The sequence below is a fragment of the Acanthochromis polyacanthus genome, chromosome 1, assembly GCF_021347895.1.
Source record: "Acanthochromis polyacanthus isolate Apoly-LR-REF ecotype Palm Island chromosome 1, KAUST_Apoly_ChrSc, whole genome shotgun sequence".
Lineage (NCBI taxonomy): Eukaryota > Metazoa > Chordata > Actinopteri > Pomacentridae > Acanthochromis > Acanthochromis polyacanthus.
In genome coordinates, this window is record NC_067113.1 from 9,859,138 (window position 1) to 9,920,085 (window position 60,948).

The 60,948-nt window shown below is 41.0% G+C and overlaps 2 protein-coding genes across 4 annotated transcripts; one reads left to right on the top strand and one right to left on the bottom strand.

Moving 5' to 3' along the window:
- The first annotated feature begins 11,792 nt into the window (after positions 1-11,792).
- On the top strand, positions 11,793-37,650 carry rab3gap2 (RAB3 GTPase activating protein subunit 2 (non-catalytic)). 2 transcript variants are annotated; one of them, XM_051957094.1, is made up of 35 exons: positions 11,793-12,204; positions 17,055-17,170; positions 17,440-17,557; positions 17,628-17,709; positions 19,592-19,639; positions 19,729-19,804; positions 19,950-20,051; positions 20,270-20,369; positions 20,881-20,979; positions 21,223-21,371; positions 21,602-21,681; positions 22,169-22,261; positions 22,368-22,507; positions 22,786-22,981; positions 23,105-23,248; positions 24,113-24,195; positions 25,309-25,373; positions 25,478-25,568; positions 25,758-25,879; positions 26,022-26,232; positions 26,814-26,911; positions 27,674-27,782; positions 29,368-29,528; positions 29,666-29,840; positions 30,092-30,262; positions 31,258-31,364; positions 32,234-32,300; positions 32,500-32,570; positions 32,669-32,704; positions 32,798-32,926; positions 34,455-34,670; positions 35,219-35,308; positions 35,393-35,611; positions 35,775-35,939; positions 36,973-37,650. In XM_051957094.1, exons 1-35 carry the CDS (start codon positions 12,096-12,098, stop codon positions 37,123-37,125), a joined length of 4,191 nt encoding a protein of 1,396 aa, XP_051813054.1. In that variant the 5' UTR covers positions 11,793-12,095; the 3' UTR covers positions 37,126-37,650. The 2 variants fall into 2 exon arrangements, with proteins under 2 accessions (XP_051813054.1, XP_051813058.1); XM_051957098.1 differs by having other exon boundaries at positions 32,798-32,872.
- Positions 37,651-37,710: 60 nt separating this feature from the next.
- iars2 (isoleucyl-tRNA synthetase 2, mitochondrial) lies at positions 37,711-59,652 on the bottom strand. Of its 2 annotated transcripts, XM_051957106.1 has the most exons (24): positions 59,235-59,652; positions 58,780-58,902; positions 58,070-58,223; positions 57,844-57,992; positions 57,596-57,645; positions 57,397-57,506; positions 57,201-57,288; positions 56,340-56,455; positions 56,080-56,249; positions 55,225-55,315; positions 54,983-55,134; positions 54,742-54,902; positions 52,818-52,920; positions 51,471-51,564; positions 48,972-49,052; positions 48,081-48,189; positions 47,830-47,932; positions 46,054-46,176; positions 45,847-45,978; positions 42,688-42,794; positions 41,500-41,645; positions 41,171-41,361; positions 39,438-39,582; positions 37,711-38,398 (listed from the first exon to the last, which is right to left on the bottom strand). In XM_051957106.1, the coding sequence occupies exons 1-24, from the start codon at positions 59,499-59,501 to the stop codon at positions 38,253-38,255; spliced, it is 3,111 nt and encodes a 1,036-aa protein (XP_051813066.1). In that variant the 5' UTR covers positions 59,502-59,652; the 3' UTR covers positions 37,711-38,252. The 2 variants fall into 2 exon arrangements, with proteins under 2 accessions (XP_051813066.1, XP_051813070.1); XM_051957110.1 differs by lacking the exon at positions 48,972-49,052 and having other exon boundaries at positions 59,235-59,651.
- Between the last annotated feature and the right edge of the window lie 1,296 nt (positions 59,653-60,948).

A 60,948-nucleotide genomic window follows, 5' to 3' on the forward strand; every position in this document is an offset into this window, starting at 1 on the left:
TAAATGTAAAAAAAAAATAAAATAAATAAATAAAGTTAAAGCAGTTCAATACTTATGTACACAATAAATAAAAGTTGATTTAAAAAAATCATTCCTCTCCCATTTTTGGAGGCCATCATATCTTTGTGGCATTTCTTCACTCAGCCCAACGTTTGAAAATTCAAGAAGTCAGGAAATAACCTCCCATTTATCGGAAACCGAAAGTGAAGAAAGCAAAACGGGCATTACACAACATACCATTTTATTCTTTGGAAAGAGGCATTGTTTTTTTTCCAGTCAGCACTGCAGTTAGGTAATCCCAAAATCTGTTCAGTGTGTTCTTAGCTTGTTGCACAAGCAAACCTGTAGTACAGAATTTTCAAGGACATTTAAACTTAGAATTGAATTGAGGATTCAAGATTACCAAAGTAAACCCTTTTCCAAACTGATGTAAATGAACCTGTAGAAGCCTGTTGTTTTCCTGTAGATCTTCTAAAGAGACTCCAATAGTCACTCAGTGTCAGCAGGTTCATGTGTAAAATCTGCACGGTGTATTACCCAGTCCTAGCGTCACCTGGCTCTGCTGCTTATGCACACAAAATTCAAGGTCACGCTGTCAAACGAGTGAAGCACACTTCAAAAGGAGCAAAAAGCAAATATGAAATTGCCGTAATAATGTAGACACTCAGACCCCAGTGAGAGAAAGAGAGAACACAGTCGATGAATTTGAAAGTTCTGTCTGCTGTTTATTTCCAACTATCAAGAACAAACTGGAACGCAAACAAATTTTTAATAAGTCACTGGTGCCAAGCTGCTGATCTGCCAAAAGATGTGAACTCAGCGTCTGCATAAAAGTCAGTCATTGTTAGCACAAGCTAAAAAATGAACCCGACTGCCTGAAGGGATTCAGTTGAACAATCATGCTCTCATTCCACCCTGAGTGAACAATTCACCTCAGAGATCTGTCACTGTTAGATTTATAGAAAGGTGGAGCTGCTGATAAAAAACCCACAGACAGAATTATTAACTGTAAAACAGCTATGGGATGGTGCTGCTTCTGAGTTTGTAGGTATGTGAAGAAGATTCACAATTTAAACGTTAATCTTTGGATTTCCGCGATTAATGTTTGACTATGGGTGGTGCTGGAGAACCTTCACCCCTATAAATGTTAACTCCTGATGACTGCTTCTGATGGTTACTGAACCAGACTAAAGGCAGAACTCAGTGAGAAAATGTGCTGAGGCTGGTGGAAAGCAGAATGTCTCCTGTTACTGTGGGATTCCAGGCACAACATAAATCGGCCAAGTTCCTCACTCCAACGTGTCACCCAGTACATGCAAATAAATGACTGTGGACACTGAAAGCATTGTTGTTTAAAGGTCATTTTGTGCTTTTTTATTGCAATAGACAGTAGAGAGATGACCATAAATGAGGGAGAGAAATGCTACAAAGGTTCTTGCCACAATTCCAACCAGTTGCTCCAATTTCAGTATAGCTGCATTCAAATTATGCACATATTTAGAAGAATTCATCGCTTTATATTTCTATTTTTGTAATAACAGTGTATCAAATGACAGCGTGAATACAGTGAGGCAGTGTGGAACGGATCGCTCATTGTGATGAACCTGCAGAGAATTACAACTCCCTTCAGCATAGTGGAGCTCTAAAGTGAGTGTTAGGTCATGAATTATTTGTCTTGCTACAACTTTACTTTTTTGAGTGGGGGTTTTGGTGAAAAGCGGGCTGCATGGTGCCTTGGTGGTTAGCACTTTCGCCTTGCAGCTAGAAGATCTTGGTTTTCCCAGACTCTTTCTGCATTGAGTTTGTAGAATGCTGCAGAGGTTCTTGTCACAATTCCAACCAGCTACTGCAATTCCACGACATCTATATTCAAGTTATGCACATTTTGAAAAGAATAAACTGCTTTGTTTCTATTTTGATAATAACAGTGGATCAAATGACAGCGTGAATACAATGAGGCAGTTTGAAAAGGATCGCTCATTGTGATGAACCTCCAGAGAATTACTGGATGAATATGCAGCTCAGCATAATGGAGCTTTATGTTAGGAGTGAGTGTTAGGTCATGAGTTATGTGATGATCGTTGGTTTTTCTGTCCGTCTGTTTGCTTTTCTGTTAACAACATTCCTTTAAGTGATAATATTTGCAACCCTAAGCATAAAAAATGTGTTTCTGGCTTTGCAAGCACGTGTCTTCATTCGAATATGAAACCTCTATGTTATGTATAGAGAGGCTGACCCAGTGGCTACATGTGACCTTTTTCACTTGAATATCAATGTCATTAAAAAAGTCAAATCAGGCCAGAGGTTCCTCTCCTGTGGAACCTGCTTCTAATTTTACTTCAGGAGACAGATACCTTCTCTTGTAATGTAGTTCGGGCTGCCTTCAGAGACCCTGAATTATTACTCTACCAAGGAACGCAGCAGAGTTATGTTTAGTCTGTCTGTCTGTCTGTCTGTCATGTAAGGTCAGAAATGACACGAGGACCAAGTGATCAGATTTTGGCAGTGATGCGGCTTATAGTTTAGATCTACAAATTTCTTAAAGTAGAATCACAATCAGCTGATGTAGTGTTCACTTGCTGTCATGGTAAATCCACCACTGAGGACTTATCAGGACTTATCCGTCAGAAATGATCCAAGGAACAGCTGATTAAATTTTGGGGGTGTTTCTGAGTCCCATCAATTCCTACCGCCCGCTACATGTTTAGGTCACATGATTTGGTATCCGTACATAACGTACACATGCAGAACACACGCCTGTGCTCAGTGCAAGGTCATTTTGTTTGTGAGTACATCTATATTAAATGGACACATTCTATGTTGCCGTGATTTCTGATCATCCGTTACTAATAAATAAATCCTGCATTTCTGACAATACCATTTGGGAGAATGAGCAGCCTTGGAGGAGGACTGTGCTCTCTGTGTGCTTTTCTTCTGTGTTCTGCTACAACTTTACTGTTCTGTTTGGGGATTTTGGTTAAAAGCTGTAAAAGCCCTCGGTACACTACCTGCTCAACACCAAACAGTAGTCAGACAGAGATAAGGTCTAGTAGGTGAACATTTAGCAAAACCAGAGCTAAGACATAAGTTCACATTGAACTTACACTCATCAGGTGGATATAAATAGAGCAGAATGACAACTTGGTTCCTTCACAACTTGTTTCTGCTCCTACCAAGTCACCAAACAATTTAATTATTCCCAACAAAACAAGTAGCAAGCCAAGTTAAAATATACTGCCTGGGACTAATCTTTCATATATGAGCAGTTTGATGTGATTTGACTTACAATAGCCTGGCAGCTCAAGAAAAGAACTCACCATAAGATTCTCATTTAATTAATCCTGATGTGATTTCAGCTTTCCCAACAAAAACCTGTGCTTCAAACCAGTAAGAAGAGCCTTCTACCAAACGTCTACCACAGCTGTTTTCATGGCAGTTCATAGACACAGGCCGACACAAACAGCTCCATTTCCTGCCCCTTTTTAGGGTTTTATAGCAGCTTTAATAACTTCACCATTATACTCCTATAAAGCTTGAATGCTCTGAAAATGTGTCTAAAATAAAATTTAGTCTCGTTGTACAGCCACAAAACTGTCATCAAATTAAACACCATATTAAAACACTGTGAACTTTGAAAACATCTTATCATGCCAGCTAGCTAAAAGAATTTTATTATATGCTCATATCATGCTTATTACTTCAATAATAAGAGAAGGTGCTGGCCATGCAGTTGGTCAGAATGCAAATGTAGGCAAGGGGGCATGTACATACCCTCTTCATCGTCAAAATAACTACAATTTAGAAAATGCCTCGGGACAGGAAAGTTGGAATTTGTTCTTAGACTGGTCTGTGGTGGGACTGAAAGAGACGATTCAGAGTCACTGTTGTCTTCTGGTCAGCTCATGAAGGGAGCAACAGTATGCATACTTGTTTTGTGGCTTTTTCATGCCCTCATGCTCATTTTGCAGTAACCACAGGTAAAGAAGGATCAGAGAGTCTCGTGCCTTCAGTTTCACAGCGTTTATTCTTCGCACATTTCACCACGTCAGCAGAGATGATTGTGTACAGTCGGGGGATTTTAGCACCAAGATAAGATCAGGATCAGAAATCAGGAGACATTTGTTTTTCAGAGATAACACGCTTCCTTCTAGTTTGTTGACTTCTATCCCACTGGTAGCATCTGAAAATGTGCAGCAAGTCCACACTAAGTACATCAGTTTGACTTTATAATTTAGCAAAAACATAGTGTGTCTATAAAAAGCATTCACCCTTTTGGAAGTTTTTCTCCTTAATTCTTGTCAGCACTGAGTCATGGTCATGGTCAACATAATTTGACTACATTGACCTGGATTTACAAAAAAAAAAAGATTATTTTGTGTCAAAGTGAAGACCAATTTGAAGAAAATAAGGGCTATTAATTAACATTTAACATGTAGAATCATTCGTTTCAGAAGTATTCACCCCTTCACATCATTATTTAGTAGATGCACCTTTGGCTACAGTCATAGCATTGAGCCTGTGTGGATAGGTCTGAATCAGGATTACACATCTGGACGCTGCATTTTAACCTTTGCTTCTTCATTAAACTGCTATATGAAGAGTTCCTTTCAAGTCTAAATAAATGCTTTCTACAGGCACTGTAAATAGGTGGTTATTATCATTTAGTCCAAGAAACTTCCATTGCAGAGGTCAGAGAACAGATAGTTTTTGTCATAAAAGAGTTCAGTTTGACCTTTGGAACTGTATTACTGTCGTCACTGCAGCTATTCCTAAGATCAGTGGAACAACACGTGAATATCAAATGTTCATACATAAAGAAAGATTAAAAATAACATCTTGAAGACATGTTCATGCAGTGTTTTCACTTTGAAAACGTTGTAATGTTCTGTTAGAAGAAGTTCCCATTGGCTCCTAATGTACACTACCGTTGAAAAGTTTGAGGTCAAATGGACAACTCCATGTTTTCCATGAAAACTCCCACTTTTATCCATGTGCTAACATAACTGCACAAGGGTTTTCTAATCATCAAAGAGCCTTTCAACACCATTAGCTAACACAATGTAGCATTAGAACACAGGAGTGATGGTTGCTGGAAATGTTCCTCTGTACCCCTATGGAGATGTTCCATTAAAAAATCAGCCGTTTGCAGCTAGAATAGTCATCTACCACATTTCATTTCATTTCTTTATTTATTTGGACGGGACAGTGCATATTAACATACAGTCTCATAAGTTTATACAAGGTTGCAGCCAGATTCAGCACAATCTGAACGGACAACGAATGGAAATAAGCACTATTTCCATCTGTTGTCCCAAACATAAAAGACAAACATAAAGGGATACAGACGTAGTAATAAAATAACACAGTAAAACAAAGACAATGATGAATTCATTCTGACTGGGTTAAATCTACCCTGTCATGAGTTCTTATAGTTTAAGTGTCTGAATTCCTTGATGTTCACAAGTTTGATTGCCGATCAGCTATGCCTAATACTGTCTCTGAACACTGACAAACGCGGATCTTTCTCTGATAGCTGTCAGTTAAGTATTCCAGTGTGTTCAACCTCTAATAGAGAAGGCATTCTGTGCAAAGAAGGACTTTCTAAATTTGACTTCACAGTCACCTTTTGTATTAGTCATACCATTTCTCTTTTTGATCAAATCCCCCAGCAGCTGTAGGCCATCCCATTCATAGGCTTTTATATTAAACAAGCACTTTTAAAGCATTTGAAATTCTCAAAGCTTAGGAATCGATATTTCTTTAAGATTGCACGATGATGGAATGACTGTGGTTTATTGTCAAACACATTGATGGCTTTTTTTATAAAGCTGTTCAATAGGTTTTAGAGCAGTGGAACTACCAAACGACCAGGTTGTGAAGCAGTATTGGATGTGAGACAGGTTCATACAGTGGAGGTCGCATTTAGCGACTTCTGTCTAGACTGTATTTCTGATTAATTTAATGTTATCTTCATAGAAAAAAACTGCTTTTCTTTCCAAAATAAGGACATTTCCAAGTGACCCCAAACTTTTGAACAGTAGTGTAGTTGTGCAGTTATGGGCATATAATATAACCTTCTCCACAGAGGTCAGAAATTACTGACTTTTATGTGAGAGCAATGTTTATGTGTAATAATGTTAAAGAGCTTTGGTGTCCACGAGATGTAAAACACATTGTGGAAAATTAACCCCTTGGTGTGATGAGCTGCTGAAATTTTACACAGAAGTGTTGAATAACCGGATAGAGCCAGCACCCAAGAACCACAACCAACACATTATCTGGCTGTTTCATGTGAGAAGATTGCTTGTTCGATTTTAATTATATCAAACTTTTAATTTTTTTTTCTTTTTCAGTACGCTGAAGACATAAGTCCTAATATTAGACTCTCAGCGGTCTGGAGAGTTTCCAGACTGCTGCTATTCATTTGGAGAGTCAAATTATGCAAGAGATCCTCCAACCAGCCACATGACAACCTTCATCTTTCACACTGAGCTACTTCCTCCAGAGTTTGTGTTTCCTGGACATAGTGTGTGCTTGTGAAGAAATTACAGCAGGCACCATTCAAGAGCGGCTGGCGAAGCCACAGTCAGAATACACAGTAACCAAATATTACTAATACAAGTTATCACTGTGTTTTACATGATCTAATAAATCCATCCATCCATCCTCTATACACCGCTTTATCCTCACTAGGGTCGTGGGGGGTGCTGGAGCCTATCCCAGTTGACTCAGGTGAAGGCAGGGGACACCCTGGACAGGTCGCCAGTCTGTCGCAGGGCTACATATACAGACAAACAATCACACTCACATTCACACCTACAGGCAATTTAGAGTAATCAAATAACCTCAGCATATTTTTGGACTGTGGGAGGAAGCCTGAGTACCCGGAGAAAACCCATGCATGCACAGGGAGAACATGTAAACTCCATGCAGAAAGATCCCAGGCCCAGACCGGGATTTGAACAGGGGATCTTCTTGCTGCAAGGCGAAAGTGCCAACCACTACGTCACTGTGCAGTCCAGTCTAATAAATGTTTCTTCTTAATTTGTGTTGTTTTACTTCTGCAATCTTTGTCTTAAAACCTTCAAAGCAAAGTCCAATGTCTTCTAAAAGTGACTAACTCTCAGAGTGTGTGGATAAGTCAATACCATCTGTCTTTGTATATCAACAACACATCTCACCCTGAGACAGAATGATGCCAGCTCACTTTCTTGTCAACAAAGGAAGAGTGGGAACCAGATGGAGGCTGTTTCTGTTGCCTGTACTATAGCTAAGGCAACCACAGTTCAAAAAGCGGTGGTCCAGGATGGAGAAATGCCCAAGGACCTCTCTGACATTCAATTGTTTCCTGAGGTTCTGTGTCCGGCCTTCCGGACCGGAAACTTTTGGGCACCCCCCAGAGGTGAGTTTGTGTTTGTGTGTTCATGTGTACTTGTGAGATTGTTAATGGAAAAGTCCACTGGCAGGCTGCCCATTGCTTTTTAAAGAATACATTGAAAAGGATGGGAAAGAAAGACACTGAGCAGTGTTCAACAATGCCGCTTGCACCTGCTCACGTTGACCACAAGCAGCATGTTCTCAGAAAGGAAAATAGTAACAGTGACCTTTGACCTAACGAGACCCACCAACACGACGGCATGAGTCACTTTGAAAGAGCTGACTGTGCTGACATTGACAAAAAAACATTTTAAAGTAAAGCACTCTACTGGATCATCAATGTAAGGCAACAGGGTTGAATGTACCAACAGGAACAATCACATCTTTCCTTCATCTTCACAGTCAAGTCCCTTTAAAAACACTTTAAATGACCATAAAACAGAGTAATGACGTCTCAAAACACTTAGACTAATGAAATCCAGGAGAAAAAAAAAGCAAAATTCAACACATGGATGTAGATGGATGAGAAGAAAGTACAACTCCTTCCTCTTCTTTTATTATACTATGTTACAATAAAAATAGAATCACAAATAGAAATGGAAAGAAGATATATTTATTGATAGTTAAGGCAACTATAATTTCACAGGTACTCTAAAAAAATATTCCAAAATGAGCAAATGCAACCTTTGTACACAGCATTTATGGTTGAAATGTTATCAGGTCTCAGGTTGATTCGGTTTATCGTCTGAGATAATAAAAAAACTTCACAAAGCAGAATTTTGACATAAGCAAGGAACGACTTCAGGTCTTACAGAGCGTGTCAACGTAACTGAAAGTAACAACTGAACAATGTTATGTCATCAGCTATGTGTGTCATCTCATCTGTTGCAGGAATAATCTCATGTACTTTAGCTATTAAGACAACAGTTACACTCTTTAGGGGTGATGCACTTTCATTAAACTCCAGTGTACAGTGATGTATCTAAAGTTTTGGACATATTTTGTGTAAACCTCGACATGAAAGTCCAGGCAGCGCTGGCTTTTATAGAGAAATTTCTCCTTAAATTCAGTTGCTCTGTTTTTAAAGAAAGATCTTCATTTCTTTCCACTGCAGTAACTCTCAGAAACACTGTACTTCCAAGCAATATATCTTGAGTACAGTAGAACAATACATAAAAAAGATATTTAATCAAGATATGACCACAGAATACTGTCACTTTTTTGTTCTCCCAAAATCTTAACCAGGACTGGTAAAAGAATGAAGGATGTGTAGTTTAACCTTCCAGTACGGACAAGTCATCTGTGTACAGTCCTTCTGAAAACCTTAGCAGACAACAAAGTAAATCATGACATTCTGATGTTATTACATTAAACTTGGATTGAGCATTAAAAAGAAGGCAGCCTGAACTGGGGGGAAAAAAAAAAGCAGAACTGCAAAAATACCGAAAAAAAGTACTCTACTGCCCTCTGGTGGAAAAAACACATCGATATACTTTTTTCAATTGAATTGTGTAGGTTCAAATGTTAAATGAACATACTCTAATAATATATCCAATCCAATTCATTTTCTTCTACATATACAGTACCTGTCAAAAGTTTGGAAACACCTAGTTTTTTATGATTTTTGAGAGACATATGCATGATTCCATTGTTTATCTGCAACAAACTAGGTTATTTAACAGTATTAAGACTTATTTTGACCAAATAAATATATAAATTTACAGATATTGGTACAAAATCTTAAGAAACAGTTAAACTTTATTTTCATTGAAAAATCCTCCCTTAACAGCTATAACAGCTTTGCACACTCTTGACATCCGAACAGTTAGTTTTTCCAAATATTCAGCTGAAATACTTTGCCATGCCTCTAGTAAAACCTGCCAAAGGTGTTCCTGGGAAGTTGGACATTTCTTTCTGACCTTACGGTCCAGTTCGTCCCAGAGCAGTTCAATCGGATTTAGGTCTGGTGACTGGGCAGGCCATTCCATGATAGATAACACTCCAGCTGACTGTTTGCTCTCTAAATAACGCCTGCAGAGCTTGGATGTGTGCTTGGGGTCATTGTCTTGTTGCATGGTGAAGTTGGTTCCAATTAGCCGCAGTCCAGATGGAATTGCATGGCGTTGAAGTATGGAATGGTAGCCATGTTGGTTCAATATTCCTTTCACCCGGAATAAGTCTCCAACCATCCCTGCTCCAAAACAGCCCCAAACCATTACGTTTCCACCTCCATGTTTGACTGTAGGTGTGAGGCAGTCTGGTAACATTTTCTCTCCTGTTCTGCGTCTCACATACGTTCTTCTCTTAGAACCAAAAATCTCAAATTTGGACTCGTCTGTCCACAGAACTTTCTTCCAGTCATTCACTGTCCAATTCTTGTGTGCTTTCGCCCACTTTAGTCGCTTTGCTTTATTAGCAGCCTTAAGGAGTGGTTTCTTGCAGGAAATTCTGCCCATCAGCCCTGCATCTCTGAGCCTCCTCGCAACAGTTGACGTTGACACTGGTACATCACGTGTATCATTGAGCTCTGCTGTAAGCTGAGGACTAGTTAAGTGTCTGTTACGAAGGCTGGACACCCTGAGATACTTGTCCTCTTGTGGAGTGGTACATTTTGGCCTTCCACTCCTTTTTCTGTCTTTGTTGGACCCAGTACTGTTTTTTCTCTGCAGGCAGTAGTAAACGCCTTTTAATGAAATCTTCAATTTCTTGGCTATAGCTCGCAAGGAATAGCCTTCATTTCTCAAAACAACTACAGACTGGCGTTTTTCAATAGAGATTTGCTTCTTTCCTGCCATTTTTGAAACTACTAACACTAAACAAGATGTGTCACTGCCTTTTATACTACCCTGTTTCAATGCTCAAAGACCAAACAGTTTTCCATGCATCAATGCACTAAATAATGGTTGATAAGGCATTTAACCTACATGCATATAATGAGTTAATATGTGCTCAAAACCTGTTGTACACAGAAACATATGAAGTGGATCAAAATACAACTGCATGTATTTCATCCAAAACCTACTGTTAATGACTGAGGTGACAGTTTGATGAAAATTGACCTTTTTGTACAAATATCTGTACATTTATATATTTATTTGATCAAAATAAATCTTAATACTGTTAAATAACTTAGTTTGTTGCAGATAAACAATAGAATCATGCATATGTCTCTCAAAAATCATAAAAAACTAGGTGTTTCCAAACTTTTGACAGGTACTGTATGTGTGTTGGCAATGCAACTGCTGTTACATCCCTCTGTACCTCCACTAGATTTTCTGAGGTACATGGACTTTTATCTTCTTAATTTTCCGCTGCTGGGAAGGTGCAGATAAAAGATCTGGGAATAGTACATCATCATCATACTCTTCTTCTGGAACTCACCACCCTCAGGGCTGTTTATTTGTTTGTACTTAATGCCCTAGATTTTCACTTAAGGTGTTTATTGTTCTTTTTAATAAAACTATAATTTTAGTAAACTCTGGTGTCAGTCATCACTTTATGTTGCATCCCACAAACTGGGTCATTGTGCACACCAACCACTTCAGTGGATAGTGCTTCAAAATAGCACGGGTTGTCACAAAATTACTAATAATAAGCATAGTGCTTCCTGGTTCTATTGATGTGACCTGAATTTTCAGAAAATTCAACTTGGATCCTTTTTTATTAGCTGCTTTGCCAATTGTTGTCAATTATTAATTGTAGGATATTGATTGCTGAGAATTATATTTGAGGGAAATTTTTTGGAGAGTCATGAACAGAAATTCACAGTACTTCAGTTTGTTTTATTGACATGAATAACAGGCTATCAACTAAAAAGCAAAAAAAAAACAAAAACAAAAAAAAACAAACAAGAACAGAACAAGAGAATAGCTATAACAATGGCAACTACAGTAGTCTCTCGCTTTCTGTCTCATCTGTCTTCTTTCTTTCTTTTTTCTTTTTCTTTTATTTTTTTGGTGCAGACATAACTTAAAAAAAAAACTCAAGTGAATGTCCTCACATTACAAATTCTGGAGGTTTGGGCTGTTTTACTATTACCAAAAGCAATAAATGTTAAAATGTCTCACAAAATGCACAGTTTCAGTCAAGCTGTCATTATATATTACTAACAGCCTATGGGCTCGCCAAAGTTCGCTGAAATAATACATATTACATGAAGTTAACGAATGGATTATTGTTCTCCTGTATCATTTGTATGGGAGGCAAATCAATCTCACCAAATTTTGAAATTCAAAATGTCTAACATGAATTGTTTTCTTTTTTTAACTGCGATTGTTAAAATTGTGCACTTAGGGGGTTTTGGTCTCTGGCTTCACCTGATTACCTTTTATTTTTCATACAGAGTTCTTTCGTTACTGTTCGTGAAAAAAAAACACTATTACTCTGCCTTTATTTTGAAATGCTGGCGGAAGCTCGACCCCGGAAGCACAGCGGTGTTATTATGCTAACGATGTGTCATGAACACATCAGGATCTGGGTGGGAACTGCACACTTTTGGGGGAAAAGAAGAGTAGCAGACAGTTGTTGTTGTTTATTTCTGGGACCTTTTAAGACAAATAAGAAACACTGTCTCCGTGGGTAGGCTGTCATAAAGTTACCACGATAGCAGGACTGAGAAACAGACTTTAACTGCTAAGCTACGCTGATCTTCTACTGCTAGCAAGAGGGCTAACTGGCTGATTCCGCGTCTTGGTGTGTCCTGACTGGACGGCAGAGGGATGTCCTGCAGCTTGTTGGAGTTTTGTTGGCTCCAGGAGCTCAAAACGGTCCGGGACTTCTTGTATCAAAGCAAGAAAACCGAACCAGCCGAGGAGAAGAATCAAACAGGTACCGTTAACAGTGTGTAGCATCAATATATATAACTAGTCAACTACCTCTGGAACTAGCTGTCCATAGCACTGAGAAAAGCAAAGCAGCTGCTCACTAGCCTCGGGTAGGTATGGGTTGTAGACTAGTCGGGAAGTTGCTTTTGCTCTTAATTGTTTTTATATTTTTTGTTAGACTTGGACTGACTTTATTAATTCCCAGAGAGAAATTCAGTTGTTCCAGCAACAAAATAGTAAACAATAAGACAACACAGAATGTTAGGGTAGGGCATAAAATGAAGGTAAAATAATACAGAATGTATAATATAGAAAAAAATCAACAGAATATACAAGAGTGACACAGAAATGTGCAAATCTGAATGTTCTTAGAAACGTAAGTAGGTGCAAATGAGTTTACAGATATACAAGTAATGACGTTAGGATGGAAAATGTTTCATCAGCAGGCAAAGTGAAAAGTCTTTTTGTGATCTGCCAGACACAGGATAGATAGATAGATAGATCCCAAGGGGAATTCAAGAATGACCTCCTGTCCCGTTCCTTGGAGCAGCAGGGTTGTATCAGTCTGTTACTGAAGCTGATCCTCAGATTGTCCACAGTTATCAGTTGAGAAAAGCAAGTGTTGTCAGATACAATAAGTCAGCAGCCTCTTAAATCACAGCGTACTCCATCCATCCATTATCTATACACCACATAATCCTCACTAGGGGCTAAGTCAACCTATCCCAGCTGACTTAGGGTGAAGGCAGGGGACACCTGGAGAGGTAACAGTCTGTCACAGGGCTACACACAGAGACAAACAATCACACTCACATTCACAACTTCAGACAGTTTAGAATCACCAATTAACCTCAGCATGTTTCTGGACTGTGGGAGGAAGCTGGAGAACCTGGAGAAAACACACACATGTACAGGAGAACATGGAGACTGCATGCAGGAAGATCTCAGGAAGGCCATGACGTGAACCGGGGATCTTCTAGCTGCAAAGCAACAGTGCTAACCAACTGTGCAGCCCACAGCCTACACCTACATTGCTCCACTTCTTAGTAGTTGCATTATTTCTAACTTTAGCAGTGCAATATTTCCTCTTGTGAACGATCAAAAACAAATTCCTTCCAAAGACTACACAGAAAATAGAAACCGCTAAGTAGAAACTCAGTAGAAAAACATGATTACATCTATGACGACTGAAAACACAAGTTAGAAAACTAAATGCACTGAAACGTAAGTGAGTACACGTGATTTTCAGTTAGCCTAGCTCCATGGTCATGGTTATAAAATGAACACCTGAACTTTCTCCGTTGTGAAGCTTTGGGAGTGCAGTTTTAGGACTCAAACATTAAACATTTGATTGTGACATTTTTCAAGGATGAAAAGGGATACAGGAACTTCAGTGACCAAATGAAAATGATTCGAAGCACAGCTGCAGCAGTAATCAGGAGGTGTATAATGACACAGGATACCACTAATCAGAGTGACAGTGGCCATAGACAGTACGCTAGTTTCACTCTACCTATGAAAAACAACCAGGCAATAAATATTTATTGTAATTGTAACACATTTCACTAGTCTGAGTCTCAAAGTGCTAAAAGCTAGAAACAAAGACAATTTAAAGTAGGCTAAAAGCTACAAATTCAGCAGTTAAAAGCCTTTTTAAAGAAGTGGGTTCTTAGTCATGCTCTAAAAGTTTCCAGGCTCTGTGCTGCCCTCGACTGGATGTGGAGGCTGTTCTACAGGCAGCTGAGCAGAAGGTCTGTCTTCCATGTTGGAGTCTGGTGGTGGGGGTGTGGAGAAGCAGTTTGTCTGCTGTACTGAGGGTATGGGTGGAGGATTAGTGGGTGATCAGTTCTTGGAGATAGAGAGGTGTGTGGCCGGTGATGTATTTATGGGTCAGTAGCAGGATTTTAAAGTCTATCTGGGATGAGACAGGGAGCCAGTGTAGGGAATGAAGAATGGGAGTCATGTGGGCATTATTTACATGCTGTCATCAGGATCCTGGCATGAATTGAAGCTTCAGGATGTTTTTCCCAGGAATCCCGATGAAGAGCCCATTACAGTAATCCAACCTTGAGGAGATAAATGCATGGACACGTTTCTCTACGTCTGAGTGAGTTAGGGTTGGACAGAGTTTGGAGATGTTTCTCAGATGATGGAATGAGGTCTTGCACAGTTGGGTTGTGTGATTTGTGAAGGTCAGCTGAGGATAAAACCCGACCCCCAGATTAGTGGCCGAGGAGGACAAGGGGATGGTCAGACCGTCAAAGCTGAGGTTGGACACTGTAGCTGGCAGCGCACACCATAAACCCTTACCAGATGACATCCAAAACAAAAATAACCTTGCTTGCTTTTGGTCACGAAATTGAAAGATTGTTCTCGTCCAGAATGAAAAGAATCAGTGTAAACAGGGGTGTTGTCATTTCTGCTGAATGGTTCATATCAGTGTTTTGCTTCTAATAGTAATTACTTTAGGGTTTTACCAGCTAGCCTCTGTAAAGTGCCTGATGGATAGAGCTTGATCTGTGCTCTGTAACACCAGCAGAGCTCAGAGAGGGAGGAGGAGGAGGTGGAATCTGTCTGCCCTTTTTGCTGTGAGTCATCCCACATGAGACACCTGAACATCTCACTGCAGAACACCAAACGGAAGAGAAGAACTAAACGAGCAGAAATAAATAAAAATAGCACCTGCACTTTTTGCACTCAGTCTCCAGACACTGAACTCCTTATTTCATATTGATACATGCAGACAGAGAATATGTTGTTACTTAATTTTTTTATTTCAGTGACATTGACCGCCCTCTCACTGCACCAAGGCATAATGCATTATAAATGTCCATGGCAACGGGATTTTGTTCTGGATTTGATACTGGCTCTGTCACTCTGTCTTCCACATAGTCGAGTATTTTTAGGTTATTTCCCCATAGAACAACCTTCTTCAGTTATTTCCCTCTTGTCTTCTCTCACTTAGTGTTTGCCAGGATGACATTTGCATTTCTGTGTTAATCAGCTGGATGTAGTCCTTCCATTTATCAAGCTGATTACGACATTTATCCTCTAATTTATCAATTATTTATTTCATGTAGTAATAGGATCTGCAGGAAACCAAGACTTAAGCAAAGAGAAATGAAGAGAAATGGTTCATTTACACACATGGACAAAATTGTTGGTACCCCTCAGTTAAAGAAGGAAAAACCCACATTTCTCACTGAAATCACTTGAAACTCACAAAAGTAACAATAAATAAAAATTTATTGAAAATTAAATAATCAAAATCAGCCATCACTTTTGAATTGTTGATTAACATAATTATTTAAAAAAACAAACTAATGAAATAGGGCTGGACAAAAATGATGGTACCCATAACTTAATATTTTGTTGCACAACCTTTTGAGGCAATCACTGCAATTAAACGATTTCTGTATTTGTCAATGAGCGTTCTGCAGCTGTCAACAGGTATTTTGGCCCACTCCTCATGAGCAAACAGCTCCAGTTGTCTCAGGTTTGATGGGTGTCTTCTCCAAATGGCATGTTTCAGCTCCTTCCACATATGTTCAATGGGATTCAGATCTGGGCTCATCGAAGGCCACTTTAGAATAGTCCAACGCTTTTCTCTCAGCCATTCTTGGGTGTTTTTGGCTGTGTGTTTTGGATCGTTGTCCTGTTGGAAGACCCATGACCTGCGACTGAGACCAAGCTTTCTGACATTAGGCAGCACATTTCTCTCCAGAATGCCTTGATAGTCTTCAGATTTCATCGTACCTTGCACACTTTCAAGACACCCTGTGCCAGATGCAGCAAAGCAGCCCCAAAACATTACTGAGCCTCCTCCATGTTTCACTGTAGGGACAGTGTTCTTTTCTTCGTATGCTTGGTTTTTGAGTCTATGAACATAGAGTTGATGTGCCTTACCAAAAAGCTCCAGTTTGGTCTCATCTGTCCAAAGGACATTCTCCCAGAAGCTTTGTGGCTTGTCAACATGCATTTTTGCAAATTCCAGTCTGGCTTTTTTATGAGTTTTTTTCAGCAGTGGTGTCCTCCTTGGTCGTCTCCCATGAAGTCCACTTTGGCTCAAAACAACGACGAATGGTGCGATCTGACACTGATGTACCTTGGCCTTGGAGTTCACCTTTAATTTCTTTGGAGGTTGCTCTGGGCTCTTTGGATACAATTCCAACGATCCGTCTCTTCAATTTGTCATCAATTTTCCTCTTGCGGCCACGTCCAAGGAGGTTGGCTGCTGTCCCGTGGGTCTTGAACTTCTGAATAATATGAGCCACTGTTGTCACAGGAACTTCAAGCTGTTTAGAGATGGTCTTATAGCCTTTACCTTTAAGATGTTTGTCTATCATTTTTTTTCGGATGTCCTGGGACAATTCTCTCCTTCGCTTTCTGTTGTCCATGTTCAGTGTGGTACACACCTTTTCACCAAACAGCAGGGTGACTACTTGTCTCCCTTTAAATAGGCAGACTGACTGATTATGAGTTTGGAAACACCTGTGATGTCAATTAAATGACACACCTGAGTTAATCATGTCACTCTGGTCAAATAGTTTTCAATCTTTTATAGAGGTACCATCATTTTTGTCCAGGCCTGTTTCATTAGTTTGTTTTTTTAAATAATTATGTTAATCAACAATTCAAAAGTGATGGCTGTTTTTGATTATTTAATTTTCAATAAATTTTTATTTATTGTTACTTTTGTGAGTTTCAAGTGATTTCAGTGAGAATTGTGGGTTTTTCCTTCTTTAACTGAGGGGTACCAACAATTTTGTCCACGTGTGTAGTTCCATCGACTGACGTTCCTGACTTAAAACATGTTTACTGGATTTTTCTGCTTGGTTTTCTCTTTCCTGATAGATAATGAGCTGTCTTGGGACACTTCTGACTGGGAGTCGGCATGGGATGGAGGTGATAACAAAGAGGGGGAATCCACGGACAACAACAAAACGGGACAATCCACTTCTGCCACTACGGTTTGCCATTTTTTTGTATTTAATCTATATAGTAGTATAATATACTCATATTCTCGTCTTTCTTCTAGTATATTCAGCAACAGGTGTGTTTGGTGTTAAAAATCCTGGATTAATTGAAGCACAGAATAATAAAATATTTCATATTTGAAACTAAAAAAGGAAAAAAATAGATATAGAAAGCCTCAAGCAACTTTCCCAACTGTCTGATATTGACATGAAGTGACTATTGCTGAAATCATTTGCAGATATGATCCTCTTCCTTCTCTTAGGTGGAGGAGGAGACGGCTGGGCAGAAAGACCCCTGGCTGCAGGACTGTGTTGTGTCGCTGTCGCCCTGCTCTGACCTGCTAGTTGTGGCTCGTGAACACAGGGCGGTCTTTCTATCAGGTGTGATATTCAGACACGCTATGTGTCAGAGGAGTTGTGTGTTTCTGTTAATGTTTCTTGGTTCTTACAGCTAAATGGCGTACAGATGACAGCGGCAGAGAGGAGATGACCCTGGCTGTGTCCTGGTCTGGAACCCTCAGCTCTGAAGAAGGGTGAGAAAGTTATGCTAACACGAGAAGAAATGAAAATGATAAAAATAAAGCGGCAGAGTTGATGATGGGGAAATCTGTAAGGCACTGAAAGCAAAATAAGGATGCTTTCCAAAATAATGCCATCAGTAGTTTTTTTTTATTGTATTAACCCTTTACGCTTCAGTGCGTCGTAGGTGTACCGCCAGCGGTACACCTACTAATTTGCATAGGAATTTCAAGAATGTCCGACGGCTGCAAACCCAATTATACAAACACTATACGCCGATGGAAAGCTTAGATTCTCATGAATCCGCCGGTATAAACCACTTTCAGATGTGATTACCACAGCGGGTGAGAAAAACACATTTGTCCGACAAAAACAAATATTCATCCATCCGTTCTCTATACACGGCTTTAACGTACACAGCGCGACTCACATTTCCGGGTTCATTATTACACACAGAAAAAAATATTCCACAAAAAACGGCCATAATCCAACCTTGGACATCCAGATGACACAAGCCAGTAAACTATTTTGTCCAAAACATGTCCTGAAGTCGGTATAAAATCCACGAATCGGTCGTTTTCAAGGAAATGCACCTCGCGATGTGCGTCCAATATTCCCTGTATTTTTCGTCATTTTTTAAATTTAAAAATAGAATATTAGCGATTTTTTTGTACTGAAAACGGCTGGAATTGACTGAAGCTTAAAAGGTTAACTTCATGTAAAGGTCACAGAGCAGGAACAGCTTAAATCAAATTCAAAATGACACCACTTCATCTAGATACTGTACAGTTGAGCTAAGTTTGTAAGGAAACTTTAAAGATGGGTTGTTCTGATCAGTATCAGTGTTGCCTATCTCTTCCCGTAGTCCCAGAATGACTTCATGGTATTAATGGAGATGCTGTCTCTTGCAACACACCTTGTTCTTATTAGATACTGATAATTGATAACTGAAGATAGCTCTTCATGACTGTAGCTATATTGGAACGCAGTGGAGTTATGTGACAATTGGCATATGTTTGTTAATCTGTCTGTCTGTGAGCAACATTACTCAAAAACAGACAAACAGATTTGGATGAAATTTTCAGGGAAGGTCAAAAATGGCACAAAGACCAAGTGATTAGATTTTGGCAGTGATGCGACTTATAGTCTGGATCCACGGATTTGTTAAAAGATTTCTGTATCATTGCTAGATAGCAGCACAGCGTCACTGTAACCATGACAACAAGTGAACACTACATCAGCTGATTGTGATTCTACTACAAATCCACCACTGAGGACTTATCAGGACTTATCCATCAGAAATGATAGAAGAAACAGTTGATCAAATTATGGGGGTGTTTCTGAGTCCCATCAATTCCTGTCACTCAACACATATTTAGGTCATCCGTTTCAGTATCCGTACATAACGTACACATGCAGAACACACAGCTGTGCTCAGCGTGAGGTCATTTTGCGGATTCATCTGTATTAAATGGACACATTCTAATGTGCTGTGATTTCTGATCATCAATAACTAGTTAAAAAATTCTACATTTCTGACATATGGGGGAATGAGCAGCCTTGGAGGAGGACTGCACTCTCTCAGTGCTTTTCTTGTTAGTGTTGTTGTCATGCTGCAGAAATAATTTGAGACTTGTCAGATGCCCTTTTAATGCTGCTATGTGCTTTTAAAAAATATGAACATGTTTTTTTTGCAGTGCTGCTTTTAGGAACAAATGATAAAGATGACACTATGATAGAAACTACATGCCAACTTCAAATATGAATTTAAAGATGACAAAAACTTTGTAGGGCAAATAAAGGTCTTGTGACTGCTGTGGAGAAACAAAATGTGAGACGAGCACTTGAACTTACAGACTTTACGTTCTGCTTTGTGTCTGTTTTTTTTTCTTCCAGAGAGTGTGTGAGCAGCGCCATCTGCATCCCCTTGGCAAGCCAAAAGAGGTAAGAGTTCCGTACGTGTGAAATAAACAAGGAAGAGCAAAATGCGTATGTGTGTACATGTTAAATTCTTTTCATTTTTCTGTGTGTAGGAGCTCCACTGGGCGACCTGATTGGACATGTGTAGTAGTGGGTTTCACATCTGGTTACGTCCGCTTCTACACAGAGGTACTTCCATATTCTGTAATATCCCTACTTGGTGTGGGCTGTAGTCTTCGGCAACAGATTATTTTTTCACCTAGTCATTAAAGCCTAAAGCATTCAGTACAGTCTGTGAGTAGGAATGACAGTATTTGATGTTGTGTCCTGTCAGAGCGGGGTTCTGCTGCTGGCCCAGCTGCTGCATGAGGACCCTGTGCTGAGGCTCAAGTGTCGGACGTATGAGATCCCTCGTCATCCTGGAGTAACTGAGCAGGCAATGCACACGTGTCAAGACTGCGTATCATAACTACTCTAATAGTTTGCATTAAAAAAAGCCACACTAATTGGATTTCTTGTTCAGAATAAATGTATTATTTGCTAAAAGACCAAACAGTTCCTTTGTCTGTATGGTTAGTTTTGAGGTTAAACCTGCAGAACACACATCTGTGGAGCAAACAGAAAACAATTATTATTGATTTCCTTTTGCTGCAGCATGAGGAGCTGAGCATCCTCTACCCTGGTGCTATGGTCACTATAGATGGCTTCAGTCTCTTTCAGTCTCTGCGGGCCTGCAGGAACCAGGTGGCCAGAGGTACTACTCTTCAACACGTGTTTGTGTGTGTTTGACCAGCATGAAATCATATTGGTGTGTGTTTGTCTCAGGATGAGCACTGCAGTAATATTTTCTTAAATGTTCAAGTGTTGTTGTTTTTCGTTTGCTGGCTGTTTGGATAGTGTTTGCCACAAAGCATTCAGGTACTAAGAATACATGCGCGCACTTATTCTGTACTACAACCACACACACAAACGCACAGAAGTTCTGTACATGGCCTTTAGAGGTTAGTAGCTGAGCTTCAGCAGCATTTGAACATCGAGTAGTGCTCTGTGATTTTGACTGCTCCTGCTGTGCCCATGAATATGCCGTGCGCCCTAAAGCAGTCCTTGTTATGATTAAGGTCAGGTACTACAGTTTTAAATGGAGCTACATGCAAGGCTTGTCTACCATGCTAGCAAAAAGCAACCAACAGATAATGATCACACATAGTCTCTTCACTTGAAGCGTCTTATCTTGCGTTGCATCATCAGCCTCTCTTTCCATTCAGCTGCAGCAGCAGGTAGTGATGTGATCCAGCCTCCTCCCCTGGCCTATAAGAAGTGGGGCTTACAGGACATGGACACCATTGTGGACCACAGCAGCGTGGGTAAGAGGCAGTTTCAGGATTAATAGCTGATTAGGATTGACTGATGTGACTTGCCTACTTTTTACCTTCATTATTACAGGTGTAATTTACTGATAATATTTTAGCAGCAAACTCTGCAAACCCTCTGTATAATATGATGTAATATAACTCTGTATGAATTATAATGAAGGAAAGCCCTTCTGATATGCAGCATTTGTATCGGTGAAAGGCTGACTTCATCCCACTTATGTCTCCTGCTGTTAGGCATTATGACACTGTGTGTGTTTGACCAAATGAAGAACGCGTCTATCCTGGGGGGATTCAGTGCTTCAGTCAAAGGCAGCCCCCCCGCCATGAGCCAGTATGTGACGGTGGGAGCTGGGCCATACACAGGCTTTTACTACGCTGTAGAGGTGAGTGTGTCCAGGAGAGATGGAGCAAGTCAGACTGTTTATTTCCTACTTTGAATAACTGTAATAGTAGCATGTCAGTTAGAGGATGAACTGGTGTATAGAAAATGGATGGATAGATTACCTACACGAATGACTTGCAGGGAATAAGGTGGAGATTGTGTATGAGTGTGCAAAAGAACACATTTTTCATGGTGAATTCAGCTTTTCATGATGTCTTTGTGTGTCTTCAGGGAAGTTCCCAGCCTCTCCTGTCACATGTGGCTCTGGCTGTGGCCAGCAAACTCACTTCAGCCCTCTTCAGTGCTGCCAGGTGTGTTGTTGTTTGTTTGTGTGTGTGTGTGTGTAGAACCACATCGTGTAAGGACAATAATGAAGCAATTAAGGCAAACCGTACTGAACAAAACAAGGTTGGGGAATGAGTAATTGTAGCCATGGAATGTGGCAAAGCTATCCATCATAGCTTAATTTGTGTAGAGCATTGTTTAAAAGACAGATGGAGCTGTCCATACTGTGCCCACATACACACTAAATGCCTTTTCAGACTGACACACTTGAGGAATGCTCTGCTGACAACCCTCTGCTGCTGAAACGGCACAAAGCAGCACAATCAACACTCTAACAGTTTGTTGTCTGTTCAGTGACAACTTTATCCGTACTGTGAGACAGTCTGTTTATCCTTCCGGTAGATTTCACTGTCTTTGAAATGTGTCTTTTCTCCTTTCCTGTTTCTCATTTTATTTGTGTCTTGCTCACTTATTCTCTTTTTTTCCTTGTGTCTGTCCATGTTTTCCTCTCAGTGGGTGGTTAGGATGGAACAAGAACAAGACTGAAGAAGAGGCTGTCCAGAAACAGAAGCCCAAGGTGGAGCCTGCTACTCCTTTAGGGATCAGGTACTAGTCATGACCTCTCAGTACAAATGCAATCCCTATTGATACCAGCTATCTGAAATTTGTTTCTGTCTTTCCTTTGTCCTTAAACCTGACCGCTGTCTTCCAGATTCGGTCTCCCAGACTCCCGGCGCCACGGCGAGTCTATATGTCTGTCCCCATGCAACACACTGGCTGGAGTAACGGATGACTTTGGTCGAGTTACGCTGCTGGACTTGGCCAGGGGTATTGCCATCCGCATGTGGAAAGGTGAGAGGAACTAAGGAATGAATGATGCATAGGTGTTGTAAAAAGAAATCTTTGTCAAGAATTAAATAGATACCACAGAGCTGTTATGAACATGTAGAGATCCATTGCTTCGTTCTTCTGTCCCAAAATGTATCTTAAATTTAAGTGAAAATTGAAACCTCTCAGATATATTCATAAGGCCTGAGGACACAGACCATTGAGCTATCACTTGCTAATATTTTGTGACTATGTGAAGGTATATAATCTGTATGTCTGTCATCCATGTACCTTGGCTCCAGGTTACAGGGACGCCCAGCTGGGATGGCTGCAGGTCCCAGAAGAGCGTGGTGATCGGGAGTTCTCCCCCTCTGCTTCCCTTCCCAGACGCCATGCTCTGTTCTTAGTCATCTATGCCCCTCGGAGGGGAATCCTGGAGGTGTGGGCGATGCAGCAGGGGCCTCGAGTTGGTGCTTTCACTGTGGGAAAGCACTGCAGGTACACACAATAAAGCTTCTAACTGTTTCTTCAAAACAGGACACAGTGAGTTATGGGAAGGCTAGAGAATAGTATTCAAAAATGATATGTAACATATGAATTTGTGTGTGCATGCTCTTCCAGGTTATTGTATGCTGGCTACCGTCTGATGGGGGTCAACAGCGTGACCAGTCAGGGCTGGCAGCTCCACACCCAGCAGGTTTGTCTGATGGATCCGTCCACAGGAGCACTGAGGACAGTGAACGTCCCCTTCCACCTGGCCCTCAGGTTGGTGCACAGGCAGAAACACACTGTAGGTCTGCTGTCATTTAGGTATTTTTTGTACAAATGCCCTTATTGCTTCACTTAAGGTTCCTTAATGAGACATGCACTCCATAATCTGATGGCATCTGAACGTGTCGGCTTCATGTCTGAATGAGCATTTGGTCACCTTTCAGTAAAAGTCTCGACAGAAGTCTTTTTACTGTAGACCAAGTAGCATTCATGTGTTTTCTTTAACACCGCAGGAGTCTGATTGAGTTGCGTTAACAGATAGGAGCAAGATTAGGATATACTTGGATGTGTGTGCAGTGATTTGGGGAAGACTTTTTCCACATTTCAAAATAAAAACATCACAGAAAGCTCAAAAGAGAGTTCAGGTCCCAACGTTGCAAAACTCTTCATATAAGTTGACTTTTGTTTCCTTTCCTGCCATTACAAACATGAAATGTCCATAAAAATAAACTTCTGTGGTGAAGAAGGTCTGTAGCAGGTCAGATTAAAAGGATTTACCAAAAATTAATATTGTCTAGGTTTTGACAAACCTTAACATTTGACCAAATTCAGTTTGTTGCTTCTAGCTGTTTATAGAAGTGTAGTAAATCCAATCATGAGCTCATGCTATAACATGCTAGCAGAAAGAAACATATGACACCCGAAATTTTTATTTACTTTAACAGGAAAGGTTCACAACCCCAACTTGAAAAATCTTCATATTATTATTCTATTTTTAAAAATGATTTTAAGCACAAATGTCAGGCTGCTATACTTGAACAATTTCATTCTGCACTACAGCATGAATTCTAACATTACAACATGAAGACTGTTAGAAATCCACTTTAACTGCATCCTTCTGTTTCTTCTCCATTTCAGTGACAAGAAGAGCGAGCAAGCCAAAGATATGCACCTGGTGAAGAGACTGACTACTCTCCTGAAGAGCAGAGATGTGGAGCCTGGTAAGAGACACAACAGTTCAACCTGACAGAACATTTAGAACAGAGGTGTCCAACATGAGGCCCGTGGGTCAAAAGCGGTCCTCCAGAGGGTCCAATCCGACCCTCAAAGTGTAAAAATTCCAGAGAAGACATTTACTGCGGATTGTAAATTTGTAAAACTATAAACTTAAAATAATTTCTAGATCATGACAAGTTGTTTGTATCATAAAGTAAAATACTAGATTGTTCTTTTGTCATTTTGTGTCTCATTTTGTAATATTTTGTCTTGTTTTTGTCGTTTGTTTGACTTTTGTCATTTGTCTCATGTTTTTGTTGTTGTTTCTCGTTTTGTTGTTTTGAGTTTCCTTTTTGTCTTGCTTGTGTTTTCTGTCTTAAATTGGTCATTTTGTGTTTTGCTTTATTCGTTGTTTTGTGCATCGTTTTTGTTGTTTTGTGTTTATTTTGTCTTGCTTGTGTCGCTTGTCTATTTTTTGTAATTTTGTTTCCCGCTTTTTTCATTTTTTGTCTTGTGTCATTTGTGTAAATTTTTGTTCTGTTTTTGTTGCTTTGTCAAATTTTTTGTCTCTTCTTGTTTTGTTTTGTGTCGTTTGTCTTGTTTTTTTGTCTTGTTTTTGTCATTTTGCGTGTCATTTTTGTAATGTTTTGTCTTGTTTTTGTTGTTTTTTTTGACTGACTTGTCGTTTTGATCATATAATAAAATACTGTATCATACAGTCTCAGATATCTGTGACTAAATGTTGTGTTCCTTTGTCGACACTCTGTGATCTGGAAGTTGTAATGTGGAAATGATAAACTGAAGCTGAATGTTGGTGAAATTTAGTTTATATTAAGAAATTTCAGGTTATTCATAATATTTCGTAAAAAGATAATTCCTTAAATGTGAACATTTTCAGAATGGACTTTATTTGCACTAAAGCAAAGGAAACATTTGGAGTTATTTATACGTTGTTGTGTTGTGATTTTACTGGTCCGGTCCACTGGAGATCAGCGTGGGCTGATTGTGGCCCCTGAACTAAAATGAATTTGACACCACTGATGTAGAAGCATGTGGATGAGATGAGTGAGGTTTCAATCTATGTTCTTTCCTTTCTTTGCTTATTGTTTTTTTTTCAGATATTTTGGAGAGCGAAGCCAGAAGTATTCTCCTGGATATCAAACATCCTGCTATCAAGAAGCAGGTATGACTAAAGATCCGTACAGAAGCCCCCTCCACACACTAACTGATGTGCACAGTGTGTGAAACAGTCAAGGTTTAAACTCCAGTGTCTGTATTTCCTTTCAGGCTCTGGAGTCTCTGCTATCAAATAAGAATGCTCCTGTCTCTTGTCTTACAAACATCACATGTGCCTTACATGACACTTTAAAGCAAAAAGGTAAAGTATAAGTCTGTTGGTGAGAAGAAACTAATTCTTGAGATTTTTATTTTATTTTTTTCAATATGAAATGCTTAGTAGAATTAGGTGAATTAAAACTTTGGTTGTAGATGGAGTTCTTAGTTATCTATGATAAATTCACCAGCAGCTTTTCCCTTGTTATTTCTCTGATGTTTTTTTGGCTCACAGACCCTGAGGAGGTGGACATCACATTACTCCAGCTCTGCTCCTCACAGCTGAAGTTGCTTCAGCTGTACACTGACATCCATCAGCTGCATTCTGCACCAAATGTTGAGGGCTCCACTGAAAACGTGCGAGAACAAACACACACATAAACGCACAAATACAGACCTTCCTCATATGTGGTCTTTTAAACCTTAGCTGTCATTCTTCATGATTTTGCCTCATGAAACTACAGTTGTGCTCCAGTTTGTGTTTCTCTCCACCCAGCAGGACTCCCTTGAAGGCATAGAAGATGAATTGTCCCGTATTGGGCCAACATTGCAACACTATGCTCAGCACAGCTCAAGACCCAGCGTTTCCTTTGCCCAGGACTCACCTGACTCCCCCCCACCTGCCCAGACTTTCCTCTCTCAGATGGAGGTCACAGATGATGGGGAGCTAAAGGTGATTCGTGGGTCTGAAGCTGAATGGAACCAGCTCGGTATGATCACATATTTATCAACATTTCTGCCTCGACTTTCAACTTTATTTCAACTTTGCCATAAAAATCTAAAATTTAATAGCCCCCAAGGAATGCGGTGGAGTTATATGATGATCAGCGTTGGTCTGTCTGTCCATCCATCTGTTAGTGACATTACTCTGAAACAGAATAACGGATTTGGATGAAATTTTCAGGGAAGGTCAGAAATGACACAAGGACCAAGTGATTAGATTTTGGCAGTGATGCAGCTTATAGTCTGGATCCAGGGATTAGTTAAAGATTTCTGTATCATTGTGAGATCACAGCACGGTGTCACTGTAACCATGACAACAAGTGAACACTGCATCAGCTGCCAGCTGATGTGATTGTGATCCTACCAGACACGTGGTGTAAATGTATTAAACTAAGGTATGGATGTTAAAATGGCACAGGAAGTATTTTTGCAAGCCACTAGGGCAGTTATTTAGGATTAAATAGAAACAAGTGAACCTTTCATGTACAGAAATATCAGTGACACCAGACAGAAAGGGAGAGAATGGCACAAATCCAGACTGAGGTCTTGCTCTTGTTTGTCCTTTCAGGAAACTTTTTGTTCTGGGGTTGTCTGTGTGGAAAAAGCCCACGCCATAAAGTCTGTGAAACACTCCAACAGGCTGGCATCAGTCCACAGCAGCTACTGGTAAGATGCAGGAAAGTACTGACTGATTGAGGTGAAATTAGGATGACTTTAGCTGCCGGTTACTGTTAGTGGCTGAAAAAGACATTAATGAACTGTGTCCAAATAGTGATGACATGCAGTTTTTAGTACTTCATACTTAGAATTGTAGAAGAATTTCATCATTAGCCTAGCCGCGCTAGACAACCCACGGCAACGAATTTAATTCTCTGCCAGGGTGGGTCTAGTTACCCTCCATAAGGCTCGAGGCTGGATTCTCCTAAAACTGGCCGGACCAATCACCATGAAGTGTAGAGTCAGAAGGCGGGGGTAACTAAGTGACGACAGAGGCGCGACGATTCTGACAGAAACAACCAGCGCACAATAAACAGTTATCTTTTGACTCGGCTTTGGCCACAGCCCTTAAAGATTTGAAGCTAAAATTCAACTTGAAAGATAAACAAAGGACGGCGCTGAAGTGTTTCATTGAGAAGAAAGACGTATTTGGACTTATGCCGACGAGATATGGCAAAACCAGTTGGCTCCGCTGGTTGGGAAGCTAATGGGACTTAGCCACAATCCGCCGGCGCTCTAGGAACTCCGTCAGCCTATTCGTTGCGTTGATTGGTTGTACACCTACCCAATTGCTGCAGAGTGATTTGAAAGACAACCTTTTGGCCCGCCTCCCTCCCTGTTGAGCTTCCCTAGACCCTTGTGCCTTCAGAAACATGGGGCTAGGGCAGCTAGGCTATTTCATCATTGTTTTCTGCTTTCTCTTTCTGTCAGTCTTTGTTGCTGAGCGTGTGGCTGCAAAGGGAGAAGGAGGTTCTACAGAAACCAGTGGAAAGTGTTCGAAACCTGCACACACTACTGGCTGCTCTTAGTAACATGAAAGGTATGTAATCTGGTGTAGTGTGGGCTAACCTTTCTGTGTGTGTCTTTAATGATCATGAATCACATTTTAGTGTGGTTTGGGTACAAATCAAAATAATAATATATTTTATTTGTATTCTTTTCAAAATAGTCAAAGACACTTTACATTATGAAATCAGGAAACATTAAAACAGAGGAAGAGCATAAACAAAGTCAGAATATGTTAGTATTATGTGTTAAAAGCAGTTCTGAACAGGCGGATCTTGATGAACGATTTGAAAGTGGTCAGGTCGGTGCAGTCACAGATGTGTTGGGGCAGATATGGAGAAGGCCCCAGGGTGGAAAGAGAAAGTTTGCAGCGGAGGAACGAAGGCTACGGGAGGGAGTGTGGTGGTGGAGCAGGTCTCTGAAGAATGGAGAGCTTTGTGGGTCAGCTGGAGGACTTTGAACTGGGTGCATTGTGGGACAGAGAGCCAGGGGAGGTTTTGGAGGAGAGGGGTGATGTGTTCATGGATGTGATGTGTTCCTTATGTGAGGAGGTGGGCAGCAGAGTTCTGGATATTCTGAAGTTTAATGAGGACTTATGAACCATAGAGGATGCTGTTGCAGTAATCAGAAATCATCTTAAAGAAGTAAAGTTAGTGACAAACGAACCCTCCTGCCCTCCTCTCTCCTCCCACGACCTGGAATTGGTTCTCACTCCAATAGTATGGAGGATCTTCGTAGTACATCAATACAACTTGAGGAGACAAGGACAGAGGAGACTTGAGGAGGAGCCTAGGACACAGAAACACTTGCCTGGGGACCAGACAGCCTTTATATTGTGTATTACAAATACACATAAAGTCAGTCTGGAACTGCTCCATTGAACCAAATCTAGCCCAGAGGCGGGACTACCGATCACAGCTTGAATTGGAGAGAGCCAATCAGCGTAACACATGTGTGACGCAATCACTAAGCGACCTAACAATTGCCTTTCCGCCATGATGTTTTGTAGTTTTAACAGCTTCCTTCGCCGTACAGGGGTCCTGAGGAAAATCTAAGCTCTCCCTTTCAACAGTGGAGGGCAGCATTACGCATTCTATCGTACAGCCTGCCGGAATTAAAAATACATCCTTTTTAAAAAGAAAAGCTTTAAGAGCTGCTTCTTGTTGAGGTTTTAAGGACAAATTCAGCCCGTACAAAACAGGAAAGCGCACGAGAGAAACCTCGCTCTGTTGCGGTCGCATCGTTAACTCCCGCCTCTGGTGCTCTGATTGGTTCGGTCTGATCTGCTCGGAGCTTGAAAACCTGTCAAAATGTGTCAATGGAGGAGGGCTAGACCATATTCCCGTATATCCCTTATAACGGGGATACAGTCTAGCTAAGCGAGGCTACAGAAACACAGCTGCATCTAATGCTGAAGTCTTTAGTGATGTGGCTGAACATGTAAATGCTGCATCTTTGTGGTCTGACCAGTGATAATGCCATACTACACATCCTAAACAACTGGTGTCGTTTAAGACTGAGTCTGTAGACCAAAGGAAGAGCTGAGACGTGAGTGAAGGAAGCAAGGAAATATGTTGATTTAAAATCTCCAAGAGACCACTGTCTCTTCCTCCGTTTAGGTGCGGTTGAGGAGTCCTGGGACCCCCAGTCCGTCTCCCCCTGGTGGCAGCAGGTTCGCTGTACGTGTATCCAGTCTCACAATGCTGCCGCTGCTCTGCTAGCTGCCCTGGTCGCTCACCGTGCTGCTAAAGCGAGCATCACAAGTCGGGCTGACAGCAAGGTAAGAAGATTCATATATGAGAGAAGTGCTGCCAGAAAATAGTTGAACCCCCATTTTAATGTGACTCAGCGCTGCAGCTCTGTACTTCTTAGAATACTGTCAGCCGTTCTGAACACTCGCTCTGTTCTGTGTGTTAGCTGCAGTCAGAGTGGGAGGCGGTGTCGCTGGAGCTGGAGCAGTGGGTGGTGTGTGTCCGGCAGCTGGAGGATGTTCTGGTGCTGCAGACTCTGCTGTTGGTGCCTCCTCTTCAGGGGCCAGCAGGGGGCGCTACCGTCCAGTGCTCCATCAAAACACTGCTGGAGGGAGGCACAGGTAGGCTGCAAATAAGAAGATGCTCAGGTAGATTTCATGCTGTCTGACTCTTGTCTTTTAAATTTTTGTAATTATTTTTCTTCTGAATGATTTGTGTCTCCAGTACCTTCTTATGTTGCCTTTCTTCTGTTTTCCCCTCTTGTTTCCTTCCTAAGCATCTTTCTGTCTTTCCCACGGTCACTCCAGGTTACCACCCTGTAGGTTCTGTCAGTCTCATGTTTTGTTTTCCTTTTTTACGTCTGTCTCTTCAGGTGGAATTGCAGACAGTGTTTCCAAGTGGGTGTTCAAGCAGAGCATGGCCCCTGAGCGGCTGAAGGAAATCCTCCAGAAGAGAGAGAACACAGATGGAGATGATAAACGGCATAAAGAAGGGGAAGAAGGAAATGAGGAGAAGGGCCAAAAAGACCCAGACGGGACAGCAGGTGAGGATGAAGAGACATTAGACCAGAGCTCAAACCATTCCTCCAGTTATTTCAGTGATTTGATTACTAAAATTCCTTGAGGCAAAATTCTCTGAATTGAGGCTTCATTTAATCCACTTCACACTAAACCCCAGGTTCCTAACTGGTCCGGGCCCAGACTTCATCCTTCATCCTATACAGACGTGGATCTATAATCAATAAATAAGGGGATTTAAAATTTGACGCTTCTTTTTTAACTGGTGCAGCTTTTCTAGTGTTTACGGCTTTTAGTAGATCAGAATCTGAACTATGAAGACTTTCTAAAAACGGAAACCTCAGTCAAAGTTAGCAGGTATGAAGGTGGTTTTCAGCTTTCTTTGTTTGCTCAGACTTTCTACTTCAAACTTGTCACACAAACATTTGACTCGTTTTCCACTAAATGAACTGCTGGTGTTCAGCTGCTTCAGTCAACAGGTTGTTTTAATGGAGAACAGTGAAGAACATCAAATTTATGACGGCAAAAAGCTGCGACTGGGAATTATCTGTGGCAGGAAGGCTGGTAGAAAACTGTTAAACATTCGTTAATGTATTTATTTTACTGATCAATGCAGCTGATTATTGATAGCAGACAGCTGCACAATAAAACTATCAGACTTCATACATTCAAACATGATATTGTATTGAAGTAAATGTAGGTCTGACACTGTCTGAGAATGAAGGAAATCACTTCAAGTTGAACCAGAATCCGATTACCCGATTAATCATCAGAATGATCGATAGAATACTCAATTACTGAAATAATCGATAGCCGCAGCCCTACATTAGGCATTAATACATTTATATTTTAATTTGCAAACTGTCACATTAAAGAGCTCCACCATCTTGTTAAAACCTTTGTAGGTGTTTATAGCACTCCTTAAGCAGTTTAACGTCTGCAGCAGTGCTCCTTATTTCACTGAACCTGTTCATGTCTTGATGTCCAATCTGCATCAGTCACTGTCCTCTGTGTTTTCCAGAGCTGTTGGTGGCTGTATGCCAGCGGTTCCCACACTCCCTCTCACCTGACTTGCTCTTTGCCCACTGCTGCTGGGAATATGTGGTGCAGTGGAACAAAGACCCAGAGGTGCACGGACACACACAATACACACACACACACACACACACACACACACAATACACACACAATACACACACACACACACACACACACACACACACATATATATCATGGTAGAGACTGCGATTTGGTAGAATTGGAGTCTCTACCAGTAGAAACTCCAATCCTACCAGTAGAGATTTGTCAGGGCTAAGGTTAGACTTTTAAGGTTAGGGTCAGGGGTCAGATTTAAAGTTCCATCTCTACTGGTAGAGATTACAATCGCAAACTCTACTGGCAGAGACTCCAATTCTACCAAATCACAGTTTCTACCCTGACATATATATCATACTGACACACAGATTCACACTACAGTAAAAGTTTGGAGTCACTTAGAAATGTCCTTAGCAGTTTTTTCCAATGAAGATAACATGAAATGAATGATAAATCCAGTGTAGACATAGTTAATGTGCTAAATGACTATTATAGCTGGAAAACGGCTGATTTTTAATAGAATATCTCCATAGGGGTACAGAGGAACATTTCCAGCAACCATCACTCCTGTGTTCTAATGCTACATTGTGTTAGCTAATGGTGTTGAAAGGCTAACTGATGATTAGAAAGCCCTTGTGCAGTTATGTTAGCACATGGATAAAAGTGGGAGTTTTCATGGAAAAAACATGAAATAGTCTGGATGACCCCAAACTTTTCAACAATAGTGTAGGTACAAAGTAAAACTGATCTTCTCTCACAGCTTCTTCGTTCTGGTCATGTCTGTATCCTATCACTAGCAGCAGTGAGCCTGTTTTGCTAAGGAGTAAAGTGAGGTTTCATAAGTGCAAGGAAACCAACACTTCTGTTCTTCCATCTGAAGTCTCACCTGTTTCTGTTGGTAGGAGGGTCGATACCTGTGCTGGGCTGTGGAACATCTGAAGCTGATCTCCAGTCCTCATATTCAGCTGGGTTAGTGGTCCAAAGCCTTTTTACATCCTTATATATGTTTAATCAGTAAGAAGTTTTTATAATGTGAAGGAAGTGGAGTAGTTTTCTTTATTAGCTGGTACTGTTACCGGTTCTCATGTCAGTGTCTCCATGTTGTAAATCAGTAGCTCCTCATAGTGACAGTTCTAAGTGTGTCATTGGAGTCTCTGAATTGTTCCAGGTATTTCTACAATGATGTGGAGCACATTTATTGTGAAGCGTTTCTCAGCAGCAGCCTTCCTGATGGAGAAGGTAAATTACACTCACATAGAATACAGCAGGCTTCTGAATCTCTGGACTTTTTTGAGCCTGTGAGGCATCATATTACATTTCTACATTTAATTCTGTAGGTCGGGAAAGCACCCAAAGATCGCCTATGTCGACGGGTAAGTTTGTGTTATGCTACTCGTTCATTACTGCATGGATCTATGCGGTTATTTCAGATTGAAAGTGTTCAGCTGCATATGCTTTGTGTGCAGGATGTCGGAATGGGAGATAAAGCCATGACGTCTTTCCTGGGCTGCTGTGTTCAGTTGCTGCAAGTCCTCATGGAGGTGACTGGAGAGTTGGTTAAGAATCAGTGCCCTTTGTCTTTTATTAATTACTATGTAAGTAAAGAGACTGCAGATGTAAGCATGGAGAATGACCAGTGGCTCGCATAGATCCAGCACAAAGCATGGACAGGGAAACGCAGAGGACATAAAGAGGAATAGGTTATTAATAAGCACATTGCAATGAGATTTTTGGCTTTTTTTTAAGAATGCAGAGGTACACTGCCTGTCCAAAAAAGTTGCACACTCTAATATTTCATTGGACTGCCTTTGGCTCTGACTATGGCACTCATTCACTGTGGCATCATTTCAAGAAGCATCTGCAGTGTCACAGCATTTATTTCTGTCCAGAGTTGCATTCATTCTCTACCCAGATCTTGTAATGATGAGAGAGTCGGACCGCTGCACAAAGTCTTCTCCAGAACATCCCAAAGATTCTCAGTGGGGCTGAGATCTGGACTCAGTGGAGGACAATCCATCTCATGCTCCCTGATCCTCTCATTCTCAATGTGAGCCCCATGAATCCTGACACCCACTGATGAAGAAAAACTCCACTGATGTAAAGACCTGGTCATTCAGTATCTTCAGGTGTCAGCTGAACTCATTTTTTGGAACATAACGTTGGTGAACCTGACCAACCCCAGATCATAACTCATAACCCCTACAGGCTGGTAGACAGTAGACATGATGAGGGCATCACTTCATCTGCCTCTCTTCTTGCCCTGATGCCCCCATCACTCTGAAACAGGGTAAACCTGGACTCATCAGACCACATGACCTTCTTCCAGTGCTCCAGAGTCCAGTCTTTATGCTCCATAGCAAACTGGAGCCTTTTGTTCTGACTAGCCTCACTGATCAGTGATTTTCTTAGAGCTACAGCTGTTTAGTCCAAATCCTTTGAGTTTCCTTCACATTGTGCACGTGGAAACGTTCTTCCTTCCACTATTAAACAGCTGTGAGTTCTACTGTTGATTTCCTATAATCATCTAAGAGTTTGTTTTGACCACATTAGTTCCTGGTAGATGATGGTTCTCCACTATCCTTCAGGTTTTAATGATGCGTTGGACGGTTCTTAGCCTAATTTTAGTTGTTTCATCTCCTTAGTTGTTTTCTTTGCTTGATGGAGGTCAATAATTTGACCCTTCTGAGACAGATTAACATCCTTTCCATGACCACAGGATATGTCTTCCGACATGGTTGCTTAAGAAATGAGAAGCTCCTCACTGCATCAGCTAGGGCTAAAGAAGTTGTTGCAGCTGAAACGTGTTCATCACGGCAGTAATTACCCAGTGGAAGGCTGTCATCTACTTGCTCAGTTAAATCCAGGTGGTGACTTTTTTGTACTGGCGGTGTATGCTGTTTTATTGCCTGCTATAAGAGGAAGTTGTTTAGCAAGGTATGTTAGTTTGCTTTGAGAACTGCTGCGAATACTCAACTGTTGTCACTAATATACTACAAATTAATGTCAGATGTGTTGTGAATGATTCCAAGCTACTACTACCATTACTAAAACACACGGTTACTTGATCTGCATATGGAACACTCAGCCCTTCCTCCTCACCATCTCTGTTCGTTTATCTTGCAGGCCGACTCTGCAGTGGAGGAGGTTTCTGCTCCAGAACTGTCTGTGGAGGAGGCCTGGTGTGGAGCTGAGGGTCCTGCCTCCATAGCTGAACTGGCCCTGGATCAAAGAGGCGTCCACTTCCCCCTGGTCCAACACCACTGCCTGCTAGCATCTCTGCTTCACGCTGCGATGACCTTCAGCCTCAGGGTGAAACCACTGAGCCTGTTTGATAGTAAGGTCAGTAGACAGACTCCTAACAGACACGTATGCTCATGTTGACTGAATGTACGACCTCTTCTATCCACCCACACTTAGGAGAAAAGTGAAGATGACTCAACGCGCTCTGCCACTAACCTTTAACTCTCTGAACCCTGAGCTGCTTCTGGGTGTATTTTTCCTCCTGGCCTCATTTTTCACTCTGCTGTAGAGTTCTGCACCTTTTATGGAAACAGAACAACCACAGCTGGAAGTACGACCAACTCAAGAATGTGTTCAGTTCAACATCACACTGTTCTAAAGATTATTCATTTTTTTGGGATTATTTATTCTGCAAAACTTGAAAAAAAAGTCTCCAAGCCCCCGCCTGTGTTATGAATCCTGGAAAAAAAATGCGACTCCACATATCATGGATATTTTGCTATTTACCTTTTTCATTTGTTTCCATGTTTGTGATTTTTTTTTTTAGGACAGCATTCCATTTAAACCGACCAGCAGATTTTAGGGTACATCATGGAAATATCAATCAATGAGACTCTACATTTTCTGCTTAATGTTGCTGTGTGTAGGGTAAGAATGCGTTCTTTAGAGATCTGACCACCATCCAGCTGATGCCCAGTGGAGACATGGACCCCGGCTTGGTGTCACTACGGCAGGAGGTGAGAGATAAATGAAGAGCAGAGGACAGGAAGAAGATGTAGAGCTTTCCTACCTGCCGTCTCATCTCTGTTTCTCTGTCTCAGTTCCTCCTTCGGGTGCTGACCGGCTGGGTGCAGGCTATAGATGATTTTTCCAGCTCGGCCTCCGGTTCTCCTCCTCTGCCTTCTACTGGACCCAAGGCCGACTGGTGGCCCTCCATGTGTCTGGAGCTGGGCTCCCTGCTGCAGGTCAACCCAGACATCCTGCAACGGCATCTCGTCTGTGAGCTCTACAACCAAGGCCTGGACCTCCGAGCTGAGGAGGTAAAGGAATGACGATGCAGTGTGATGTCACAAACGGCATTCTGTTGTTTAATCTGGCACCGGATTATAAAGACTCACTTCGGTCATGTCAGATTAAAATTTGGATGCGAAGACTTCTGTTAAACCTTCTTTGATCACTTGTGCTTTGCCATCCTCCCCACAGGTGATGTTAGAAGTGGAAGATAAGGATGTGCTGGGCTCCCAGCTCCTGGTTCTGACTGGGCAAAGGCTGAGCTACTCTCTTCTCCACAGTCAGAGCCAGACCCAGGCTGCCATGGAGCTGCTGGCCCGCCTGCCCCCCACCCTCTGCACATGGCTGAAAGCTATGGTGAGAACTGCAGCTCTGCTCTGAGCTCTGCTGTCTGATCCCTTTAGTTAGAACATGGAGCATTCAGTCTGTTCTCTATGTAGCATTCTACATGTAACTTTTAAAGACAGAAACAAGAGAGGAGGAGGATACAAGTAGAAGTCTGTGGAAAACATGGCCCCAACCTAACTAGATATGATCAGTTGGAGACCGCTGACAGTCGTCCTCAAACCAGAGTCATGAAAATGTTCAACCCAGTTTAATATCTGTGAATAAAGATCTGAAAAGTTAACAGCTTTTACACAACTGATTTTAATGTAGCATAATTAGAGATGGGCCGAGTAGAACCAGACCCACTCTGACTGGCTGAGTGCTTAGAGTAAATATGGATTTTTATAACCAGACCTAGCTGTGTGGTGCTGAGTCAACATGTGGCGCTTTTCCACTAGCACTCTACTCGGTTTGTGAGGTTTTCCATTAAGACTAGTGCCTGGTACCAGCTACTGTTTTAGTACTTACTGGACTGAGGTTCCAAGCGAGCTGAGTGGAGCCGATAATGTGACGTCTACAGAGTGCAGGCCTCTGATTGGACAGGGAGTGACGACACACGAAAGCGACTCCTTCATGAAAAGCAAACCTGCCTGTAGAAAAAAAAAACTGGCAACAGCAACGGTGCACATTTGTCTTCTTTTACTTCGAATATGACAATACGCCACAGACTGAGCAGCAGGTTTACTGTCGCCTCCATGTCCTCCATTGTTGTGTTCCGTTTGTGTCGCACACAAATGACGTTAAGGGACTTCCAGACTGCCATGCTATGACGACTCCATCCATGATGAGGTGGTATACAGTGTAACTAAAAACGACCTAAATCGAGTCTAGTAGGCGCTAGTGGAACAGCGCCTACGTTGACATACAGACCCCTGGCAGGAACACTGAGACCACAACTGACCCACTAGACTGAATAGAATCAGGATTTCTACCAACGCAGGTGCTCTGTTGGACATGGAAGCCTGTGAAACAGTGTGGAACATAGTTTGTTTGTGTGCTGCAGGACCCCAGTGAGCTGAGGTGTCCCCTGGTCCCTCTGCCTCAGACCAGCCGGCTGGTCGGCCGTCTGATCGAGATGCTGCCAGAAAAACACGCCCAGTACAGCCTGGCTCTACACCTGCTGGAAGCCATAGAGGCCCTGACCACCGAGGACTGACCTGCTGCTGCAGAACGATGGAGAAGGCAGAAAGACAACCCCAGCATATGCAGCATCAGAGACACAGTGAACAGAGAGAGGAGATAAGAGCCTTCTTACCCCACCTTCATTCTGTCATTAAGGAGGTTTTGTTTAACTCATGTTAATACTGATCACTTCATTGTCAGATTTATTGTAGGTGTTGAATAGAGTGGAGATCACAGGCTTTTAACCTTTTTTAATTCATATTTTTCTGCATGTATCATAACTGATATTGAATATTTGTGTTGTTGAGTATTGGGGGGGGGGGGGGGGGGGCAGTTATTAAGGAATGGGGCAAGTCTTTTCTTGGTCACTTCATGCTCATTTCACTCAGTTTGACTTCAACATGTCCTCTGTGCCATATCAGACTTCAGACAGTTCTACTTTCTTTTCCCCACAGACAGCAGATGTATCATAAAGAAATCTGGAGCTTATTTTTATTTATATTTGCAGACTGTCCTCACTGGCCTCCAAAGCAGAATAAAGAGATTTATGAAATGAAAAGCTCCCTCTAGATGTCTTTGCTGAGATGATGTTCTGGGTTACTCATTTTAAACACACCTGAAGAGATAAAGCTCCATTTATTTATAATGCAGACACTTCTTTCAGATACCATCAATTCAATCGTAAATTTACAGAAGGAACAGACGTTATTATACAAAGATACAACTTTAGGAGAACTCCTCCACATATTTTCTGAAGTATAAATCCTCTACTGTTGTCACACAGTGACTCTGTAGTGAATTCCTTTAGACATTAAAATAACATTAGCCCTCTGAATGGCAGCACAACAGCTTCAATTTCCAACTCTATATTTACAGTAAACAATCTTCCTCATGTATTCGATAACTAATTTGGACATTTTGGTTTTTCAGTTTACCCCTGCTGTTAGAGAAAAGTGAATCTTTATTCACATACAGAAACCATATGCTCTGCTATCCGTCATTAAGCCGTTCTGCTGAGGATTCATTCTGCATGCGACGGCTGCTTCACTGAGAGGAGCTGCAGCTGGTCAGCTGACGGTGACCGTTTCCACTGGGAGGGGAGGAGGGAAAAAAAGCAACCAGTGTTTGGTGTTGATAGTGGTCGTCATGGTGACAGGTTTGTCAGCGAGTTTGTGAAACGACAGTCTGGCAGCGTGGGCACAAGCAGTCTGCAGACTCAGCGGTGTAGCGGCGACACCGAGGGCATCGCACTCCAGAGGTCGGCACCACAGCGATGTCATAGGGACTGTCCTCACGGATCACACCACCTGACGGAAAACACACACACCGCTGTCAACTAGAAGATGTCTTGCACACCACCGTTCAAAAGTTTAGGGTCACTTAGAAATGTCAAAGCAGTTTTTTTCAGTGAAGATAGCATTAAATGAATGATAAATCCAGTGCAGACATTGTTAATGTGGTAAATCAATGGTCTCCAATCATTTTTGCAACACAGACCGGTTTTAAGCAAGACAATTTTTCGCGCACATAAATAATAATCATGCTTTTTTAAATTAAAAAATGTGTCCTAAACGAATAAAACAACTTTTTATTGATAAACAGACATTTACTTCTGACTTGTTTCTGTCTCAGCCTCTCCCTCTTTTCAAAGAAACTCTTTGGAGACATTTTTTACCCTTTTTGGCAGGAGTTCGATTGACAGTTTGATATGAAAGCAGGAATAAAAACTGACAAGTGCAGGAAACAAGTACAAATGGAAGTGATGGGAAGATGAGCTAATCATCTCTCAAAATAAAACACTGTGTAGACTGCACAGAAACTAGTAAGTTTTTATTATTTCTGTATGTCCCAGTACTGGTCCGTGGCCTGGTGGTTGGGGACTGCTGTGGTAAATGACTATTCTATCTGTAAACAGCTGATTTTTAATGGAATATCTCCATAGGGGTACAGAGGAACATTTCCAGCAACCATCACTCCTGTGTTCTAATGCTACATTGTGTTAGCTAATGGTGTTGAAAGGCTCATTGATGATTAGAAAACCCTTGTGTAGTGATGTTAGCACATGGATAAAAGAGGGAGTTTTCATGTAAAACATGGAATTGTCTGGATGACCCCAAACTTTTGAATGGTAGCATACACAAATGTTCAAAGTTCAACCAATCAAAAGTAACTTACAAAAACAGTTTAAGTATCAAGTTATCTGACAACGTTCATCAAAATCTCATGTATAGTCCCTTTAGGAGAAGTCTCCTGATGATATCACACAACTGCTCGCCCCTTATCGTATCCAGGATGATCAACATTGTAATAAATTCATGTCAGTAGTTTAGTGCTGATGTTTCTCACCCTCCAGGTTGATGAGGAAGGTGCCGTGGCTCAGCAGGGCGTCTGGGTGCAGGTCACGGGGCAGCTCACTGGTTAGGGTGACCCGTGCTGCCATCATCAGCTCAACCAGCTGAGAGGAGGTGGAGGTGGGCTCCTCCTGGAGAGACTGGAAGACAAACGGGAGAAGGAGTTACTTTATGTAAACGATCCCACGTGATAATTTGTGATGTGTTATTTCCATTCTTAGTAAAATGTTTATTTTAATCATATCATAAGGTAATGAAGAGATTATGCAAAACATTTTTGTAGAAAAGAAAAAGTGCTGCTTTCAAATTTAATTAAAGAATACTAAATGTATATTTACACTACCAGTCAAAATTTTAGAACACCCCGATTTTTCCTGTTTTTTATTGTAAATTCTGCATGTTAATGTCTCATTGTACTCTGAAATGAAAGCATAGAACAAATAAACACAGTAAGTTTTTAAAAAAAAAATCAGCTTAGAAATCAAATGTATTCTAAACTTCTGACTCATCAGAGTAGCACCTTTGGCAGATATAACAGTTGAACACACTCATTCTTTCTACAGTGGAAATCAAATAATCTTCAGAAAGTTCTTCCAGAAGCAGAAGTTCCCATAAATGTGTGGTTCTTGTAGGTTCTTTGCTTTCTCTCTTCTGTCCAGTTCATCCAAACCAGCTCCATGGGGTTTAAGTCTGGAGACTGTGCTGCCACTCCATGTTTTCAACCATCTGGTTCTTTGTTCCTAAGGTAGTTCTGCAGAGCTTGGACTGATGTTCTGGGTCATTACCTGCTGTAGGATGAACCTCTGACCAACTAGAACATACCAGAGGGTTCTGCATGGAGCTGCAGAATGCTGTGGTAGACGTTTAGGTTCAGGGTTCCTCTCACTCTGTACAAGAACCGACCCTGGATCCAGCAGAACAGCCCCAGACCATCACACTTCCTCCATGTTTGACAGTTGATGTTCCACACTGAGGAACCATCCTTTCTCCTACTGGACGGCTACAAAAATCCTGCTGATGAACCAGAGATTTAAAATTTTGATCCATCAGTCCATAATACCTTCTTCCCGTCTTCAGTAGTCCATTGGTGGTGTTTCATGGTCCAGGAAGCCTCTTTTTCTGATTCTTACGTCTTAGCAACAGCTTTCTGCTGCAGCTCCACCTGTCAAACCTGCAGCTCCAAGTCTTCTCTTCACAGTTAAGCTGACACTTCTTACTACGATCATTATGAAGCTGTGATTGGGTCTTCTGGTTCTGTTGTGGTTTTGGGTCTTCCAGACTTCTTCCTGTCAGAGTTTCCTCCAGTTTCTGAGCCCTCTGATGGTGAAGAAACTGGACTCACTGACTTCAATCTGGTCATTGGACTTGAACTACTTGGATTTCAATTAAAAAAAGGAAAAATTGGGGCGTTCTAAAACTTGTGACCAGTAGTGTATATATGTATATTACTAGCTGTACACAGTGTTTCTTGGAAACTTGAACCTGGTAGTATTTTCAGTCATCTACATGTATGTGCATATTTCATTAAATGTGGCAGAAATTACAAAACTCAAGAACTGATCATGCAAGATGTGTCAAAATCTGACATTATCAGTTTTCAAAATAAGTTCCTAAAGGTAATGTCCACTGCTTCAGAACCTGTATGTTTCATTTTCTTACATTTTGTATTCACTGCTGCATTCCCTTATATCAAATATACTTTCAACCAAAGTTTCAGACTCAACTTGCCTCCATGAGTTCAAACAGAAGACCAGGTTCGATGGCGACAGTCAGGTCGTACTGGGCAGCATTCTTTCCGGGTATAGAAGACAGAAAGGAGTCCCTGATGGCACACGCCCCTTCCACTGCCTCCTCCAGTCCTGGCCGCCGCCACACAGAACTGCTTTTGATCCAGCCACTTTTGAACAACGTCTCCTCCTCTGCATGAACAATTCCCAAACACAAATCCTCTTGTTAGTTTGCAAATATATAATCTATACACAGACCATGTGGCTGAAAGCACATACAGTCATGACAAGCAACTGGAACAGTAACAGAACAAACCAACGGGTACGTACTGTCATGTCCTGGTGCGTGTAGAAAGACTTCCTCAGCTAGATGTGGCAGGATGGGAGCCATGGATCTGGTCACACCGTCCAGGATTTCTTCTAAAACTGTCTGACATGATCTTCTCCCCAATGAGTCCTCTGGATCACAGTACAGCCTGATGGAAGGAGGCAACAGTGGAGGATTCTACAGTTTCATTTATCAGACATCTCCCCGAGTCCTGAGCAATGGAACCAACTGAAGGACCAGATTTCAGAAAGTGACGACGCCATTCAGAGAGTCTAAGCATTCCTTTCAGTGTTATCTGTTGAACTAACTGGATATGTTGGCTGAGCGCAGTGAGCAGGAAAAGTGTAGACCTGGATGGGAGAGTTCAAGTTTTTATTCTAGTTCTGGATGCAAGCATCAGAGTTTGGGATTTTAAGATGGCATCAACTGGAAGCCAGTGCAGTGATCTGAACAGTGAGGAGACATGAGCTGTTTCTGGATGGAAACCAGACGTTCTGCTGCGTTCTGCATCATCTGCAGAGGTTTGACTCGCATGAAGGGAGGCCTCCAGTAAGGAGCTGCAGCAGTGGATGGTGATATTAGAGACCTGGACCAGCAGGATGAGTGTTCACACAAAAAGATGCACGAGGCTAATTAAGTATCTGTGGTTTTTAATGGTAAAGGCATTAGAGGAGATTTAATTTCCTACGACTTTGAACGTAGCATGCGCACATACAACCTCTCCCTCACCCCCCTCTAACCTCCCTCCTCTTAACATTTACGAAGAAATGCCCCCCCTCTAGAAACTTGCGTAGCACTCATGAAGTTGTCTTTTACGGCTGGGTCCCCCTGGATCTTTATCTGCCATTATGTAAAAGAAGATGAGCAAAACAAGTCGCCAGCTAACTACGAAGCTATACCAAAGCAACACATACACAAAACACGTAAGTCCAAGGCGTACGTAATCTACGTAACTAGGCCTGAGCCGGAAGATTTTTGATTGGCAGGAAAGGGAGCAAACCAAACGCCTCGGTCCGAGCGCGTTGATTGGCTGATGTTTTTCAGGTCCTGCCATGTCCACAGTTATTTTTTTTTATTTTTTTAGAAACCATACATACAAGTCCACTAAAGGTCAGTATCTTCATTTTATGTGAATCAGACAAATTAAACAGAAAAAAAAAACATCCTCCATAATGCCTTTAAGTCTTCACCTGTCTTTGATGATGCTGAAGTAAAAGCTGGAGAGGTCTCTGGTGATGAAGGCTTGGAGGACACGGATCGCTCTGCCTGCATCAAACTCACTGTAGGCATCTGTAACCTGCAAACACACACACATCAGCAGTCTGCTTCCAGTCAGCAGCTAAGATAACTTTTACATTTAGACATACAGTCGTCCCTCGACGTATCATGCTTCACTTTTCATGGTCTCACTGTATCGTGGACGTTTAAATTGTAGTCATCTAATTTTGTTTTATATACACTACTGGTCAAATGTTTGGACACACCGTCTCACTAAATAGTTTTTATTTTATTATTTTATATATTGTAGATTAATACTAAGAGCATCAAAACTATAAAAGAACACATATGGAACTATGTTGTTAACAAGGAAGTGTTAATCTTCAGTATTTATCTAAAATGTAGAAAATGATACAAATAAATAAAAAGCATAGAATGAGAAGGTGTAGGCATTTTTAAATATGGATTATCTGAAGAATTTTTGCAGTAAAGTAAGCATTTTTAGTCTAAACATTTGAAAACAATATTTAAAAAAAACAAAACAATAAAACATATTAAAAGACTGACTATAAAATATTCCCATCAATCCTGGCTAAGAGACTAGAACATATTTTACCCATGCTCATTAACACTGATCAAACGGGCTTCATCTCACAGAGACAAACACATGATAATATAAGACGCACTCTTCACATAATGAACCACATCAAAAAACACAAGATTGAGGCAGCTCTGGTCAGTCTTGATGCCGAGAAGGCCTTTGACTCTGTGAGATGGAGCTTTCTATATAAAGTCTTAGAGAAATATGGTTTCCATGATCATTTTATTGACACTATTGTAACATTATACACAAAACCAACTGAAACAGTAACTTATCAAACATGATTGAATTGGAACGTGGAACTAGACAAGGTTGTGGGCTATCACCTCTTTTGTTCTCTCTTTATATAGAGCCTCTGGCGCAGATGATAAGACAAACAGATGAAGTACAGGGCATCGCTTTTTCTGGAGACATTCATAAGGTGGCATTATATGCAGATGATGTCTTAATATATTTAAGCGAACCAAATGAATCACTGCTGGAGTTGTTTAAATGCCTGAACACCTTTGGCAGTTTTTCAGGATATAAATTGAATGTGAGTAAAACTCAAATAATTAATTATGATCCACCATCAACTTAACAAAAACAACTGAATTTAAAATGGGACCTGACCTCTTTGAAATATTTGGGAGTTGTCATTCCAACGGATACTTCAACTATAGTCAAACATAATTACAATGATCTTCTCATAAAAATCAAACAAGATATTCAGAGATGGACTGCCATCCCCTTTTTGAGCCTGATTCAAAGAATTGAATCAGTGAAAATGAACATACTACCAAGATTTCTTTTTCTGTTTCAGGCTCTCCCTGTTCAGATTACAAAAAAAGCAGTTTTTGGAATGCGAAAAAATAATATCTGGGTACATATGGTTGGGGAAAAAACCACGAGTGAGATTCAAAACGTTACAACTCTGCAAAGAAAAAGGAGGAATGGCAGTACTAAATCTAAAGGACTATTTTTATTCAGCACAAATAAAGCCCATAATAAACCTTTGTAACCCTAAGTATCAAGCTCGGTGGAAGGATATTGAATTGAGTATTATTTCGAACCCCTCAATACCAGCGATACTGGGAAATAAAGATTTAGGAAAAATCTGGAAAATCACGATTTCTATAGATATTTACAATTGTGTCACTATATTGATCAGAAGATAACTTTTCCTCTGGATGTGCAGGAACCCGTAGTCAGTGAAATACTAAATTCATACTGTGCAAAATCAAAAAAGGTGGAATTTCTAGGTTATATAAAGGGTTTATGAGTAAAAAGCAGTATGTCAAAATGAAATGGGAAAAAGAAGGCACCACTATAATAACCGATGAAGACTGGTGGAGTTGCTGTACATCTGTATGGAAATGTACAAATTCACACTCATGAAGAGAGTTCAATTGGAAATGTTTGATTAGATTTTTTGTCACTCCCAAACAAAAGATGCATTGTATCGGGGAGGAGGCTATGTGCTGGAGGCAGTGCGGGAGTCAAGACACCAATCATTGGCACATATTCTGGGGCTGTCCAAAACTAATACAATTCTGGAAGGATATACACAAAATTATGGAATCTATATTGAATGATACATTACCTTTTGAATGTAATACATTTATTATGGGAATGACTAAAACGCACCCAGACAATACATATGTGTCAAGAATTCTTTTAACTGCTTGTAAAAAGGCATTTACCAGACGCTGGCTCCTCCCCGAACCACCCAGTATATATCAATGGACAGTTATAGTCAATGAAATATATCAGATGGAAAGGTTGACTTTTTCGCTTCAGTTACAGATAACAAAATTTTCAAAGCTATGGTCAAAATGGATAACATGTGTTTCAGCAAACCAAATGCAGCATGTAGCAACCCTGAATGTACAGGACATGTAAGGAGAGGGGTAATATCTTGGCTGGGGAATTGTTTTATTTCATTTAATTTAAATACTTATTCATTTATCATGAGAAGAAGGCGCTTAGTCATTTTCTGTTGTGTTATATTGCATCCAATGTTCAATGTTTTTTGTTGTTTTTTTGTTTATTTTTACAGTCTTATGTTTATATTTACAAAGAAAATGTTGAGAAGGGTCATTTGTGAACCGGCTGCAGACTGGATCTGTAACCCATAGGTAATTGCAATGCATCCATTTATCTTCTCAATATTTCAAAATAAAAATTTTGCAAAAAAATAAAAGATATTAAAAGGAAATAAGATGCGTAGCGTCCAGCGCTGGGCTCTGATTGGTGTTCAGCTCATAGTGTTGCTCTGTGGTGTCGTGTTTATGTGAAATTTTCATAAAAACTGTAATTTACTTCAAGCCCTGTGACGTTGATCAAACGTGCGCTTTCTAAGGCTTCTGGAACTGAACCCAAGCACCAGAGGAAGATTCTTACCATCGCAGAAATGATGGAACTCCTTACAATATATAAATAATAACATAAATATAAGATCGCTACTTCGCAGATTTTCGTCTATCGCAGGAGGTTCTGGAACCTAACCCCTGTGAGAGACAAGGGACCACTAGTTCCACCGTGAACACACCTTGATGCTGTACTCGCGCAGCAGGTGCAGCATGTACTGGTCAATGTAGTGCATCTGTTGGGGCTCCACAGCTTGAACACGGGGGTCGAAGCCCTGCAGGTTGCCGAGGAGGAACTTCAGGGTGTTCCTCAGCTGGAAGGTAAAAAGGGATATCAGAAGGTTGTACCGGGGAAAAAAAGAGCATTATTTGTTATTTGTTCACTGCACCTTGTTGATGCTGTCTCTGGCAGAGTTCAGCGCAGTGGGCCCGATTTGGACCTCAGAGAAGACGTTTGATTCGGCCACCCACCAACGAAGCACATCTGCCCCGTAGGCTGGAACACCGGGGTCCTGAAAAAACAGCAACGTAGGGATGTTTGTGTGAGAGTTCTGATTCAATCAGTGTTTTAGGCAGCAATACTTGAAGCTTTCAAGAGCTCACGGCATGTGCACTCTCAAAAAAATAACATTTTAGCTTCTCATTTAAAAAAAATAAGAAATTTCTCATCCTGTTGGCAGTGCTTCAGAGTCTAGCTTTCTTTGTCAAGGCTTGATAGAGATAATCAGTTGTGAGTGCAAAGACAAACAGAGCTGTAATCTACAACCAACATCCACTTTAAGGGGAAAGTATGTTCTCAGGATAAGTTCAACATTCATTCTCCCAAAGATAAAGTCATGAGTCATTTATCTTTTAAAACTAGAAATGTTTTTATAGAAGCAAGTATTTTCATTTGCCCAAATTTCAAATATACAAACTGCTCACATGAGGCTCAAACTTTACACAGTAGGATGCTCCATAATGGCCGACACCCTGTTCTCCATGAGGCAGAAGAGAACGTTTGATCTCCTTCAATGCAAGTCAAGTATCGACCAAACAACGAATATTAAACTAAACTAAAGCAGGACTGTGTTTGTAGACATTCAAAAATGGCAAAAAGCACATCCTTTTCATCTACATTTCCTGTTCTATTAGGCTACATCACTGCAAGTTTTACTACACTAAAGGCTACATGTGTTCCAGTTTTGTCTTCAAAGCATCATCATCAGGATCCCAAAACAAAGAGTGAAAGGACAGATCGTTATCACAGGTTCCTACAAATCTGCTGTTTCATCTGCAGTCACTCGAGTTGAGGACCTCATGGAGAATTTCCACAAAAAAGCAGCTTTTCACAAACTTCCTTTCATTCCCAATGAATGATTCTGAAATTCAAATCAACTTCCTCCAAAACTGAAATCTGGAAAATGCTGCATCTATTGAATTACTGCAATTATTACATCGCCAAGGAACGTGGCGGAGTCATGTGACGACTGGCCTACATTTGTCTGTCCGTCTGTTATTCTGTCGGTGTACAACATTACTCTAAAACAGACCAACAGATTTGGATGAAGTTTTCAGGGAAGCTCAGAAATGACTCAAGGACCAAGTGATCAGATTTTGGCAGTGATGCAGCTTATAGTGTGGATCCACGGGTCTGTTAAGGATTTCTGTATCATTGCCAGATAGCAGCACAGCATCACTGTAACCATGACAACCAGTGAACACTACATCAGCTGATTGTGATCCTACTACAAATCTACCACTGAGGACTTATCAGGACTTATCCATCAGAAATGATCCAAGGAACAACTGATTAAATTGTGGGGGTGTTTTTGAGTCCCATCAATTCCCGCTGCCCGCTACATATTTAGGTCATGTGATTCAGTATCCGTACATATCGTACACATGCAGAACACACGCCTGAGCTCAGAGTAAGGTCATTTTGTTTGTGGGTACATCTGTATTAAATGGACACATTCTATGTTGCTGTGATTTCTGATCATCAATAACTAATAAATAAATGAAAATGCTGCATATCTGACATATGAGGGAATGAGCAGCCTTGGAAGAGGACTGGACTCTCTGACTGCTTTTCTTGTTACAACATATTTCAAGAACAAAACCAAAACTGGTTCAACTTTCTCAGAAGCCTTCTCTCACATTCTCCATCTTTCCCATCTTCTTACCTTCCCTCCATTAATCACGACATCAGGATCCACAACATTCCCCAGAGACTTGGACATCTTTTCTCCCTTCTCGCTTACCGCAAAGCCGTGGACCACCAGAGACCTATGACACACGACAATACACGGCGTTCATTTGGTGCCTTGTCCACAGTAAACTAAAGTGAAAGCATTCAAGTCATGCAGCAAAAAGAGCCAGACATCATTCACAGCGAACATCATCCCACACCACTGGAAGAGACAGAGAGTCTTACTTGTAAGGTGCTTTGTTCCTGACAGCTACACTGGTGAGCAGTGAGGACTGAAACCAGCCTCCAATCTGGTCCTTTCCTTCCACATATGCATCTGCCCTGGAGTCGGACTCTGGAGGATAAAGAGATAAGATCAGACGTCTGTACACTCAGTGTTGTGAGGAATTAACAGCACAACATGGTTAGTGTATGTCCAAGAAGACAGAAATATCTGGGAAAAGACAAGAGAGACCAGCTATTGTTAGTGTAGAAACAATCAATCCATCATGTGTGGAACGATCACTGACGGTGTCCATACAAAAGAATGTTTATGTGTTCAGGAACACATGTTATGTGCTCAGGAAGGTTAGAAACAGACAGACAGCTATCTGCAGCCACAGCATCACAGGAACAAACAGCTCTGAGTCTGTTTCCAAACTGAATCTACGCAGCAAAGTTTGGACCAATCCTGGAAAAAGAAAAACTGCCCCAGTGTTCTCCAGAGGGAGGTTCTCTGTCTACAACCTGCATGCAAAGACGAGAAAGAAGAGTGGAGAGCAATAAAAGGCAAGAAGAGATTTCTGCTGTACTGAAGAGTTACTCTGAACCTTCTGCTTCCTTGTTTAGTGTTCTAAATTCTCCTGAAAGCTCCTTCAAATGCTGCTGGTTTGTCATTTTTCCGTAATGAGGCTCTCTGATGAAGAGGAGCTGCGTTATTCATCTCGTGTGATGCCATATCTCACGTTCTACAAAACTTACATACAACATATCCAAGAGCATTTGAAGCCACAGACAGGAGGTACAAGCAGACACAAGACAGCAGCAGTAAAGCCTGAGTAACAAAAGCAGAGAGGCTGAAGACGTATTAAAGGACAGACTGCTGTGTTGGTCCCTGGAGGAGAACGATCAGACAACCTGAGACCAGAGGTTTGCGTAGCGGAGCAGGGAGCCAGCTGAGAGGCGACTCAGACTCCTCAGACTCTCCCTCCAGCTCCTCTGGAAACGACAACACAGCCAAACACAGAAAACAGTCAAACTTTTCAACATTTAGCCTTCAGTGTCGATTAGATAGCGCTGTGGGAGGGACGCTGCCTGTAGCGGCCACAACAGAGCCAAAATAATAAAAATACATTCATTTAAAAATGTGTCAGAAATCAGTTCTAAAAATCTATCCCTGCTTATCATACTCAATGTGTTAGTTTAGGTTGTTGATGAAAATGTGACTTAGTTTTGCAGCTGATAAACCAAAATACTTTACATGTGTCTTTTCACCCAAAATGTCAAATGTAAAGACCTCCTGCTGGCATTGGTTTCTCTACATTAGTAATGACTACAGTTGCATAAGGAGGTATGAAGACATTACATGCAATATTTTGCAGTGATAAGAAATAAATTCCATCCCTGCAGCAAAAAGAAACAAACAGCCAGCCTTTATCCAAACATCAAAGCACTTTCACTTTAAAGTTCATGAACTCAAAAAAGCAAATCAAAATGTATCTGATTTACTTCTACTTTGACTAACTGACTGATTAGGATGGAGCTAATGAAATTCTTGGACCCATTAGACCTTGTGGTGACCCTCAACAGTCATATACTCCAACATGCAGCCGGGTAAGAATCCAAACATGAAGCTAACTGAAAGGAAGCAGCAACGGCTAGAAAAAGTCTGAGCACTTCCAGATTAAAATTTCCTGTGTCTTCATGAACGGTCAGTTAAGAAAAACTATGGAACTCAAAACAAGTTTTGGAAGGTGAAGACCTCTGAAATCTTTCTGATAAAACTACACACGAATGAGCCAGAGTCATTTTCAAAATAAGGGTTTCTAAAAGATGAAGTTTAAATTCTGAGGGTTCTGTCAGGTTTCAGTCTGCAGAACGTCCTGTCTAACACTCCAGTAGCTGCTGATAGATCAGCCTGAACAAAGGGATGAGTCAACCTTGGTATCCTGCTGGTTCCTTTAGAAATGAGCACTTGTGCCTAGAAAAACGCATCAACTTCACATTTCATCAAAAGACAAGCTGAGATGTTAACAGAAACCGTTACCACTCTACTTCTGTTCTGGACACATGTAAAGATCCCCACTAGACGTACTGCTGGATTAGGTTAAGGTGATAGCTCTGTCTGCAGTAGAAAGGAGTTGACGGTCTATAAAGAGTGAGCTGAAAACACCTCGTTCCTTCTTTGCTGAGACTGCAGGTCTTGCTCATCCAGGATTGTTGCTGCTGCTTTTGCTAATCAAATTTGCAAAGCAGCTTAATTAGTATTGTCTACATTAGGTAGCTTTAAGGAGCTTTCTCTACAATAAGATTATGTACAGGAGACTTGATTAAAGGGATTTGGAACGCTTGCAGTCATTGAAGTGAGCTGGTGCTGCTCTGAGAACAACCCTGATGGGTGTCAGTGGAGAGAACAGGAGCAGCATTACCACAAGAATATACAACATCAGTGAACAATCACAGTATTCACTTTCTCGTAGATACTGAAAACTGGATAAGAAATCAATTTTGGATGACGCATAAGTGCAGGGATTTGCATTTGCGAGGGCAGTTATTAGTGTTGGTCACATTTCACATCATCATTACATAGGTCCACTACTGTTCAAAGGTTGGGAGTCACTTAGAAACGTCCTTATTTTTGAAAGAAAAGCATTTTTTAATGATGTCAGCATTAAATGAATGATAAATCCAGTGCAGACAGAGGTAATGTGGTAAATGACTGTTCTAGCTGGAAATGACTGATTTTTAATGGAATATCTCCATAGGGGTACAGAGGAACATTTCCAGCAACCATCACTCCTGTGTTCTAATGCTACATTGTGTTAGCTAATGGTGTTGAAAGGCTCATTGATGATTAGAAAACCCTTGTGCAGTTATGATAGTACATGAATAAAAGTGGGAGTTTCCATGGAAAACATGGAATTGTCTGGATGACCCCAAACTGTTGAATGGTAGTGTAGGTCAAAAAGTTCTCAGCCTCATCCAGAAACAGTGGGTTCAATTCCCATTTTGGGGCATAACTGTGCACTTTAAAGGCTTATTCCACTGTCCACGAAAAGTCAAACAGAAATTACAATGTGCCCGTCCACAGGTGGCAGAAACAGCCAAATGTGGCTCTGGACTGTCACCGACCTGGACTGTGTGATTTCTAAACTGAAATCTCATTTGCATGGTCGCAATTTTAGAGTGACGATTAAAGAATCCAGAGGCTGAAGGGGGACATGGAAGCTTGAAAACTAGTCGACTAAGAGCACTGAAGTAAAAAGACAACACAAGAGCAGTCTATCTACTCTGATGTTTTCTGTGTTGCTGAGAACTTTTTGAAGTACTTTCAAACATACAGGTTAGAAATCAACTAAAGTTATTTGTACTTTATAATCTGTATAACAGGACAGACTGAAGAATTTTCAGATCTACCTTCAAGCACAGCTGCCCATGATGCTCCGCTGTCAAACCAGATGTCCAGGACGTCTTCTCCACGAACATAGTCACTCACCGGACCGCCTTTACTCTGACAGAACAAAGACATGAACAGGACAGTGGTGGGAAATCCGACTCCTTAAAGCTACATTAACTTTTTACTGCTAAGAGGGGCATCCTTCATGAACCTGTATTAGTCAACTGTTGCTAAAGTCTGGTCAAATGGAACCACTTTGCTGGAAGTAGCTTCATTACATTCACACCAATCAGTAGACATCCTAACATGAGGGAAGAAGATCCATAGAGTATTTTTTGTTTGTTTTTGTGTGCGATCAACCATGAGCAAGACGTGCTGAAAGCCGTGATCCTTGAGTGAACAGAGTCAAAAAGCACAACATGTGACATCTAGTGTAGCACTATCAGCTGTGTTGCTCCGCCCACTCTGACTACAAACTGTTCACAAAACAGGACAGTTATTAGACAAAATTTACAGTTAGTAAGCTTGTTTTGAGAGCTCTTTCTTCCAAGAAAACAGAAATAAGAAAAGCCCTCAGAGAGCGGAGTACAAGGCGGCTCAGTCATCGTATCACTTTAAACGGATGACATCTTTGATAAAAAAAATGACCTTGCACTGAGCACAGGCGTGTGTTCTGCATGTGTACCTTATGTACAGACACCAAATCACGTGACCTAAATATGTAGCGGGCGGTGGGAATTGATGGAACTCAGAAACACCCCCACAATTTAATCAGTTGCTCCTTGTATCATTTCCAATGGATAAGTCCTGATAAGTCCTCAGTGGTGGATTTGTTGTAGGATCACAATCAGCTGATGTTGTGTTCACTTGTTGTCCTTAGGGATGTCCAATACTGGCTTCTTTAAGGATTTATTCTCAGTTTTAAGTAGCTCATATTTATAACAGATTTTTCTTTGTTTTCACTATTTTTCTTCTCTTCAGTTTTCTTCTACGATATGGGAACTAATAAGAATAACCAAATAACCTTTGAGTGAGGTGGTGTGGTCAAACTTCTGAGTCTTTTTGTCCCTGTATGACTCAGCATGAGTTGTTTCTAAAGGACAGAACAGATATGATTCTTGGGAAGTCTGCATGCCAATTTTTTTTAAAAAAATGTTTAATTCCACCTAATTACTGCCGAACAGTTTTAAGAGAGTAAATAGTGGTATACTGTCTAAAATATCTTCATAAGTGTTACAAATTCGGATATTTATCAGATTTGAGAAAATGAAATTACCGATATCACTAATATTATTCCAGCATTCCCCTGATGTTCCACTGAGACTGCTTCACACACACCTCATACACACTAACACACTTCTATTCACCTTTTTCAGCACCTCTGGTGGCAGCAAAGTCTCGATGGGAAGCTCCCACCAACAGTCGCTGCCCTTTTCTTGGAAGAGCTTTGCTATGTGGGACACCGAGTGTCTGCAGAGGCCAGAGACATGGTTATAGATTACACACTGAATAAGAGACTTTGTTTGAGTATGACAGATTTTATGTTTGTCTAAACACTCAACAAAAGTTAACGTGTGAGCATTTGTGTGTCCAGATACACTACCAGTCCAAAGACTGGACACACCTTCTCATTAAATGCTTTTTCTTTATTTTCATGACTGTTTACATTGCAGATTCTCACTGAAGGCCTCAAAACTATGAATGAACAGAAATGGAATCATACAGTAAACCAAAAAGCATGAAATAACTAAAAACATGTTTTATATTTTAGAGTCTTCAAAATAAGAAACCACTACTAAGGAAAAGCAACAAGCAGAAGAGATCAGTTTGGGCCCAGAAACACCAGGAATGGACATTAGACCAGTGGAGATCTGGGCTTTGGTCTGATGAGTCTGAATCTGAGATCTTTGGTTCCACCTGCCGTGTCTTTGTGAGACCAGAAAAGGTGAAGGGATGGTCTCTACATGCATGGTTCCACCATGAAGCATGGAGGAGGAGGTGTGAAGGTCACTGTTGGGGATTTATTCCAAACTGAAGGAACCCTGAACCAGCATGGCTACCACAGCATCCTGCAGTGACATGACATCCCAACAGGTTTGGTTTAGGTGGACCATCATTTATTCTCCAACAGGACAATGTGCCCAAACACACCTCCAGGCTGTGGAAGGACTATCTGACCAAGAAGGAGATGATGGAGATGACCTGGCCTCCACAGTCTCCTGACCTGAACCCAATCCAGATGTTTTGGATGAGATGGACCACAGAGTGAAGACAGAAGGACCAACAAGCATCTCTGGGACTCCTTCAAGACTGTTGGAGAACTATTTCAGGTTCTACCTCATGAAGCTCCTCCAGAGAATGCCAAGAGTGTTCAAAGCAGGAATCAAAGCAAAGGGTGGCTATTTGGAAGAATCTAATAGAACGGAAAGATTGTGAATCATTATGGGCATTTTTTTTAATTCAAATTGAATCATTTTGAACAAACTTTGAGTTTCTTGGGACTTGTTCTGGGTTATCCGTGACTTCTTTTGAGTCGTTTGGGACAAATTCTAACTAATTTTTGACCATTTTTAACATGTTTTGAGAAGTTTTGAGTACTTCTGAACAGGTTTCAAGTCATTGTGGACAAATATTTACTCAGAATGGATAAAGTTGGAGTCAGTGTAGAGGATTTTTGAATAATTTAGGACACATTTCAAATCAATGAGAACAAGTTTCAATTCATTATAGAAAAAATTGAAATCATGTTCTACAATTAAAGTAGTTTTGGACAAATTTCAACTTGTTTTACAAGTTATTTTGGACAGATTTTGAGTCATTATTGACGATTTTTAATTTGTCTGGACAAATTCAATCAATTTGAACAAATTCTGAGTTTTTGGGGACTTGTTCAGGGTTATTTGGGACTTCTTTTGGGTCATTTATGACAACAACATTTTTTAAAACAAATTCTAAAAATGTTTTGAGTCATTTTGTACCATCTTTAACATGTTTTGGGAAATTTTTAGTAGTTTTAAACAGATTTCGAGTCATTGGCAATTTTTAATTCAAATTGAATCATTTGAAGAATCTAAAATATAAAACATGTGTTGACTTATTTCCCACTTTTTGTTTACTACATAATTCTGTATGTGTTCATTCATAGTTTTGCTGCTTTCAGTGAGAATCTATATTGGAAATAGTCATGAAAATAAAGAAAAACCATGAAATGAGAAGATGTGTCCAAAATAAAGACTGCTAGTGTACGTGTACAAGCCAGTTTGTCTGAATGTGGCATGTTTATCATCTTACTTGTTGATGAGAGGTGTTCCAGTCTCCTTGTGGTAGAAGACAGGGATGGGGACGCCCCAGCTCCTCTGCCTGGAGATGCACCAGTAGGTCCGTCTGTCCAGCATGGCGAGCAGGCTGCTCCTCGCTGACTCTGGCAAAATACGTACCTTCTGCAGAGACTCCTGAATGACAAACACACAGCAGGTATTTTTATTTGTGCATAAACTGAAAATGTGAAACATGAACCACGTGTGAAGTTTACCTTTGCTTTGTCTTTGAGTGACGCTGTGTTGATGAACCACTGTTTACTGGGCCGGATGACCACAGGCTGCTTTGTCCTCCAGTCGTAGGGGTAACTGTGGACGCAGTGCTCCTCCATCAGCAGAGAACCGCTCTCCTTCAGCATGGAGATCACTAACACGAGAAGGCAAGCATGTTTCATAAACAGAGAGACACAAACAGCAGCACAACCACATCCACACAGGCTAATGTTATGTCCTGTACCTTTATCAGTTCCCTCTGTCATCACAGGCAGGTTCTGTAGCTCAGGTCCAGCCAGCTCAGTGAACTTTCCATCTTCATCCACCATGCACTCCTTTGGCCAAATTACATAAAGAAAGACATCATATTTAACCATATGTCAACCACATCCTTCGACCAAAAGATAGTCTATCAAAGATGATCTGCTTCATACTGACTATATCAATTATAGAGCTGTAAGAATTCAACCGTTAATCACTTAGATGTCCACTATTAACTTACTTATTTTATATTTTGATAATTGATTAATCAGATCAAGTCATTTTTAAGGCAAAAAAGTTTGAATGATCTCATTCCAGCTTTCTAAATGTACTTATTACTTTCCTCCTCTATGACAGTGACCTGAATGTCTCTGGGCTGACATCTGATATTGAGAAACACGAATCAACACTTTTCACCACTTCTTGACATTTGATAGATCAAACAGCCAATTGATCAAGAAAAAATCGACAGAATAACTGACGGTAAAAATAATCATTAGTTTCCCAACATCCCAATCAAACTTCATATTAGACGCTTTTAATATACGGCCGGTAACATTCTCTTTTCTATCAGAGTCACTTCAGGGTTTTGTCCTGGGATTTCTGGATTGCCAACCTCAGCTTTGACACAGTGGAAGAGAACTGCCTTAGTTTCTCCTTTTACAAATAACATATATAAATAATTGATTATCAAAACAATTTCTTAAATGTCAGTATGTATGTTGACCTATTTGTTTGGAGTACATTGTTAACATAAAAGAACTCACAGATACGAGCATTACACACAGACTGTTCTTCTTGGTTGCTGAAAGGATGAGCTTTTAAAGACAGAACGTACCACAGACAGCTTAAACTGTGAAGCCACACTGTAATCCTCCATGCCGTGGGCGGGCGCCGTGTGGACCAGTCCCGTTCCTTTGGCCATAGTCACATGATTGGCTGGTAACAGAGGCACTTGCTTGTCAGGAATTGTGGGATGTTTGCAGATCCCACCTTCAAGCTGGGAGCCTTGGAGGAGAAAGATGAGGAGCATGAGCAGGGCTGATACACACCCTAGAAACAGGTGTGTGTGTGCGTGTGTGTGTGTGTGTGTGCTACCAGTGAAGCTGTCCACACTCTGCAGCTCTGTGCCCAGCAGCGCTTCCATGCTTGCTGTTCGCTCGGCTGCTACCAACAGCAGCTCAGAGTTGTCTGCCCTTTTCACCACAGAGTATCTGCAAACCACACACAAATGATTTACTTCCAAAAACAGCACATTCAACACACGGTACAACATTATTCATAGCACACACACTACCATTCAAAGGTCTGAGGTCACGCAGAAATGTCCTTATTTTTGAAAGAAAAGCATTTTTTTTCTAATGAAGACAACATTAAATGAATGATAAATCCAGTCTAGACATTGTTAATGTGGTAAATGACTATTGCAGCTGGAAACAGCTGATTTTTAATGGAATATCTCCATAGAGGTACAGAGGAACATTTCCAGCAACCATCACTCCTGTGTTCTAATGCTACATTGTGTTAGCTAATGGTGTTGAAAGGCTCATTGATGATTAGAAAACCCTTGTGCAGTTATGTTAGCACATGGATAAAAGTGGGAGTTTTCATGGAAAACATGGAATTGTCTGGATGACCCCAAACATTTGAACACTCTAAACATTTGAAGATTAACTGTAGAGGGCTTTTTTTAAATTGCTTGTTCTGCTATACATTAAACTGTCAGCTAAATTGGCAAGAAAATATTTATCACCATGAAATAAATGTTAGATGCATTTCCACAAAAGGGAAGAGGAGTCTGACAAGTACAGCTCACTGATACATGGAGTCTATGACAGCTACAGCAGGTGAATGTGTAAATAATGCTGATAAATTGCAGTTCACTGAGATGTATCTGACAGCAGAAAAGTTCACAAACTAACTGGCCTCATTACATGCATTTGTGGGACAGGTTCTTACTTGGCATTGGGCATGTAGCAGACTGCCTGGTTGGCTGGAATGGTCCAAGGCTGGGTGGTCCACACCAACACAGAGACACTCTCCAGACCTGGTGAAGCAAAACATGCAGCCATGTATTCATGAGACTTCTAGAACAGATAAGAAACACAGTATTTCAAAAGGTTGTGAATTACCTGCATGTGAGCATTTGTGTTACCTTTTAATGTGGCAATCTTAGGGGGCAGAGTGACCAGAGGGAACGTGGCATAGATGGCCCTGCTCACATGTTCAGGGTTGTACTCCAGCTCAGCCTCTGCCAAAGCTGTCCTATAACGACACAGAGGCAATACTGAGCTTTACAAGAGTAGATTAAAATGATGAAGCTATCTCTGCAGAGAGCATGTTTAACATGGTACCTTGAAGAAGGAGACCAGAAGACTGGCTTGTAGTCCTGGTATATGAAACCCTGAAATCAACACAGAGTGAAAACCACATCAGACTGTGGAATGAAACCCAATAATATCCAATTCTACCTCAGAGGTCAGGTAGAAGTCTATTCTGTTCTTATTACTGCATCCCTTGTTGGTTTCAACAGCAAATGCTCATGTCACTATTTAGAATAATTGTCCTAAAGCTTAAATTTAAAGAACACATCAGTGCCCACCTTGCTGTGCATCTCCTGGAAGACTTTCAGCTGAGCAGCCTCATAGGCCCCATCAAATGTGTAGTAGCACTGGTCCCAGTCAGCCATCACCCCCCAGCGCTGGAAAGCAGCTTTCTGACGAGCTATAGCACCTTCTGCAAACTCCCGCGCTGGAAGAGATCAAAACGAAACATCAGCGGCTGTAAATCTAACAGCAATCATCAGGCAGCTAAGTGTCCACTCTCACCTTTCTGTCTAATCTGTAGCGGACTGAGACCGCTGCTGCCCAGTTCTCCCAGAGCCTTAAGCTCGATGGGAAGGCCGTGGCAGTCCCAACCTGGGATGTAGTGGATCTGCCGTCCTCGTAGCATCTCAAAACGGTTACGAATGTCTTTCAGGATCTGGATTGAATAAGACACTATGAAAAGCCTCCAAAAATGAATAACTGTTAACAGAAGCAACATCACAGAGAAACAGCATTTAAACTACCGTTCAAAAGTTTGGGGTCAGTTAGAAATGTCCTTATTTTTGAAAGAAAAGACGTTTTTTCAATGAAGATAACATTAAATGAATTATAAATCCAGTGTAGACATAGTTAATGTGGTAAATGACTATTCTAGCTGGAAACGGCTGATTTTTAATGGAATATCTCCATAGGGGTACAGAGGAACATTTCCAGCAACCATCACTCCTGTGTTCTAATGCTACATTGTGTTAGCTAATGGTGTTGAAAGGCTCATTGATGATTAGAAAACCCTTGTGTAGTTATGTTAGCACATGGATAAAAGAGGGAGTTTTCATGGAAAACATGGAATTGTCTGGGTGACCCCAAACTTTTGAACAGTAGAGTAAATCCAAGTCAAAGTGTCTGTAGACAAATCTATCAGTAAATATTACTGTAGATGGTGCATCATCAAAGAAGGAAGCAGCTGAGACATGAAGACACTAAGCGGTCACCTTATTGAGAGCGTGTCCAACATGGGGGTCTCCGTTGGCATATGGGGGTCCATCATGAAGGCAGAACTCTTTCTTGGCCTTCCTCTCTCTTTGCCATGAGTACAAGTCTGCAAAACCGCACTCCTACAAAAGTATATGAAAGAGTATTTACATTTTGATAAAGCATATCCTTATATGCAATAGGCTCCCTGAATGAGTCGCAAGTCTGTTGTTATGTTGTAATATGAACAGAATAACGCAGACATCTGGAGAGTGAGACAGGACCTTTGGTTGTAATAAAATCTAACCCAGGCCATGATTATGAACCTGTTTACTGAGGGAGGTTAACAAATAAGGGTATGTGTACACATTAATGGACTAACGCAGTAGTTCTTTAACCATGAGGTAAAACTGGTGTCCAGGTATCAACAAGCTAAACAAAACCAACTGGACAGTTTTTGAGAGAGGCGTCCTACTTGTTGTATCTGGACTTCTCGGTCCAGAAGCTTCTGTCCGCTCAGTTTCATTGGGAACTCAGTCCGGGGAAGGAGCACCGTGTCCCGGTACAGCGTCTCGGTGGAGGCTGCCTCTGCGGGCTGAGCGCTGCCCTCCCCTGAACCGACACCGTGACAGCGGCCGGAGCTGAAGGAGAGAGCCCGGTGAAGGAGGCCTCCTCCCCGCTGTGACCTCCGGCCCCATCTCGCTAGCGTTTGGCTAACTATCGACACCCGGCACAGTAGCATGGAGAGGCGGGGAGCTCGGTGGCCAGGAGAAACCACTAAAACTGAGAGTTGTGCCCTTGTTTCTGAGCCGGGACAGTATGGAGGTACCGCGTTGTTTAATTCCGCCCCCCCAAGTTTCTCTGTTTCTTCCGGAAGAAATAGTAGAGAGGACAACTACGGAAACCCAACGGGGTCATTTGTAACGCATTTGAATTGTTTGCTTCTTGCGTGGATCTTCACTGGAGGGCGATGTTTACCCAAAATGGACGACAGACGTGTCCGAACACCGCAGATATCTTGTATCAATATACAATTGAATAACTTTTGAAGTCCTTGGGATTCATCTTGCATATATTTTTATTAAAAATAAAAAAATAAAATATTTTATGATCATGTCTTTACAAATTCCACAATTATTTATTATAGAAGCAATCATTTGTTAATAAAAAATGACTGGATATCACTAAAATGTCAACTGTTACAAAAACACCTGCAATTATATATTGACCCGTCCAGAATAACTTGAAAATGATCCATAATTATGGAAAATTAGTCCAGAATGACATGAAACTTGTCCTAAATCCAGATTTGAGTTTGACTCTAATCTAACCACCACAAGAGTAAAAATATATCTGGTCACAGGGAGCTATATTATTACTTTTAAAGATATTATTATACCTGAGCGGAACAATGACATTTCTGGCATCAGTGTCTAACATGTACTTATGTAACTATCCTCAGAACTTTAAAAAAAAAAAAAAAAAGCAGAACTTTAACTCTAACCAAATGAGGATTACATAAAAAAGCTTGTTATGCTGTAAATAAGTTCTTACGTACTTCTACATGGCAGACAAACAAATGATGTGTGAATGAATAAAAAGACACGTGGATGATTTGCTGGGGGGAGAAAAATAAACAAATGAATTATGAGACACTGTGCCAGCCTAATATGAATAATGGTCCGAGCCTGTACATCCATCATCTACACACCATTTAGTCCTCATTTTTATGGGGCTGTAGTTTATCCCAGCTGACTGAGGGTGAAGGTTCACCTGGACAGGTAACAGTCTATCACAGGGCTACACACAGAGACAAACAGTCACACTCACATTCACACCTACAGACAATTTAGAATCACTAGTTTTATATGTATACGCAGACATATCATGGGCAAAATAAGCAATACTATGGCTGAGAATTTCGAAAATGAAACAGTGGACCAGTGAGTCTCTGCAGGGCAAACAGCATTAACCACTGAGGTACCGTGGAACCTCAGCCTCTTACCAAACTGACTTCACCACTGGTATAGAGCAATGACAGCATTTTAGGAAATAAACCTCGGAAGTGGCCAGAGTTCTCATGAAGCTGGTGATGGCATCATGCATGGTGCATTCACGTGTTAGTAAAAGCTGGCAATTAGGCAACAAGTGAAAGAAGTCAATAATAAGCTTATTAATAATAAGTTATA

What these genes read in the sequence shown, in the direction of transcription:
- iars2 (XM_051957106.1), bottom strand. Translation starts at nt 59,501, where the DNA reads ATGCTACTGTGCCGGGTGTCGATAGTTAGCCAAACGCTAGCGAGATGG. An exon ending in ATGGGCAGCTGTGCTTGAAG is followed by an intron (nt 49,053 to 51,470) that starts GTAGATCTGAAA and finishes TGTCGTTTCCAG; the next exon opens with AGGAGCTGGAGGGAGAGTCT. An exon ending in CTTCCTCATCAACCTGGAGG is followed by an intron (nt 38,399 to 39,437) that starts GTGAGAAACATC and finishes GTTTTCCGTCAG; the next exon opens with GTGGTGTGATCCGTGAGGAC.
- rab3gap2 (XM_051957094.1), top strand. Translation starts at nt 12,096, where the DNA reads ATGTCCTGCAGCTTGTTGGAGTTTTGTTGGCTCCAGGAGCTCAAAACG. An exon ending in CAGGGCGGTCTTTCTATCAG is followed by an intron (nt 17,558 to 17,627) that starts GTGTGATATTCA and finishes TGGTTCTTACAG; the next exon opens with CTAAATGGCGTACAGATGAC. An exon ending in TGCCATCCGCATGTGGAAAG is followed by an intron (nt 22,508 to 22,785) that starts GTGAGAGGAACT and finishes CCTTGGCTCCAG; the next exon opens with GTTACAGGGACGCCCAGCTG.